Here is a 72,089-nt window from a genome sequence, read left to right on the forward strand (position 1 = left end):
TTGGAAACGCATATATGATTGGCCCGAGCCCCACCCCCTGTGCGGTAACTTAACTTAGTAAATGATCATTTCAGTATAGCTGCCTTTTCAAAACGCAATGTTAACACATGCGTTAACGCTTTGTTAATGCATGCGTTAACATTTCAGTATAGCTGCTTTAGGCTGGTGCCACATTGCGTTTTGAAAAGGCAAACGCAGACAAAGCCACACCCACCAGGGCGGCCCGCGGCATGATCGCATCGGTGTTTCTATGGAAATGCCTGCGATCGGGACGCCCCTTTGTCTGTGGTTTCAAATGCAGACAAAGCGGTGTGTGTGGCACCAGCCTTAAACCAAGAAAATTATCCTGTTACTGTGACATAGCTTTCATTATATTGGATTGACGTTCTCTTTGTCTCATTAAAGCCACCCCTTGTGCATCATCTAGTTAGTACGCCAAGGATGTGTGGAGTTCAGCTTGTCACAATCACAGTCATAGTCTGTTCATGTGATGTTGGGTGGAGTTAGGGTGAACATGTTTAGGTCTTGACAGAAAAGTGTCAGAATAGTATGAGCAAAGGTAAGACAATATTGTCTATGGGATAACTGGTTTATCAGGATCTTTACAGAGGAGCGGCTTGAGAGTTGGAGTTGTTACCGGCTGTGTTTCTGGTACGTACGGTAAGTCTTGTTTGTTTCTATTTTTTTTGCTAAAAATAAATCTTTCTGATTAACATTCCTGTTGGATTCATGGTATTCTTAGAATGTATAATGCAGTTCAGCTTTTTTTTTTTTGCATTTGCTTGTTTTCTCATGTTTCTTGTAGTTGATGATGGTTTTTTTCTCTTCCGTTCCTATATTGTACGTGCCCTGGGGCTCCAGTTTGCTTGCTTATCAGTTGCTATCTCAGTTTACATTTGGGCTGTTAAGAACAGACTTGTTATGTCAAGCCCTCAATCTTCAGCAGCGCCAAACTACTGTAATGGTTTAGTGTTTTATTATATTTCATATATGTGTATGTGTTTTTATTAAAAAAAGGATGAAACTTTTTTTCAGAATTTTTTTTTTTGTCTAAATCTGAGGGCGCGTTCACACATTGCGTTTTGACCTGCATTTTCATTGCGTTTGAAACGCATATACAACAGCTGAGGAGAGGTGATTTGCCTAATTACATCACTCTTAGGGCGCGGTCCCACGGTGCGTTTGCAAACGCAGACGCAGACCAAACCACGCCCACCGGGGCGGTCCGCGGTCCGATCGCATCGGCGTTTTCCATAGAAACATAGAGAAACGCCGATGCGATCGGACCGCGGACCGCCCCGGTGGGCGTGGTTTGGTCTGCGTCTGCGTTTGCAAACGCACCGTGGGACCGCGCCCTTAACGTTTCCGTTTACAAAACGCATCGTAAACGCGATGTTAACGCATGCGTTAACACATGCGTTTTAACGCATACGTTAACATTGCGTTTACAAACGTAAACGGTAATGTAATTAGGCAAATTACCTCACATCAGCTGTTGTATATGCGTTTCAAACGCAATGAAAACGCAACCAAAACGCAACGTGTGAACGCGCTCCTCAGGGTGCGTTCACATATTCAGTTTTTCAGATGCAGTTTTCAAAGCCAAAAGCAAGTATGGATGCTAAGGCCGCGGTCACACGTACCGCTAGGCGTCTGTCATAACGCAACGCTAGGGCACAGGGGGTGGTCCTTGGCCCCAACGCACATGCGTTTCCAGAGAAACGCATGGGATCGGCTTTTCAATCGCATGCGTTTCCCTGGAAATGCATGTGCGTTTGGGCCGAGGATATCCCCCTGTGCCCTAGCGTTGCGTTATGACGGACGCCTAGCGGCCTAATGGGTGAGAACATTACCACGAGGGCTTCTACTCTTCTCTATTACCAAACATTACAACAGCTAAGGAGACGTGATTTGCCTAATTACATTACTATTTACAAAACACATCTTAAACGTGATATTAATGCAAGCGTTTTGTTAACACATGCATTAACATTGCATTAACAAATGTAAACAATAATGTAATTAGGCAAAGCACCTCTCCTCAGCTGTTGTAATGCGTTTCAAACGCAATGAAAATGCAGGCCAAAACGCAATGTGTGAACGTGCCCTAAGGGCGCGTTCACACGTTGCGTTTTGACCTGCGTTTTCATTGCGTTTGAAACGCATATACAACTACTGAGGAGGGGTGATTTGCCTAATTACATCACTGTTAACATTTTAGTTTACAAAACGCATCGTAAATGCGATGTTAACGCATGCGTTTTGTTAACACATGTGTTAACATTGCATTTACAAACGTAAACGGTAATGTAATTAGGCAAATCACCTCTCATCAGCTGTTGTATATGCGTTTCAAACGCAATGAAAACGCAACGTGTGAACGCGCCCTAAGGGGGTGCCATCTGGCATTTATATTGCATCTTGAAATGCAATACAAGACGTGGTGTTTTTAGTGCATTTTTCATAGCTTTTTGCATATAGTTTTGGATATTAAATGGGTTTTTGTATAAAGTGTTTTTTGTGTCTGCGTTTTTGAGGTGCATTTTCTTTGCACTTTTCAAAACGGTTGCATTTTTGAAAAATGTGCGTTTGATGTTTTGTCTTTTTAAACACATGCAATTACATGCACCTATAGCAGGGAGAACAAGATCACTGCATTTTTACAAATTGCGAGAGATACAGATGCTTTCAATTAAAGCACATCAAGCATTGCTTTTTAAAAAGCAAATGCAACCGAAAAAATAAGAAGCATGCATTTTCAATGCATTCAAAAACGCAACAAATACACCATGTGTGTAACTGGTCGGAGGAGAGGAGATTTGCCTAATTACATTGTGTTAACATTCTGTTAACATGTTTTGTAAATGCAATGTTGCCGATTGAGTTGACCAGATGGGCTCTTGTTAACAGTAATGTAATTAGGAAAATCTCTTCTCAGCTGTTGTATTATTGCATTTTCTTCTCAGTGCGTTTAGCTTGTTCCAGCTCCGCGTCCGATATATAGGACGCAGGTTCTTCCTCTGTTTCTGATGCATAGGTGGGAAGTCCTGGGATCATCAGAGGACACCCTCGATGACTTCACAGGAACGATACAGACCAGTGGATTTTTTTTTTTTTTGTGAGGACCTATTTGGTCTGATTGTATTTCAGACCTTTGCTGGACAACATATTGCCCAAAACCCCAATTCTTTTTACGCCCAACTCCACAGTTGGACCTCTGTCAGTGCAGCAGATATTGAGAAATAATGGGGCATACTACTTCTTATGAGAATAATAAAAAAAAGCCACATCTGGATGTTCCGCTTGGAGATGAGCAGGATCCGCTTTGAAGCCATCCATAAATTTTTGCATTATGCCAACAATGCACAGTGCTCACCCAGAGATGACCCCAGATTTGATAGATTATATAAGGTCAGGTCCATATTAGACTGAGTGCCAAATTTATGAAAGTGTATACCCCTGAGAAGCACAATAAGTATCTGAAATGTCCTTTGACTTGTTTTCAACTATTTGTGCATAAATTTATTAATGTCACAATCTCACTATTAAAACTAATGATATTTTTCCATCTGAACAACCTGTGAGAGTTGAAAACATTTTCAATTTCTGTGAGCAAATGACAACTCTAGATTTGTTGTCCATGGACACTGTTTCATACAGACGGAGATAAACGAGTTAAAATTTAGCAATCACTAGTCTTACCCGTTGGATTTACGTACAGTGTCCATGGATAGTTTTCAGAACAAGGTTATTAGGGACTTATATGTTATTATATAACATTGATGGTAAATTGTTAACAAAGATTGTTAAAATGATATGGAGGTGTATAGGGAGCTGCTACGCTACCCAACTAAAATCTTCCAGGACAAGACATAACTTATTGATGAGGGCACCTCTCTGGGCATCATTACAACCAAACAAGGTGATTACTTGCAATTGCAGGAGCCCATCGTACCAATCATACATTTTTACCCAAAATACACAAACAAGTATTCCCTCCGCCTATGAGACCAATTGTGTCGGGCATAGGTTCGGAGAACGAGAAACTTTTTGAATGGTTAGATGGTTTACTACAACCATTGGTTCATAGGGTACTTGGTTACTTGCAAAACTCATCCGATGTCTTCAGAAACTTTGATAATTATACTTTGCTTGAGGGTTATACATGGCTGGGTTGCAATGTCACCTCCTTCCCACCTGTCGTTGCCCTTAAAGCCCTGGAATACCATCTACAGGAATTTAGTAAATATACAACAGATTTAAAGGAATACATCTTATAGGTCACACACCACCTCATGACACACGATTATTTAATGTTTGGCAAACCTTGTAATGTCATGGTGGGACTGTCATGACAGTTTTGAGTGCTTTGGCAGATACATCGACAATATCCTTCTTCTTTGGAGGGATGATGTATCTCCCATACCTTCATTTGTCCAATACAATAACAATACTAACTGTAACCAAAAATTCACCTATGTTTTTTCTCAACAGTCAGAGGTCACGTTTTTGGATTTAAAATTAAAAGATATTATGGGTAAAACAATTGTGTAGGCAACCAACCTCAGGGAATAATATTCTTCATTACAATAGTCAGCATCCTAAACAAACAATGAAAACAATCCCAGTAGGGGAATTGATTAGGATTCAGAGAAACATTTCCAAAGTGAAGCACATCAGATTTCACAAAGACAAGGGACTAGAGGTTATCCTAATTGGACCCTAGATAGAACTAAAAAAAATAGCCATCTCAAAGAATAGAGAGGATTTATTGAAAAAAAAAGACCCACAAACCAAATGTTCCCATTGCTTATTTACAATATAGTCCACATCTCCATTAGATTAAAAACATACTAAAATATTTACCCCCTACTTTATGAGGATAAAAAATTGGAACATATACTTAGCGATGGATGCAAAGTGGTGGCTATAAGGGGATGTACCTTGGGAAATATCCCGTGGTTAGGGCCTAACTTTGCTTCGTGGGAAAACCCTTTTAAGAACACCCAACTTACAGACAACCCCTAGTTACAAACGGACCTCTGGATGTTGGTTATGTACTGTACTTTAGTCCCAGGCTACAATGAACCGCTATTATAGTTAGTTATCACAGGTGTCTGCAATTAAGATTTATTGTTAATCCTGGTTCTTATGACAATTCAACATTTTTAAAATTCCAATTGTCAAAGTGACAAAAAAATTTTGGCTGGGGTTACAATGATAAAGTATAGAGTTCCGTCTTGCATACAAATTCAACTTAAGCCCAAACTTACTGCCTGTATTCATGTATTAATAAAGATAAATGGTTTTTGCTACGTGGCACATGTTAAATCTATTACTTATATTAACAAATGTGACTAGCTATTATTTAATATTGGAGTGCACGTCCATTTTTTTTTTTTTATTCAATTTATATTGTTTGATGCACTAGGATAGTATTATATGTATTATCCATAGCCTACAAATGTCCTAGTAGACTTTCAAGTCCAATAGCATAGTTTTAAAAGTTGATTTTAGAAGAAGGCCATGGATAACAAATATAAGAAGGTTACCACAGTCACTGGATCTATGAGTGTATAGAAAAGGAGAACAAGGATAGACCATAAAGTGCTCTTAGAGTAGTATTTCTTGGAAAAAACAGATTTAGGTTGGATGGTTAGAAGAAGGCTCACCAGGGAGAGTTGTGCTAATACCAGGCACAACACTAGTAGGAAGCTTGAATAGGGTACCAATTGGTGCTGCCCATTGACAGGATCGGCAGAACACAGTAGCCGCAGTGGTCTGGATCAAGTGCATTGGGTAATAGGGTGGTTGTCACTGTGGCGCACACTGGTAGTCAAAGGAATTCGGAAAAATCTTAACAAAAGGCTTTTTATTGGTGTCTCGGTTACACAACGTGTTTCAGAATCTCTAAGGATTCCTTTTTCATGTGGGAGGAGACTGTGAGCCTGGGTGTTCTTTAACTTGTGTATGAGTAAGTGTCCCTGGTTTATCATCATGGATTTTAATGGTAGATTTTCTTTCATGTAAAAAATGAACAGCTTTATTTGCTTACTGCTAAATATTTTACTAGCTTTAACCTCCTCAAACAAGCTTTTATATCTTGCTCTTGTAAAACTGGCTGACGGCATGTAAAAATTTCTTTTCGATCTCCTTCTCAAACACTTTTTTTTTTTTCCCCATAACTTTTAAAATACTTGCAGAATCTAGCATGTGATTTAAAAGTCTACCAGCTACCCCACAAGTAAAAGCAGCATTGTGTATGATGACATATGAACTAGCCCTTTCAGTGTTTTCAGAAGAATTGTATTGTTTTGAGCCGATTGTATAATGAAAATCAGCCTTAGGCTGCATTCACACTACCGCAAGGGGGACGTATATACGGCCGATATACGCCCCCCATAGACGGCAATGGGCGCGCGGCGCCCTACGGGAGCGGTACGGTGCGGCACCGTACTGGTCCGTGCCCCGTGAAAAAATAGGACATGTCCTATTTTTTCAGGGCATACTGCGCCGTGCGCCATATATCCCTATGGAGAGGGGCGGGGGTGAGCAGCGCACGGGGAGAGGAGGAGGGGGAGAGCGCTATGGTACGGCGGGCACCGGTCGTATGAATCGAGCCTTACAATGCAACTTGCACGTTGATTTAGTTCATTTATTTCTGTGAACCTACACTTTTTAGAAGAAGTTTTTTAGTTCCTATTATTACCGTATTATTATTATTTTTTTTATTTTGGTTTGAGAAAAATGCTTATGATACAATGAATATGAATAGGCACATATAAAAATATGACCCCCAACTCACAAGGTCCTCTGCGGTGCTATATGCTGCTATATTGTGTACAAAATTATTGAAAAAAACCAAAAAGGGCGCAACCTGAGATTCATGGAAGAAAAGTGGAACAAAGTCCATTGTTAAGTGTTTTTTTTTTTTTTCTTTGTTGTTGTGAATTTCATACCTGTAGTATATTCTGTACAGTTGCTCTAAAGACCTCCTCCTTTTGTAAAATGTGGAAGATTTCGTGGACATTTGTAGTGTATGTGATACACGTCACTCCACTTGTGTATACGGTCCTCAGGTAGGGTAACACCCCAATCTTTGCAATATAAACAATAACCTGGTTATCTGCACAGAGCTGATACTGCTGATAACAAGGTGGGGGAAGGGAGCAGCATGAGGTGCAGAGAGAGACAGAGAAAGTTCTGCAGCATATACTCCACACACTTTATCCAGCTGAGGCCAGAGGCTGGTCTCTTATTCCTTACCCTTCATTGCCCGCGTAGACCAAAATGTCTATATTGTTTGTGGATTGTTATATATCTCAATAAATTTGAATATCTATCTCTACATACTTTGGAGTGCCAGGTTATTGTTTATATTGCAAAGATATAAAAAATTGACATGGTGTAAATTTGCTACAGAACTTTTTGCTATCGTTCCATTTATGTGAACAGTTTTGTAGAAATGTGTTTGCCACCCCATCATGGTGAATGAGTGATTTTCAGTTGTAAAATTTCTGCAACTAATCTGCTCAAGTAAGCATTTAGTGATTCATGGATACAGAAAAAATAATTGCTATTTGATTGTAATTATTCTCGGAATTTATCCTAAAAAGCGTGTTCATTGCACAAAATATATGCTATACAAAATAATGCATTGCTTTGTCATTCGCATTACTTGAACATTGTTAGATTCACACACTGAATAATCTTACATGAAGGATCAACCTTTTTAAGATTTTTAAAAAATCACATCCAGTTCTAGGTTGTGATACAGAAGTATAGTAAAATCAGTTCAAGCTTTTGTACTTATGAGCATTGTTTTACCTTGGCTCTAGGCTATTAACATCATTATACTTTAAGAGCAACTGTAAAGTTGTTTTTTTTTTCTCCCCACAAATTAATAGCTCTTGGATATAAAACAACTTTGCCTATTTACTTTGTTACATATATCCAGAAGTTTCTTTTGCTATTCCCCTCAGATTATCTCTGTGCTGCAGTAGCTGCTTCTTCTGCCTGTATTGCCGAGACAATGCCAGCGGCTGCACCAATATACATTGTGTGGTGTGCAGCCTTGACACTATGTACACCTGAGATTAACCTGTTGCCTCTGATGACACAGCACACACTGACTGGGGCTGTAGAAACGTGTCAGGTAGAATAGGCATGGGATACATAGGTAGATTAGGATAGCTGACCGCTATTATCTGCAGCATCCATGTAAATATCGCTATTCAGGAGAACTCTGCGATCCACAATTGGATAGGAGTATATTATAGCTATGAGAATATAGCAGTACCTTAGTTCAGCAGTGGAGGAGGAGATTTTAAGAGAGTGAGACTGCGGATACATCTATACCCTGTCTCGCTGTCCCCACACTGCTGAAAGTCTGAATAAAACTGTTAGTTCAGTGGCTGAAGAGTGGCCCAATTTTAAAGTTTTTTATTAAAATGTATTTTTAAGTGTTCTCTTTTCAGGCAGATTTTCTAACACTATCCCTTGAACACAAATTATTTATTTTCCTTCATTTTCTACTATGCCTGTGTTGATAAGCTCTGTGAATCTGTGTAGTTTATCTGTCGGACTGCTTGGAGGGAAGAGGCTGCTGCTTCCTGCTCACAGAGGAGGAGGTTATGTAACCAAGCTCTCTGTGTATGTAGCAGAGCTAGATGTGTTCAGAACCCTGTATATATATCTCCTACACAGAATAGTGTTCCCTATCAGTTCCTCCATCCCAGTCTGTGATTCTACAGAACTTTCTCTCTCTCTCTGCGCCTCATACTGCTCCCTTCCCCCACTTTGTCATCTGCAGTATCAGCTCTGTGCAGATAAGCTTAGTGCTCACACAGCACAGACCATACACTTCATGTTCATATTTTACTTATGATTGCTTCCACTTATTACATGTTCCCTGCTCCTTCATGTGATGGAAGATGCCAGGCTGGTCACCATATACATCCTGTATGTGCAGTGTTCAGTGGATTTATTTGTGGGAAACTAAATGGACTTTGAGAAAACTAAATTACTTTGAGAAAAAACATAAGGCATAACTCACGTGATCACGTGTAGTCACGTGATCTATGAGTAAGAGCCCCTGGTTTTTCATGCTTAACTTAGATGGTGCGTTTCCTTTAACGAACAACAACTTCCGGTGCAAGTTAATTACTACATGGAGCAGGTATCTGTGATTTAATGAAGGTGAACCCGCAAACCTTCCAATACAAATGACTTCTAACGATATACCACTGACACGGTTTACTAAAAAACTTCTTTATTAGTAACAAAGCTAAAAAAGCGTAGGAACTATCCAGTAACTGTCTATAACTCCACTCCATGATGTGCAAACACAAACGTCTTTCACCGAGGCAATAGCATACTGAGCGATGTTTTGGAGGCTCCGCCTCCTTTTTCAGGAATTTCCTTTAAGACTGTTTTTTTTATATATATTAATTTTTTTTTGGTGCAGTAGAACAGAATTCTGTTATAGGTAAATCTGCCCAGATATGATTATCTGTATACATCGTCTGCATGTAACAAAGTAAACAATGTATATTGTGTTTTATTTCTTTAGAAATCTGAAGAATGAGGCCACCATCCAGGAGCTTTGCAAATAAACATGAACCTCTCCCTTCCCAGAGACCGGACAATACTGCATTCACTCAGCAGAGACTTCCAGCCTGGCAGCCTCTTCTCTCTGCCAGTATAGTTTTACCATTTTTCTTCCTTGTAGGATTATCCTTTATAGGCATTGGGATTGGCTTACACTACTCTTCAAATAGCATCCAAGAAACAGAAGTAAGTATTTTATAAACATTTTCCTACAACTTCCACAAAAAATGATGCTGCATCACATTCATTTTTCTTCATTCTCCGCTAAAAGAACACGTTTTGAAATAGAAATCCCTGATATTTTCTCGTCCACTGCTAAAAGCAACTATTGTGTAGTGTTCATATAAGATGTAATTAGATGCATTACCATCTCCTCCATATTAAGAAAAGCAAACCTGTCACTAGGAATGCAATTTTTTGGATGGTGATGGATTCCAAACGCCTATGCTATGCTGATTTTAAAAATGCCTTTGTCAGCAGTAGCCTGTGTGCCTGTGTCTCATTCTCAGGCAAAATGCATGAGGAGACTGCAGGGGCGGACTGGGAATTTAAAATGGCCCTGGAAAAAACTACAAAAGTGGCCCCATTTTATGGGTGGAGTAAAAACAAGTGGGTGTGGTCAGATTATGTAGGTGGAGTTATAACAGACAAATTGTTGGTAGATGGCCTTACTAGCAAAAGATGTTCTTGTTTTGCATTAAGTGAATCTAATGTGCAAAGAATGTTGCAAACACACGACCCGGTAAGCCTTAAATACCTTTCCCCTGTGCCATACATGTACAATTCAGAGAGAATATATGCTGCCTCCTACGTACAGGAATAATGCTACAATAACACATTCAATCCTGCCTTCTATATACAAAATAAAACTACAACAATACCTTCTCTCATATACAAGCCAACTACTATAATACTGCCCCCTATGTACAAGGATATAACTACTATAATACTGCCCCCTATTTACAAGAATATCACTACTATAATACATCTCCCTATGTACAAGAATATAACTACTATAATACTGCCCCTATGTACAAGAATATAACTACTATAATACTGCCCCCTATGTACAAGAATATAACTACTATAATACTGCCCCCTATGTACAAGAATATAACTACTATAATACTGCCCCTATGTACAAGAATATAACTACTATAATACTGCCCCCTATGTACAAGAATATAACTACTATAATACTGCCCCCTATGTACAGGAAAATAACTACTATAATACTGCCCCCTATGTACAGGAATATAACTACTATAATACTGCCCCCTATGTACAGGAATATAACTACTATAATACTACATAAATACATAGAAGCGAACATGCAAAAAATCAGTATGTATCTTATACAGCTACAGAAAACAAATGAGAGATCCTCACCTATTGCATCCAGTGACATCAGGTGACGTCTCCTCGGATTGTGCTCGTTCCTCATCTTCTCCATTAGTTCCACCATCACCTTGTCTCTTCCTCCAGGTACACAGCATTCCTGCAAAGTTTACCACACTGACATCTTATGTTCTGCACCCAGACATAGAATAATGCCCCCAGCCCGTCCCAGACATATAATTAATGCCCCCTGCCTGCCCCATACATAGAATAATTGCCCCCCAGACATAGAATAATGCACCCTGCCAGCCACGGATATAGAATATTCCCCCCCCCCCTTTGCCCCAGACATATAATTAATTCCCCCTGCCAGCCCAAGATATAGAATAATGCCCCCCCCCGCCCCAGATATAGAATAATGCCACCGCCCCAGACATATAATTAATTCACCCTGCCCGCCCCAGATATAGAATAATGCCCCCCCAAGCCCCAGACATATGATTAATGCCCCCCTGCCAGCCCTAGATATACAATAATGCCCCCCCCCGCCCCAGACATATAATTAATACCCCCCTGCCAGCCCTAGATATACAATAATGCCCCAGACATATAATTAATCCCCCCTGCCAGCCCCAGATATGAAATAATGCCCCCCCCCCTGCCAGCCCTTGATATACAATAATGTCCCCTCTCCCCCGCCCCAGACATATAATTAATGTCCCCATTCTATAATTAAAAAAAAAAAAACATCATACTCACCTCTTTGGCGCAGGTTTCTTCCTGTCCCCGGTCTTCGGTAGCTTGGTGTAGAGGCGCGGGATAGTGACGTCACTGCTCCGTGTCTCCACACCAAGCCGCGGAGCTGCAGGGAGGGCCGGACAGGTGGTAAGTGTCAGCCTCCTCCACGCTACACAGGTCGCGCAATGACGTCAATTCCGCGACCTGTGTAGCTTCGTCTGTGTGCTAATTACTAGTACCTGCATTGTACGCTCGTACGATGAAGGTACTATACATTAAATTAAAATTTGTAGGGAGGGAGTGCGGGCCGGTACAACGGCCAGTCCGCCCCTGGGAGACTGAGACACAGGCACACAGGCTGCTGCAACTGACCCCTCCCCCACCTCCCTACTCCGGTAGCAGATGGTGGCAAGAGAGGACAGGAAGAAAGCACTAATAGTGTGACATCTTTGATTATAAATTTAGATGTGGAGTCAAAATTGTGCTCACCGTGTATGGTTGTGCTTAGGATAGGCACAACGCTATTTTTGAGATTCCAATGGATATTTTCAGGTGCTGCCTTCAGATACAAATCTCCTGTGTAACGTCGCCACACTATACAGGATATATGGATAATGCTTGTGGGGGTGGTCTAATTGAAAGGCGCACTCAGAAGTGAAAACGAAATCTTTATTGGATAACAGGTCTTCAAGTCACAACGTGTTTTGGGGAAAAGTACCCCTTTCTCAAGTGAAAAAGATTAAATACAGTAAAAGGAGTAAATAAAATAATAAAAGGTTTGTTCCGTGGGACAAAGGAAACACATAAATACAGGAATCCATTTTAACATAGGAGGGAATGTACAGATCAACACAAACATACGTAAAACAATATACCGTATATGCCGGCGTATAAGACGACTGGGCGTATAAGACGACCCCCAACTTCTGCCCTAAAAATATAGAATTTGGTATATACTCACTGTATAAGACTACCCCTCTCCCAAATGAAAAAAAGTCTGCTTAAAACTTTGCAAAACAAACAAGAGAGCAAGTGCCTGGTGATCATAACTGTAAGCTGCGATATTAATGAAGATCCGACATGCTTCTGTAAGTGCCGACTGTGACCCCCAGCTGTGTGACACCGACCGCTGTGACAGGGCGGCTGCATTAGCATACAGCGCGCCGCCCCCTCAGCGCGTACTAAGCCTCTTCTAATGACTGTGAGAGGCGGACTGGAAGCGGCTCTCTGCGCGCTGACGGGGAAAAAAAACACCTCACACAGTGCGGCCCCCGTATATCCGGCGTATAAGACAACCCCCCACTGTAGCCATTATTTTAAGGGGTTAAAAAGTAGTCTTATACGCCAGTATATACAGTACATATTTTAATATGTTGTCACTTTGCAATAGATGTCACTTTGCAATGTAGATTGAGTACAATACCATACGAAAGAATGTACAGTATATAATTACATTATAAATGAATAAATAAATAGATGACTCATGCAGAAGTATAAAATTCATTATGTGAGTATGTGGAAGTATAAATAGGCATAACTTAGGAAAATATAATTATGTATTATTCATTTCAGTTAGATAGTAAATATCATGGTCAGGGCATATATACACTTGATATGAATATGGTCATGGGTATAATGGCCAATAAATTTAGAACGTTATGAAGTCATATATTGGTCAAGAGGAGTGGGGATAGGAGAAATTGGTAGATGGAGTGGTCAAAACTTACCTGATGCCGAGGGTAGAGCGTAGACACCTCTTAGGGCATTCAGGATAGTGTGGATCTCCCTTTAATTTATCTCCTGATGGCGGGGAGCACCTAAACTGTTTCCAGGCGCATGGGCAGAAGCGCTGGTCTAACCAGTAAAATGTCAGCCTCAGAAAGGGCGACGGAATGTACAGAGTCCTGCGCATGCGCTGTGGATTGTCTGAGCGAGGCGAGGAGATTGTAGCTGTCTTATACAGGTGGACAGAATTATACAGGCTTATACAGAATTGCTTATATGAGCTTAAAGGGGTATTCTCGTCTGGGCACTCACATTCAGTTTGATAAATCTGCCATATATAAACATTTCTTCAATTAGATGTTATTAAAAAAAATGTTCCTTTGTGAAGATAATTTCTCATAAATGTAATCATATGGTCCCTTAGAAACGAGATGGCTTCCTCGGATACGGCCACCTCCGCCTGAGAGATTGCACAAATAAACAAAAAAGGTTTTTGTATATGAAATGTCCGGGAGTTACTGCAAGTCTCACAGCCGTCCTGTGGTAATGGAGGCTGAATCCAAGTGGTCAGGCAGGACTCTATAGCCCAAGTCTGGCCACCACTGCCAGAGTGTGACAAGGGACAACATGGCTATGTTTATGAGAAATTATCTTCACACAGGAACATTTTTTTAATAACATCCAATTGAAGAAATGTTTATACAGGCGGTCCCCTACTTAAGAACACTCGACTTGCATACGACCCCTAGTTACAAACGGACCTCTGGATATTGGTAATTTATTGTACTTTAGTCCTAGGCTACAATAAACAGCTGTAACAGTTATCAAATGTGTCTGTGATGAAGATTTATTGTTAATCCTGATTCTTATGCCTACCCAACATTTTTAAAATTCAATTGCCACAGAGACCAAAAAAGTTCTGGCTGGGATTACAATGATAAAATATACAGTTCCGATTTACATACAAATTCAACTTAAGAACAAACCTACAGACCCTATCTTGTATGTAACCCGGGGACTGCCTGTATATGGAACATAAGTGAAACTGAATGTGAGTGCCAAGACGAGAATACCCCTTTAACTGAAAATACTGACGGTCCCCTACTTAAGAACACCCGACTTACAGACGACCCCTAGTTACAAACAGACCTCTGGATATTGGTAATTTACTGTACTTTAGCCTTAGGCTACAGTAAACAGCTATAACAGTTATCACTGGTGTCTGTAATTTAGCTTTAGTGTTAATCCTGGTTCTTATGACAATCCAACATTTTCAAAACCCAATTGTCACAGAGACCAAAAAAATTCAGTTCCGACTTGCATACAAATTCAACTTGAGAACAAACCTACAGACCCTATCTTGTACGTAACCCGGGGACTGCCTGTATTCAATTCAGTTCTATTGGGTTAAATCATGTGAAACATGTAAAATGATGGGAATCAATGAGATAAATAAGCAATTGAAATAATTGAAAGCTTCCATCATATATTCTATATTGTATACAATATTGTATAGAACATATACACCTCCCTTCCCCGGGACTCGCCGCAGGCTGATGGCAGAGGAACCAGGTACAGGCAGTCCCCGGGTTACGTACAAGATAGGGTCTGGAGGTTTGTTCTTAAGTTGAATTTGTATGTAAGTCGAAGCTGTATACTTTATAATTGTAGATCCAGACAGAAAAATTTTTGCCCCAGTGACAATTGGAGTTTAAACATTTTTTGCTGTAATGGGACCAAGGATTATCAATAAAGCTTCATTACAGACACCTTACAGCTGATCATTGCAATCTGAGACTATAGTAAAGCTTCCAGAGACTTCACCAGAGGTCAGAGGGGTCTGTCTGTAACTATGGGTTGTCTGTAAGTCGGGTGTCCTTAAGTAGGGGACCGCCTGTAATGTGAAATAAACTGATGGTGTTTACAAGTTGTACCATTCACCGTCTGTTCCTGACTTGCAGCATGTTACAGAAGGTTACTTTCCATTAAGCTTCAATTTTTTATTTTCTTGTTTTTGGGGGCAGTGGGAGGAGATGTAGACTTGTGTGCAGATTAATTTTACCAAATTGAATACCACCCAACCATCCGGGTGGGTGAAGAATAATTTTGTCTTTTACCTAAACAGAGTCAATTACACGACAGGTATTACTTTTAAAGTACAGTAATAATCACTTTTATACGTGTTAAATAATGTACATTTTTACTCACCATTACATTTTATAAATGACATAAAAATCAAAACCTCAACCTTCTTTTCTCTTTAGTATGATTACACAGGTACATTGCCAGGAGAAGCCTGTTATGAGTGTGCTGTCAGTGCTGCAAAATTCTGCAACTGCAATATAACCTTTAATATTACAGAATTCTTCCAGGTAAGTTCCATCCCGCTGTGTCCCCTTTGAAACTGAAGATCTTTATACACTACCATTCTCGTCAAAGCTTCTTTATTGTCCAGTGTGTTAACATCTGCTGCCAGGTAGATGTAACACCTAGAATATGATTGCTATCTAGGACTCCCCTTAACGATGACAGGGATTGCTGTGCCAGCTGGAACCATCTCAGAGGCTTCCATGGCTGTCATTAAAATGGTATTACCAAGTGGACTTTCACATTTAATTTCATCTGTCATATACATTTCTTCAATTGGATGTTATTTCCCTGTGTGCAGATAATTTCCCATAAATGTAGCTATATGTTAAGTGAAAGTGTTTGGATACGACCTCTGCTCTATCACTCCAGCAGCAAAGGAACAAAAAGTTACAGCATGTCCTACAGCCTTCCTGTAATGAACGCTGAATCCAGGTAGTCAGGTGCTTTAACAATTCATGCGTTGCCGCCACTACTAGTGTGTGGAGGTGGTCATATCCAAAGACAACTCATTGGTTTCTAAGGGACCATATGACTTTACCTGCCTTATAGTAAAGAACATGTATATAATATACAGTGTGTATCTCTCTATCATATCAATGTGTGTGTGTGTGTGTGTGTGTGTATATATATATGTATATATATATATATATATATATATATATATATATATATATATATATATATATATATATATATATATATATATATATATATATATATATATATATATATATATATATATATATAATATACAGTGATACCTCGGTTCTCGAACGCCTTGACTTTCGACCAAATCGGTATTCGAACAGGAAGTTCGAGAAAATTTTGTCTTGGACTCCGAACAAATATTTGGAACTCGAACAGCCGAACGTCCGAGATTAGCCGAGTTGAGCCGAATGGCGTTCATTCGGCCCAGCGCCTTGCCTGCGTCATCATTGTGAGTTAGTGAGAGAGAGAGTCGCTTTGTGGAGAGAGTCACGCAAGTGTGTACTGCAAATTACCCTTCCCTCCTCCCTCCACATTCATTCCCTCCTGCCATAAAGGTTGGTACAGGTACAGTAAATGAAACACAATTTACCGTACTGTACAGTACATTTAATTTTTTTTGTTTTAATAAATACACTTTTCTTTCTTATTTCTTGTTGAGACTCATGTTTTTCTACATATTATATACAAATTAGGCCAGTAAATAGGCATTTTCTGGGGCTTGGAACGAATTAATCCAGTTTCCATTATTTCCTATGGGTTTTTTTGTTTCGGTTCTCGAACAATTTGGTTCTCAACCGACCTCCCGGAACGAATTATGTTCGAGAACCGAGGTATCACTGTATGTGTGTGTATATATATATATACCGTATAAGCTGAGCCCCCTAATTTTATCACAAAAACCTGGTAAAACCTATATTTTTATACTCGAGCATTAGCCGAGTTTGGGTTTTCAGCACATTTTTTGTGCTGAAAAACTAGGCTTATACTCTAGTATATATGGTGTATATATCACACACAAGTCCATACATTTTCCTTTCCCTAAAAGGTGTGTATATAAATACATAAACACAGTATTCACAAATCCTATAATATACAATCTCTATAATGTACAATCTTTCATCTTAAAAATAATTATCCCATACAGTGAACTCCGTAATGGAATAAAAAACATCCAAGCACTATTTCAAGAACTACACGTTAGCTGTTTTTTTTTTTTTTTTTTTTTTTGCATACCCCAAGCTGTGCTGGTACATGAAACGTGAAGAGTGGCACACAGTGCACCTGTTATCTACCCTGTTTTCTGGGAATTTTTTTTCAAACTTGGATATATAAGGCCTCCCCTGAAAATGAGACCTAGTGGCAGTCATTGCTATAGCTCCCCCCTTTAGTATTAGTAGATCTTTTAGATACCTCAGAGGCTTATGGCATGGGGGTAGAATTCATGAGAGAAAATCACTCGCAGCTCCTTGGAAAATGAGATATGAGCAACTACCTGGACAAGAAGGGCTCATATAAGGAAAGTGCTATTGCTAAACATAAGAGATTGGGACCAATGATTCCAACAGATGAGTCACATCTACACTAGGTCCAAATAAGTTTGTTTGCATATATTTATAATTGTCATTCCATCACCCTCTAGGGACCTGTTTTTATGTACTATGAATTATCAAACTTCTACCAGAACCACTATCGGTATATGATTTCTAAGGATGAAAACCAATTAAGTGGATACCTTAATAGTCTTAAGGTAGGTATAGACTTTAATAGTTGTTCTGCATATGGGTTTTGTCATTTGTACACAAAATTTTAAATCGTAGAAACATTACTATTTACAAATGTTATTAGTTCCAAGCTAAAAGTATTAAAGGGAACCTGTCATCAGATATTGCTATAAACCAATAGCAATATGCTGTCAAGCAGCTTCTAGATCATGTTTCTTTCACAGCCCAGCACGGTGGCATCATCCAGAAAATCAACTTTAAAGTGAAATGTTAATTGGCTGTATCAAAACATGGAGGCAGGAAGTTTAACACTGAAGTCAAGCTCTCCCTGCCTCTGAATACCTCCTCTTATGTGACTTGCATCATGTGCTCGACTTCAGCAGGTCTGGTCAATGATGTCTCTGGATGCAGGACCATAATTACAGTGAAGGTGGCATTCTAAGGCAGGGAGAGCTTGAGTTCAGTGTTAAACGATCCGCCTCCTTGACATCACAAAACCAATTTACATTTCACTTCAAAGTTGATTTTCTGGATGATGCCACCACACCAGAGCATGAAAGAAACATGGTCTAGAAGCTGGTCAGTTGCTTGACAACATACTGGTAGGTCAATTTCTGAACGACGTGAACCTATCATCAGAAATTGGCCAAATAAACCACTAGCAGTATCTTGTCAAGCAGCTGAGCAGCTTTTAGATGATATTTCTTAGGCTATATTCACACTGCCGTTGCCCGCCCGTACCGTACCGTAGCGGGCAACGGCAGTGTACGGGGAGAGGAGGAGGTGAGCGCAGCTCACCCCCGCCCCTCTCCATAGCAACCTATGGCGCACGGCGCCGTATTACGGGAAAAGATAGGACAGGTCCTATCTTTTTCCCGGGTACGGAACGGTACGGTGCCGCACGTGTGCTGCACCGTACCGCTCCCGTAGGGTGCCGTGCGCCCATAGGAGTGTATGGGGGACGTATATTGGCCGTATATACGTCGGCCGTATATACGTCCTCCATACGTTCGTGTGAATGTAGCCTTAGGCTGGTGTGGTGACATCATCCACAAAATTAACTTTGAAGTGAAATAAAAATTGGTTTTATGAAGTCAAGAAGGTGGAGAGCTTAATACTGAAGTCAAACTCTCCATGCCTTAGAACTCTCACTTCACTGTAATTGATGGTCCTGCATCCAGGGAAATCATTGATCAGATCTTCTGAAGTCTGGTGTATATGCAGGTGTTCAGAGGCAGGGAGAGCTTGATTTTGGTGTTAAACTCTCAGCTTCCCTGATTTTCAGCTGATTTTCTAGATGCCATTACACTGAGGCATGAGAGAAACATGATCTAGAATCTGTGTTTTTTATATATAGTAGTAGTAGGTTATTAGGCCAATTTCTGACAGGTTCCCTATAAACTAGCATTGTCAATTTAGCATTGTAAAATACTTCTATAACTACACTAACGCTCAAAAGTTTTTGGTCAACCAGACAATTTAGTGTTTTCCATGAAAGCTCATGCTTTTTATTTTTCAGACAATTTCTACTCTAGTTAGAGCCTGTTTATGATATCTGAAGGGAGTAGTACACACCGTTTGTAGGAAATCTTCAGTTTCTTGACATAGAATGGCCTTCATTTCTAAGAACAAGAATATACTGTCGAGTTTCACATGAAAGTTCTTATGATTCATTTAACGTTAGTTTCATTGAAATAAAATGTGCTTTTCTTATAAAAATAAAAAAAATTCTAAGTGACCTCAAAATTTTGAGCGGTAGTGGACATGTAAAATTAGGATTATCTAAGAGAGAATACCCTAGTGTGTGGTCAATCCTCTCTTCATAATTTTCAGCTACTTATTTTCAACTATTTACAAAAAAATATATATTTATGATTATAATCAGCTAATTGTCCAGAACTAACCAGCATTATTCGATTATTTGTATTACACAGCCTATGTAAACTTTTTAAGTCAAAATGTGAAATCCTAATGACATGAAGCCTTTCTTCCATTAACTGGCTACATGAATAACACATTTATAAAAAAATGTATCGCAAGTTTTCAGGTTTGGCTTCAAATTGTCACTCTAGTAATGGCAACCATGACTTCCATGGTGCCCAGAATACTGTCACGGATGTCATAGTTACCCCGACGATTTAAGTATTAAGATGGTAATTAGAATATCAAGATGTAAAACGCATTACTTATGTTGAATGATAATTCTAATTGGGAGAATGTCATCCCCCATACTACGACAAACAATTAATGGTGAAGATGGGAACTTTTTGACACCGCAATGACTTGTCTTGTTTTGCACAACTGGCTAATACAAGTTTTATTTGCTTTATTGCCATAAAATAAAGGTACTAGAGGAATAAAGAACTACTATCTATTTAAAATATTTACCGTACATATCCATTTTAACATAATCTAATTTAGATTTCCGTAGTTGTACTGTTGTTGCCCTGCACTGGAGTGAAATTTGTCTTGTTGTTGTTTTTTATAGAATCCTGCCAATGAGTGTGCCCCATATAGAGTAAATTCTGAACAAAAGCCAATTGCTCCATGCGGTGCTGTTGCAAACAGCATGTTTAATGGTAAGGGTTATACAGTCATGCATGTCCAGTGGAGTGGTGTTGTGTATGATCTCTACAAACATGTGTTTTTTTCTATAAATAAAAATTTTAATTATTCCATAAATGTATGTTTTCTAAAACTAAATACTGTATCGAGTATAAGCCAAGTTTTTCAGCACAAAAAATGGCTGGCTGTATACTACAGGGGGCTGTATACTGGGGGGCTGTGACCAATGCATTTCCCATCCTCTGCTTATATTCGAGTCAATAGGTTTTCCCAGTTTTTTGTTGTTGTAGAATTGGGGGTCTCAGCTTATATACGGTATCTTCTATATTTTCAAAACAGGGGGTTATCCTCTTATAGACATATATATGTCCACTAGTACAGAAGACTCTATACCATAATTTAATCTTACCGACTGCACGTATAGCTTAATAACACCAGATGGCAGTAGAGTGCTAAAAAAATATATCTTTTATTTTATTTAAACTTCAATTAAAATGCAATACATACATAGATTTTCACTTTGTTTAAAAGATGCCAATCACTTGTATGGAGAAAAGTTTAGGTGGGTACCAACAAACCATTATTTAAAAACATAAGAAAGAGGAGTTAAAAACTTATGCACTGGGCGAAGGGGAGTTCCGGCTGGTGAATGAGAACGCTACCTATTGCATCATTATTTGCCCGGCCAAAATATAGCTACATCTGTACCTTACAATTGTCTTTGTCTTTGTTATATAGTCGCTATATATAGAATATGTTTTTACCTTCTTTTTGGTCCAGGAATAAAAAGTTTGTGCCAGTCACCAGTGGGGAGGTCTCCGCCCGGTGATTGCCATATCCCATTTTGCCATTTTGCACTGTACACACCTTTATGCATAAAATAATAAACTCCATATAAATAAGGCATAGGTGCAGAGTTCAACATGCCACTTTGCCCATGACTACATACACATAGATTCAAATTATTTCCAGAATTGGAGAGTCCAAAATTCTGTTTTTAAATTGATTATCGCCAATCTCTTTGTACATCCTCCTATCAATATCTATTTAATCAAAACAATCTGATGATTGCATTTGTCTTTACCAGCTGTTAACAGACACGTTCACCTTTGTTTGTGACCAACAGAAAAAAAATAATAAAGTTTTTAAGGAATTCTGAAAAACCCAACAGATCAGAGGGCAGGTGTAAGAAGGAAATAGGATTTCCCCTGTTTTGGCTACCAGTTCTGGCAGTAGTTGTTAGTTGTGGCATTTGTGGCAGGCTAAAAGTGTTAGGGTATCTGTGCGGCCACCTGTGGCACCACTATGGGAGTTGGAGCAAGGTAAGTAAACATTTGTTTTTGCCTCCATCTGCCCATCCCTCTTGGGGATTTCCAGAATTCCTGAAAAAGCCTTTAAAATATACATACATGTACAGACTGCACAGGAGGGAGGAGACTACACATAGTACAGACTGCACAGGAGGGAGGACACTGCACATAGTATAGACCTGCATAGGAGAAAAAAAGAGACAAAATAAAAGAAACAAAAAAGAAAATATACATAGATGTTTAAAATTCACAAATAAACAGAATTTATACACCATAATAATGAATGAGCATGTATGCAAAATTCATACATATCACATACATGTTGCACTGGTGTGTGTGTGGTGTTAATCATCTACTGAAATCAAGTCCATTTAACTACCTCTCCAGGAGCCATTAACAGTCGTACAGGAACGAGAGAAGGATATATGCATCTTCTCCTCTTTCTGGACATTGCCAGTGAAACCCATTTCCGCCACACCCTTTTCCACTCCTGTTTACTATATAGTTATTACTTTCTCAGGCTAGTCTTGTTTTAAAGCTAAAGTGCTTGAGTGAGGGTTACAAGTTTATGCAGCTCCTACTTCAACCTCATATATTGCAGAGCTGCAATCATGGTCTGGTTGTTAAGCCAAACTCGAGCTGAAATTTAGCCTGAGAGATTTTGCAAAGCAAGGATATTATTGGCTACTGAAGTGCCTACCTGAGATCCATTGAATTTGAATGCATTTGAATGGCAAAGGGTTAAATGTCCTGTTTTGAATGTTTAAAGTGAGGCTACAGAAAATAATATCTGCAATGTTCATTGTATGGAATAAACAAGAGACAGAACAGCAAGAGATGAAGGAATATTTCATTTTTATAATATTTGTTTTGCTTATCTACCATAATCGAACATGATAAACCAATGGCACTTACTAATAGATCCATATTATATCTGCTATCCATGACCTCCTACCTTCTAAAATCAACCTTTTAAAATCACGCTAAAGAGCCTGAAGGGCTGTGGGTGTTCAAGTGTTAGTGTACAAGGAGTACGTCTCCCTCCCCTCCTGTGCTGCAGTAACATTACATAGGACAGAGGGGGGGAGTGCCAAGCAGAAGCAGAGGGGTGAGACCGCCTATGAATCTCCGAACCGCCCCGTTAGATCTTTAGGCTCATTAACAGAATTATAAAAGTTGAATTTAGAAGGAAGGAAGAAAGCCATGGATAACAAATATAAGAAGATTACCACAGTCAGTCTCTGGATCAATGAGCTAGTGTCCCTGGTTTATCATGATGGATTTTCATGATAGATTTCCATTAAAGAAAATTTGTAACTTTTCATAAGCAAAACAAAAAAGACTAAAAGAACATATCCGCTTTTTTTTCTTCAGATAATATTACACTGTTTTACAATGAAAATGGCACATACGTGGAAGTTCCATTAAATGGACAAGGAATATCCTGGTGGACCGATTACAACATTAAATTCCGGAACCCAATTGATGGAAATCTGAACTTATCTGAGATTTTTCAAGGTAACAAGGATGGTATACAGCCCTCGCTTTTATGTAACTTGTGTGCACCCACTTTATTTTTAAGGCATTTCTCTAAGAAATTAAAGGGTTTATTCACACAGCTGTATTCGGTCCATGAAATGTGGCAGCTTGCTTTTCAGAGCAGACTAACCCCAGGTGAAACTGTGTAAACACAATAACAGCCAAGTGAATAAGAATTGCCAATATACAGTCCACTTACATCGGAGGATGTAGAGTTTCCAACTGTAGTGGGATACGCCCTGTGCAATACAGAAGCTGTATTTAGTCTAGATTCCTACAGCACAACTTTGTGTTGTGTGGAAGAAAAGCCAAAGGGGCCACACAAATTTAATATTAGAAAAATATTCAAATTCATCATGTTTGTTGTCTTTGATTAAGTGCTTTAATCTCGTATTAACAGGAACGGCAAAGCCAAACGACTGGTTAACCGAAGTGTACAACCTATCAGATGACCCATATAATAATGGATTTATAAATGAGGACTTTATTGTGTGGATGAGAAGTGCAGCTTTACCCACATTTCGGAAACTATACCGCAGAATTGAGAGTGGAAATTTTACGAATGGTCTACCTGCTGGAGAATATCAGCTAAGAATTGTCTATAGTATCCTTTAATCACAATCCGTATGTATATTGCATGTATACATGGGTGTTCAATCCCAAAAGTTATAAATTCATTTTGAAAGCTGGGATTAGACAAAGGTGGATAGGAGTCCGGATAAAAGATGCCAAAGGCACTGTAAAATGCCGAAGTAGCTGACTTTACTATTTGTATAACCAGCCAAATGGATGTTTTTGTATTGGTCTTGTTGAATGATGGGGTGTCTGTGTGTGAGCTTGTCTTGTAATGGAAAGGGAGAGGGGCAGAGAGCACACTACATCCTGCAGATACGAGAAGCTTTTCATGAGATGAATTTTCTCTGCCCAACCATAGAAGATAAAAGATTTATGGTTGGATTCCAGGCCAACCAAAATTGTATACACTTGGACTGATAAAGACAGGTTGGAATTATATGTTTGAAATTCAGTATTTTTGTTAATCGTGATTAAGAGAATGTGTTCTTTTGTTACCCTGAATATATTTAACCCCTTTCCGACACCTATGTCACAGGTGGCAGGGACTTGCCTCATTGTGACGTTTTACTACCTCCTGCTTCTGGCGCCGGTGCCAGAAGCTGCGGGTGTCTGCTGTATATTAAATCCGACATCCACTATTGGAGATTCCTCCAATTGTGGGTGTTAACCCCTTACACGCCATGGTCACGCATGACCGCAGCATGTAAGGGTCATGTCTAGTGATTTGGGTCTGCCAGTGCCCCGGTGCTGCACAATCCTCACCGGAATCGGATCCTGCCTCCTAGCAGGACCAAGCTGTAACACACTGAGCATGTGCAGCATATACATAATACATCTGTGTTACACTGTGTTATAGGAATAAGAGCTTGAACAAGAGTTCAGAGTATCGCTTGTTCAAGCCAACCTTGAAAAAGTAAAAAGAAAAAAACACTTTTATTTGAAAAATTATTTTTATTAAAAAGTCCCCTAGACCCCAACATTCCCTATACATACCTAATAAACTACAAAAAAAACATAATCATGAAAAAACCCCATATATTTAGTATCCCCATGTCCGTAACAATCTGTACAATTAAATTAGTAACATTATTTGACTCACTCTGAATGCCATTAAAACATAACCTGAAAAACTTGCCAAAAATTTACATTTTCATAAAATCCCTTTACAAAATGTTCCAAAAAGTGTTCAAAAAAAGTTGTGTGCCAAAATGGTACCACTGAAAAGGAAAACTCAACATATAAAAAATAAGCCCTAAATAAGCTCTGCCAAGCAAAAAAATATAAAAGTTATGTCTCCGAAAAAATGATTTTCTCTACATTAGTTTCTCTTTAGTAAAGTTGTAAAAATATATTTTAAAAAACTATATAAATGAATTATCACCGTCATGATCAATAGAATAAAGATAATGTTATTTTTATGGTACGGTGAACGGCCCCAAAAAATACAAAAAGAGAGGAAACCAAAATCGAGTCAAGTTAATAAAATCTCATCAATAAGCTAACGACCTACTAAAATGAAGTATTTGTAGAGTGCATCTCATGTTGCAGAAAATAATCCCTTATATGTCCACATTGCCAAATAAATAAAGATTGTATAGCCAATAAAAAGTACCAATGCAAATCTGCTCTGAACGGCGCAGCTTCTCTTCGATACCTTGGCGTGTGCCCATACAGCAGGTTACCAACACATCAGGGGTCATTTAGCCAAATAAATTTTAATTTCAAAATTGCACACTATTTAGTTTTAACACTTTTAATTGTTTTACATGGGTTAACAAACTTCATAAAAGTTGTTTTAATATATGTTGAGGGGTGTAGTTTGTATAATGGGGTAATTTATGGGGTTTAGTATTATTTAGAAAGTGACTTTTTAAATCTTAGCATGATTTTGTGTTGTTTTAATGAAAATGAAAAATCGCACCTGAAGTTCAAAGCCCCGTAACATGTCCACATAAGCCAAACATTCGATAAATGTTAGTTTTCCCATAACGGCAAAAATCCTTGATGATAATTTCCAAATCTCTTGGATATGTTAAAGTATACACTCACTGGCCACTTTATTAGGTACACCTGTCCAACTGCTCGTTAACACTTAATTTCTAATCCGCTAATCACATGGCGGCAACTCAGTGCATTTAGGCATGTAGACATGGTCAAGACAATCTCCTGCAGTTCAAACCGAGCATCAGTATGGGGAAGAAAGGTGATTTCAGTGCCTTTGAACGTGGCATGGTTGTTGTTGCCAGAAGGGCTGGTCTGAGTATTTCAGAAACTGCTGATCTACTGGGATTTCACGCACAACCATCTCTAGGGTTTTCAGAGAATGGTCCGAAAAAGACTGAAATCGCCACCCGTTACAACAAAGGTAGGCAGAAGAGCATCTCTGAACGCACAGTACGTCGAACTTTGAGGCAAATGGGCTACAGCAGCAGAAGACCACATCGAGTGCCACTCCTTTCAGCTAAGAACAGGAAACTGAGGCTACAATTTGCATAAGCTCATCGAAATTGGACAGTAGAAGATTGGAAAAACGTTGCCTGGTCTGATGAGTCTCGATTTCTGCTGCGACATTCGGATGGTAGGGTCAGAATTTGACGTCAACAACATGAAAGCATGGATCCATCCTGCCTTGTATCAACTGTTCAGGCTGGTGGTGGTGGTGTCATGGTGTGGGGAATATTTTCTTGGCACTCTTTGGGCCCCTTGGTACCAATTGAGCATCGTTGCAACGCCACAGCCTACCTGAGTATTGTTGCTGACCATGTCCATCCCTTTATGACCACAATGTACCCAACATCTGATGGCTACTTTCAGCAGGATAATGCGCCATGTCATAAAGCTGGAATCATCTCAGACTGGTTTCTTGAACATGACAATGAGTTCACTGTACTCAAATAGCCTCCACAGTCACCAGATCTCAATCCAATAGAGCATCTTTGGGATGTGGTGGAACGAGATTCGCATCATGGATGTGCAGCCGACAAATCTGCGGCAACTGTGTGATGCCATCATGTCAATATGGACCAAAATCTCTGAGGAATGCTTCCAGCACCTTGTTGAATCTATGCCACGAAGAATTGAGGCAGTTCTGAAGGCAAAAGGGGGTCCAACCCGTTACTAGCATGGTGTACCTAATAAAGTGGCTGGTGAGTGTATACCAAAGTTATAACCAATTGTAGTGACAAATGTCAGAGTTGAAAAAATGGGCCGTGTCGAAGGTGAAAAGTGGCTTCGGCGGTAAGGGGTTAAGAATCTTGTTCAAGTGTGAATAACCCTTTTTAGCTGACTATCTAAGGGGAATTATGTTGACCTAAAATTGTGGAACCATACACAGGGAAAAAATAGAGCATGCTTGATCACTCCCTGTGTTTGGGGACATGCAATGCTATTTCTGCCTCTCTAACGCGCCGACGTGTGCTCACCGGGGCTTTTATTCTTTGTATTGAATGTAGTACTGTAATAATTTTTTTTAGTCCTAGATTATCTAAAAAACTAAATATTATTATTAATTATGGACCTTAACTATTTTTCAACAGATTATCCAGTTATAAGTTTTCAAGGAAGGAAAAAAATTGTTTTCAGCACTGTATCCTGGATGGGAGGAAAAAATCCATTTCTGGGAATTGCATATCTTGTTTTTGGTTCGTTATGTACTGTTTTTGCTATTATAATGCTCATTGTATTTCTAAAGTACCAGGGGAAAATAGATGATGATATTTAGCATTCAGTCTATTATTCAAAGATTTGCCACAGTACATGATGTTTACATTATATAACCAATAAAATTACAATGTACATTTCCTTATTTTGAGTCAAGTGTTCACAAATATTTACTGTGTATCTTGCCTCATGAAACGAAGATCACATGTATCTTGGGATGGATTTACACATGCTAATTTTGATGCAGGTTTTAAAGGCATAGTTGACTTAAAAGTATGCATGAAGATTTCCAAAAATATATTTTTATTTTTTAGTGTGTGTTGTTTTTTTTTTGTAGCAATGCATGCCAAAATTGTATACGTTTACAAAATATTGAAATTTGCCCAATAAAGTATTCATTTTTATATTGGAGTGACAGTTGTTTTCAATTGTGATTTTTTTTTTTTTTTTTTTTTAAACTGTTGCATTAGTTGTTTTAGACTGGGTATATGCATTAGTTGTTACTGCAGTTTTATAATGTGCTGTCAAAAATGACACTTAGGCTGGTAGCTAAAGGCTTAGAATAAGACATCGTTTTTTGTTTTTGTTTTTTTAAAAAGCCATTTCTATAAAAGCCATTGGCCCACATTTATATAAGTGGTTGCAGACTGGCCATTGTAGAGGTGGACCCCCTCCCTACAACTGTCCCCAAATAATCTATTGTACCTGCATCGTACAGTTGATGCAGATACAATGAAGACGCTGCCTCTGCGTCTGTCTGCTATAGGCATCTACACAGGTCACGCAATTGACGTTATTGTGCGCCCTGTGTAGCGTGGAAGAGTGCTGACACTTACCACGTCAGCTCTCCGGTCCACCATGCAGCTCCGTGGCTTTCTTGGTATAAGAGGCGCGGAGTAGTGACGTCACTATTGTGCACCTCTATACAAAGCTACTGAAGACGAAGGACAGGAAGAAACCTTCTCTTAGGGAGAAGAGGTGAATATTATGTTTATTTATTTTAAATTGTAGAATGAAGGCATTAATTCTATCACTAGGCAGGCTGGGGTCATTAATTGTATGAATGGGGCTCTGGATTGGAGCCGAATCGGCATACACTGGGTGCCGGCTGTAACTAACAGTCGGAGAGGGCATTTAATAAAAATGCCCATAAGACCCAAAATACATAGAGACATATAATGCACAAAAAAGTCTGAATCATAACACAAATCCCACATATATAGTATCACCGCATCCATAAGAACCGTAGAATAAAAGTAGATAATTATTGAACCCGTAAAAATTCTGCCAAAAATTATGATTTTTACCTATTTAATCCCACAAAAAATGCAATAAAAAGTGATCAAAAAAACATATGTACAGTACTCCAGAATAATACTGTTGCAACGTACAACATGTCCCGCAAAAAAAACAAGCCATCAAGCGGCTCAAATGTTACGCCACTTGGAAGACGGCACAATGGGATTTGATGTGGAAAACGTCATAAAACATAAGAAAAAATATTCAAGTCTGGTATCCCCGTAATCGTATCGACCCATAGAATAAAGACAACATGATTATTAGACTATACAGTGAACACCCAAAAAAACAATCCAGTACAGAACTGATGCTCCCCCCCCCCCCTTTCCTCAAAATGAGGAAACTAAAATCCTGGCAGCTGCCGGGCGTTCCTTCCCTTCTGCGTCTCGCTGTGCGCCCATAAAACAAGTAACGGCTACATGTGGGGGGGTCTCTGTACTCGGGAGAAATTGCAGAACAAATTTTATGATGGGTTTTCTCATCTGGAAATGTGTAAATTTTAATGCTAAATGAACGTATAACCGTCAAAATTTGACCATTTTAAATTTCTTCTCCATTTTCATTTAATTACTATTTTAAACCCTTGATCTTCAATCTTCCTAAAAGCTGTTTCTGATCTTGCTTATTCAGCAACTTCTTTAGGTAGTAAATCTATCTGCCTGAAAGCACTATGATTTTGAATTATGAATTTTTTGAAAAATGTGACATTTCCATCCTTTTTTTTTTCTTTCTTTTTGGAAATATAAACGCTAAACTCATCAGCCAAAATTTACCACTAAAATGAAGTACTACATGTTAAGAAAAAACAATCTCTGAATTGCTTTGATAAGTAACAGTGTTCAAAAGTTCTAACCATATAAAGTGACGCAAGTCAGTATACGAAAAATGGGGAGAGCCTTAAAGGGGTATTCTCGTCTGGACACTCACATTCATTTTCATTAATCTGCCATATATGAACATTTCTTCAATTAAATATTATTCAATTTTTTTTTACCTGTGTGAAGATGATTTCTCAGAAATGTAGTCATGTTGTCCCTTAGAAACAAGACTGTGTCCCTGGATACAGCCACCTCTGCTGGAGTAATTGCACAAAGAAACAAAATGTTTTTGTATATGAATTGTCTGGGAGTTACTACATACCCCACTGCCGTCCTGTGGTAATGATAGCTGAATCCAGGAGGTCAGGCCCTGATAAATTGTGCATGTCTGGCCACCGCTGCCAGAGTGTGGGGTGGTCGTATCCGAGGAAGCTATCTCGTTTCTAAAGGACCATATGACTACATTTATGAGAAATCATCTTCACACAGGAACATTTTTTAAAAAATAACATCCAATTGAGGAAATGTACACATATGGCAAATGAATTAAATTAAATGAGGATGCCGAGATGGGAATACCCCTTTAAGCTATAAACTGGCTGCATCCTTACATAATTTTTGGCTTACATAGAATTTATTGATGAGCACATTTTTTTTAACATTAATGGTGTGCACCATGTAAAAATATGGCTAGGTTTTTCAGGGTGGTACAATTCTGGAGACTCCAAATTTGTATCATTTTGTTTTTTATTAATTTTTTAAAGTGTCCTTCGCATGATGAACACTTGTTGATAGAGGTGAGTTAAAGGGATTCTCCAGCTGCTAAATTTGAATGTAATAAACTTTATCTGGCTATAATGTTCTATAACTTTTTCAGTGTACTGGGAAGCTGGAAAAAAAATTCCAAATGTGGTAAAACTGTAAAAACTGAGCCCACAAGAAAGTGAAGCAAATGCGTTTTAAATTAAAAGAATGTGCATAGAAAAATTAGAAAAAAATTGTTTTGCCATTTTCTTACCCTAATAACTGTTCGCCCCGGCAATATCCATTTTAATTTTTGATAGATCAGGCATTTTGAAATGCTTCGATCCCTAACATGTTTGATTTTTACTTTTAATTATGTTTTATATGAGTTATAGGGAAAGGGGGGTGATTTTGAATTTTTGCTATTCTTTTTAGACTCTCTAGGGTACTTTAACCATAGATGGTCTTTTCATTTCTACTGTATACTGAAATACTACTGGATTACATACAAGCTAGGTTCTTTAGGTTTGTTCTTAAGTTGAATTTGTGTGCAAGTCGGAACTGTATAGTTTATAATTGTAGCTCCAGGCAAATGTTTTTTTTTTTTTGTCCCAGTGACTTGGATTTTCTAAAAATTCTTTTGCTGTAACGGGAACAAGGATTATCAACTAAATGTCATTACACCTTACGGCTGACAATTGCAGCCTGGGACTGAAATAAAGCATCCAGAGATCTTCACCAGAGGTCACATTGGGCAGAGAGGTGAGTCTCTAACTATGGGTCGCCTGTAAGTCCGGTGTCCTGAAGTAGGGGACCGTCTGTATATTGCGCCAGGGCATCGAAGGGAAGCTGCATGATTCAGAGCAGATTATTCATAGTCTATAATGGCTATACAATCTTTATTTTTTTTTGTCAATTTGGACATATAAGGGTTCATTTTTTTGTGACATGAGATGCACTTTACAAATACTTCATTTTAGTGGGTCTGTAGCTTTTTGATGAGATTTTATTAACTCTTTAATGTATGGAGGAAAATTTGTCAATTTTTTTTTTTTTGTATCTTTTTGGGGTCGTACACCGTACACTAAAAATACTATATCATCTTTATTATATAGATCACTACGATTACGGTGATACCTCATTTATATAGTTTTTTTTAAATTTATTTTTACAATTTTACTGGAAAAAAACGAATATAAAGAAAATCTCATTTGTTTTTACATCGCCATCTTTTCGGAGATATAATTTCAATATTTTTTGGTTGACAGAGCTGGTTTAGAGCTTATTTTTTACGTTTTGAGTTGTCCTTTTCAGTGGTACCATTTTGGCGCACAAAACTTTTTTTGATCACTTTTTAGAACATTTTTGTGAAGGGATTTTATGTTTTTGCGGCGTTCACCTTGGGGTCCAATAATGTTTCTGACTTATTGTACAGATTGTTACGGACGCGGCAATACCAAATATGTGGGGGGTTTTGGTGATTTTCAGGTTTTTTTTTTACTTTATTAGATGTGTATAGGGAATGTTTGTGTTTAGGGGACTTTAACTTTAAAGGGGTATTCCGGGAATATGAACGTCTGACACAAAAACCCATGATGATATAAATAAATGAATACAACAATTATCAATGTCATTAGTCACAAAACGGAGCTTAAATAATTTGATTTTATGATTTACAAAATTTATGGCCTCTCTAAAGTATGCAGAGTTATCACTAAGATGGCCGCCACTGGAAACTACAAGTTCCATGATCCTTTAGTTCTCAGTAACATCTCCTCCCTACTATGCTCTTCTCCCAGTGATGATGTAAGAGGTTTTCTTGCTCTGTTACCATAGTAATGATGTGTAACTGCCATCACCACAACACTGGCCATACTGGATGCAGTGCAGCCAACCGACTACAGCCAAACATAGTGGTGATCACATGACCTGCCCAGACAGGTACAGGACATGTGATGTGGACATGTGACCAGCAGCCATCTTCTGTCCTGCAACGGACCGCGCGGAGGAAATGAACGGACTGATTAAAGGGCCAGTAGCATTTTAATTCTTCATTACAGTCTATGTCATCAGCATTTTCTGCTAAGGGGAGCAAAATTTTAAATAACAACTAATTACACATTAGCTTATATTTTGAGTGCCCACTTGTATATGAATTATGCTGATTCCTGGAATAGCCCTTTAATTAATTCTGTTTATTAAAAAGTGTGTTTAATTAGTGTTTTTAACTTTTTTCTTTACTTTTACAGGTTGGCTTGAACAAGTGATCCTCAAGCTATTTTTCACCTAATACAGTGTAATACAGTGAGTCACAGCCGGGTCCAGGCAGGACCTGGCTCCGGAAGAGGATCGCGCAGCCCCGGGAAACTGGCAGATCCCAAGGCTGCGATCGGAACCACTGACCCCCCCCGGTAAGCTGCGCGGGGGTGGGGGTCAGATTCCCGTTAAATGCCCCTGACACGCTGGGTTTGGCGTGTTAGGGGTTAACACCTGCGATCGCGGTTGTTAGAGGCGGGTGTGGGCTATAATATACTGCCGACACCCGCAGCTTCTGGCGCCGGCTCAGTTCAGGAGCCGGCGCCAGAATCTTGACGTAGTATTACTGCATATTGCAGGAACACACCTCCCGCCATGCAGTAATACTACGTCAAATGTAGGGAAGGGGTTAAGCTGCTGAAATAGAAAAAATTATCTGAGAAATTGCTACACTATTAGGAGAGGTAAAAATTAACAGCTTGGTATATTTTGAGAATAAAGCACCGGTGAACTTATAAATGCAAAAAGACCTAGATGACGACAGAAGTCAACAGTAGCGGATGATCGCAGAGTAATTTCCATGGTGAAAAGAAGGGACAACAACCATGTGAACAACACTCTCCAAGATGTAGTCATATCAATATCCAAATCCACCATAAAGAGAAGACTGCATGAAAGTTCACTTCATGGTGCAATAATAAAATGGCTACATTGAGCAAGGCATGAGCCCACGGGCTCCACACAGTGCAGTCGATGTGAGTCCCTGCATTTTACAGAAATATAATACAGGGGTATAAACTATTACAGTTCCAGTGCGGCTGTTCAGTCGGCAGAGGGGATGTTCCTGCATAATATTTCTGTATAATGCAGGGACTCCCATCCACTGCACAGTGCAGCCCTTGGGATTGTGCCACCATGTGGCACGTAAACATGGTTTGCACAAGTTTGTGTGCACAAGCCTTAAACGTCAGACAGACAGGCACACAAATGAACGGCATCTGGTGATGTCCATGAGTTTAGGGAGTCATTGCCAACAAAGGGTTTTCATCCAAGTATTAAAAATTCATAAATTATTGCTGGGAAGAAGGAAGCAATAATGATTATGTGAAGTGGACATCAGTAGCCATAGCCACTTTTTATCATTAAAAACAGAGAGCTATTGGCTCCTGTAATCCACTGAACTCCCTTCTGCTCCTCCCTGTTCCCTAAACGAACTGTTAATTTAACAATGGTTTGGGTGAACCAGGTCGAACTGGCCGGATCTCACCCAGCTCTGTAAATTGCTGTGGATAAAATGTGAGGATTCGGCTGTGGCTAACTAGCAGCAATTTCACTGTGTTTTAACTTTATTAAGACCCTTTAATAGGTCATCAATATGAAGTTAATGCGCAGCCCAACCAATAAGCAGCTTGCAAAGCCTTAGGCATCATTTGCTACAGTGGAGCCAAAAGCAGACAGATTTATCTACTGTTTAGTTGCTGTGCTATGGTACTGCAGCTCGTCTACTATTAAAGAGGGGGCACATTCACATGATGCGCTGCGTCGTGTTGTGCGTTGCGTTTTTGATGCATTCCACTGGCTTCAGCCCTGATCACATGCTAAGGTTACATTGCGTTTCTACTGCATCTGCTAAAACGCAAAGTAAACTTAGCATGTGATCAAGGCTGAAGCCAGTGGAATGCGTCAAAAACGCAACACACAACGCAAAGCAACACATCGTGTGAATGCACCCTAAATGAGAACCGAGTTGCAGTAATCGATAGCATGCGTTTCCCTGGAACGTGTGACAGCGGCCTTACAGATGGAAACAAAATAAGAAGTTAGAGCAATAACATCATCAGATGATAAAATCTATAAGGAAGGGGGGGGGTGATATAGAAGGGAACAGTGCTTGTTCAAAGGTCCAACATTTCTTTAAAATGGATGAAATAATTAAATAATGCGAAATTAACCAGTATCTACCCAGTATCCATCTTTACAAGGTGCAGCAGTCTGCAGAGTAACCTGTTTAATGGTATCAACTGGTGAGGGATTCAATAAACGGGAGGAGAAATCAGAGGAGGTTAGTGTAAAGAATGTGAAAGTTACATGCAGTTCCTAAGTTTGATAAGCCTGCCTTTGGTTATTAATCTGATAGTTTGGGGAAGACTGAATAGTAGGGAGCAACATTAATGAAGATAAGAGTGAATCAAATCAACAATTAGGGTTTTGGAAGTTTCCATGGTTAGAGAAGGCCATGTTCTGGAAATGTTTTTGAGGTGAATGCGGCAGGAACTTGCATATGGTTCCCAGAAAAATATCAACTAGAAGGAATTGATAATACAAACAGTAAGGGGCTAAATAGGGGACCACACAACTAATATTTAACAAAAAATACCTCAATAGCACTGAACAAGTAGAGTAACCAATACGACATATGGTACACATAATTAATCTTTATTAATCACATCAGTCATACACAATGTCCAGAAAAAAGTATTTAAAAACACCCCATTTAAAGAGATACACATAAAAAAACAACAGACAGTGTGATAATATCTGGACTGGGAGTTATCATATATCAAATGTGTAACAAGGTCCTGGTAACACATCATAAATATCACAGGAGCAATTAAACATTTTAGGGGAACACAGAAGGATAAATACACAAAGTCTAGTCCAATACTCGAAATCACCCCAAATTATTTTGAGCCAGCGATGACACAACCATAATACCAACCAGAGGCCATACTCCACCAATACCACACTGTCCGAACCCCCCCCCGACGTACGTTTCGCACCCTACTTCGTCACCCATCATCACAAGTCCAGCACAACTTCAAGACATGCACAACAGACCAAAGCAAAGCTTGGGGGCAGGCATTGGTCTGATCAAATACAGGCAATCCCCGGGTTACATACAAGATAGGGTCCTGAGGTTTGTTCTTAAGCTGAATTTGTATGTAAGTCGAAACTGTATATTTTACAATTGTAGATCCAGACAAAAAAAATTTTTTTGCCCCAGTGACAATTGGAGTTTTAACATTTTTTGCTGTAATGGGTACAAGGATTATCAATAAAGCTTCATTACAGACACTTTATAGCTGATTATTGCAATCTGGGACTATAGTAAAGCATTCAGAAAGCTTCACCAGAGGTCAGAGGGGGCAAAGGGGTCTGTCTGTAACTATGGGTTGTCTGTAAGTTGGGTGTCCTTAAGTGGGGGACCGCCTGTATGCATTTTCATGGAAATAGATGTGACTGGTAACCAGCACCCAGTGTCTTATATTGTTTAAACATTCTGTAAAGGTAACCCAAGTGCCACTTGTGACTGCACCCTGAGGGACATGCGATTAATTGGAGCATGGGGTAAAATATAATGGCTATATTGATCCAGCTCTTGTTGTATGGAAGTAAAAGTTAATTGTCTATCCTATATTTTGGGAATTAATGACATCAAAAGACAGCGCTAGGTAAACTCCCTTCCATTTGACGAGCCTGTAAATCTCAAACTGCAGCTTCTCAGCTAATTTTCATGTTAATTTAGTCACTTTCAATATTATGTTTGACTATCTTCACGTTCATCTTTTGGACTGTTGGAGATCTAGTCAGTGTTATGCAATCTCCACATAGAGAGACTCTTTAGTATACAAAAAATTGGGGGGCATATATCATACAATGGCACATGATCAAGGCCCCGCGCCTCTGGATACATCTGGAGGCTGGCGGCCAGTTGTGCTAGTGTACAACTCTATACAGACATGAACGGTTGTAGTGAGTGACCAGGCCGCCACATCCCCCTTCAAACCCATTTGGTTTTGACATGGCGTAAAAGGGAAAATAATTGCAATTGCTGGCAAATCACAAGAACAGTCTTATTTATCATATGCTGGCGGTTGTGCGCCAGTGTATGATAATGTAGAAGAAAAAAGCCGTCCAATTGGGTCGTGTATACCCATTTGCCACTTAAAATTTAACTTTTATTGATATACACTCACCGGCCACTTTATTAGGTACACCATGCTAGTAACGGGTTGGACCCCCTTTTGCCTTCAGAACTGCCTCAATTCTTCGTGGCATAGATTCAACAAGGTGCTGGAAGCATTCCTCAGAGATTTTGGTCCATATTGACATGATGGCATCACACAGTTGCCGCAGATTTGTCGGCTGCACATCCCGTTCCACCACATCCCAAAGATGCTCTATTGGATTGAGATCTGGTGACTGTGGAGGCCATTTGAGTACAGTGAACTCATTGTGATGTTCAAGAAACCAGTCTGAGATGATTCCAGCTTTATGACATGGCGCATTATCCTGCTGAAAGTAGCCATCAGATGTTGGGTACATTGTGGTCATAAAGGGATGGACATGGTCAGCAACAATACTCAGGTAGGCTGTGGCGTTGCAACGATGCTCAATTGGTACCAAGGGGCCCAAAGAGTGCAAAGAAAATATTCCCCACACCATGACACCACCAGCCTGAACCGTTGATACAAGGCAGGATGGATCCATGCTTTCATGTTGTTGACGCCAAATTCTGACCCTACCATCCGAATGTCGCAGCAGAAATCAAGACTCATCAGACCAGGCAACGTTTTTCCAATCTTCTACTGTCCAATTTCGATGAGCTTGTGCAAATTGTAGCCTCAGTTTCCTGTTCTTAGCTGAAAGGAGTGGCACCTGGTGTGGTCTTCTGCTGCTGTAGCCCATCTGTCTCAAAGTTCGACGTACTGTGCGTTTAGAGATGCTCTTCTGCCTCCCTTGGTTGTAACGGGTGGCGATTTGAGTCACTGTTGCCTTTCTATCAGCTCGAACCAGTCTGTCCATTCTCCTCTGACATCAACAAGGCATTTCCGCCCACAGAACTGCCGCTCACTGGATGTTTTTTCTTTTTCGGACCATTCTCTGTAAACCCTAGAGATGGTTGTGCGTGAAAATCCCAGTAGATCAGCAGTTTCTGAAATACTCAGACCAGCCCTTCTGGCACCAACAACCATGCCACGTTCAAAGGCACTCAAATCACCTTTCTTCCCCATACTGATGCTCGGTTTGAACTGCAGGAGATTGTCTTGACCATGTCTACATGCCTAAATGCACTGAGTTGCCGCCATGTGATTGGCTGATTAGAAATTAAGTGTTAACGAGCAGTTGGACAGGTGTACCTAATAAAGTGGCCGGTGAGTGTATATAAAAATGGATATTGTTAAATACAACAAACATATATTTTAAAATTAAAAGACAGTGATATACTATAGCTCTCAAATGGAATAACTGTATGAATATAGTCAGTGTTTGTCTCACACTTATAACAATCTAGTCAGTGTTTATCTTAGCCCATATATTTATTGTAATAGTGGTATGGTATTCCAGTGAGTTTAGGACATCAATTCTGACTCAACTAATGTAGTATGCCCAAATTAATTCCTCTAGTCTTGAGGGCATGGCTATTTATTTTACTTTATTAGAGAGTCCACTAATGTAGTCACCGTTAGCATAAACATGTTTAGCACGTATATATGTATCCATTAGCATTTTTATCCCCCAGTCGGTAATTGATGTGCTCTAGGTGTTTTGTGTCCGTGTATACTCCCCATTCCCCAATTTCTGATTTCAGATGGTGGGTACACTTAGAACTTATAGTGAACCCCCACATGTATCTTATCCAGAAAGGCAATTCTGCATTTTTCTTTCTTGGGAGCTCACCCTCCCCAAATGGGGTGAGGGGATCACACTAACCAATTCTGACACTCAGGCTAATAGTTTACAATACACTGACTAGATAAATCTGATCTAAAAACACTAACACTGTAGCATCCCCGACATGTTTCGCCACATATAGTGGCGCCCTCAGCGGTATCGGGGCTATATGCACAATAGTGCATTTTGTTAAACCCAGTCACAAACTGCTCTAAATATATAAATGTTATCATTTAAACCAGTATATGATAATGTCGCAGCCCGATAAAACAAAAGGCTCTAATGGCCTAGTTTGCTCACTGTAACTTGTGTGTAGGGCAGGAGCGCTCAGCGCCAGCTACCTCGCCCCCCTTCATGCCTAAATAATCACAAGTGCTGGAGGATTTATTCAGGGCTTTTACCTCAGCTTTCTGGACAATAACCCCCATAGTGTTTACCAGGATTTATATCTGCTGTGGATAGAGGATAAAAGCCCTGAGCCCAGCATGTGCTAGCGGTCTCCTGCCACGTATTGAAACGTGTATGCTCTCCCTTCTCAGTAATATACTGCCAAAACTGTCTGCCTAATCATGGTGGCCCCAGAAATACTCTCTCCACAGGGCTCCAGTCTCACACACTGTCATACACTATAACTGTCTGCCTAATCATGGTGGCCCCAGAAATACTCTCTCCACAGGGCTCCAGACTCACACACTGTCATACACTATAAATGTCTGCCTAATCATGGTGACCCCAGAATCATTCCACAGGGCTCCAGTCTCACACACTGCCCTACACTATAACTGTCTGTTAAGTCGCCTGTAAAGACGTCATCGGCGGCGCACGAAATAACCGGAAGCGAGCTCCACCAATCGTAGCCGGCGCATACTGAGACGTTGACCAATGAAAACTCTGTGAGCTCCGGCCAAGGAGACGTTTCTGAACAACCAGCCCCGGCTGATAACCAATCAGGGCTCAGCACATTCGGTTTCGTTTGGAGACCGGTGTCTGCTCGGTTTCCGACTGCCGTGAAGATGTCGCTGCCTGAGCTGTCGGTGGAGGGGCAGATCTTTTACTCGGTGCTGTTGTTCTCATGGATCGTCTACATATGGGAGGCTTACTTGGCCAGGAGACAGGTGCGTGGGGCTGCGGCCGCCTGCTTTGTCATTCATCTAGGGCCCTGACTGCCTGGAGGGTTTAGCACGGGTTGCATTTAGTACTGATCAGGAGTCCTGCATCTTATGCTGAAGGCAGAGGTGATGACCCTGTAGGGATTGCTATAACGTAACTGCTATATGTACACTTTATACATTACCAGTTTGCATATTGGACTACACCACCCATTTTTGTATGTTTGTTAGGGGAAAGGGGGAGGACTACTCCACTGTAAACATGAAATAACGGAGTCTCAATAATAGCCATATTAAAGTCCCTTTTATAGGAAATATACCAACAAAATCAATCATAATAAACCAAGCATACAAATTACTCTTATACCGTGACTGGGTTAATCTTATATTTGTCATTCATGGCTTCTTCCTTCTAAAATCAACTTATTATGCTAATGAGCCGGACGTGCTCAGGGTATGTTACCAGAGCCCCTTTGTGCTGGATAACAAATATAAAAAAGACTCTTAAAGGACACCTGTCATCAGGTCTGTGTCACTAGTCCTGTCACCTCTACCTGTTGGAGCAGCTCACAAGGATCCCATCCCAGCCTTTATCTAGTTATTTCATACATTATTCATTGTAAAATCATCTATTCTTTATCATGTAAATGAGGCTGGTCACATGGTCAGAGGCAGTGATGTCACCCCTGTTACCCCTCCCCCTGCTCATGTCTGTGTATAATGTATAGTAAAGCATGACTAGTGTGTGTATGTCATCTGCTGACATGCTGCATCCTCCTAATATACAGGTGAGAGACACAGGCATCAGCTACACATGAATCTGACATGTTCTGCTATAACATGGCTGCCTGGAGCTGCTGTATCTCTCTTATACACACACACATGCACACACAGGCTGCAGGGGGCGTGGCCATCAGCACCAGGAAGCACATCATTATACAGCCTCACATCATTATACAGGCTGTCAGTCATGCACTGGGGGTGTGGCTGTGCCTCCCACTCATGAATAGAGTGGACAGCTTGAATATGCTAATGCTTCATTGGACATTTCACAGGTCATTTGCATACAGCTTTAGGACCTCATTGCTTAGGTTTACAGGCATGTAGAGGGACAATGAAGGGATAGAGGCAATGCTCTCTAATGGCAGTTTATGAAAATATATTTAGTTTAGGGGGGTTATTTTGCATGACAGGTTCTCTTTAAAGTCATGGTTCCTGGCTATATGAGTAAGTGCTCCAGGTTTAACATTCTGGATTTCTTTTATGTTGCCCTATATAGGCTTTGTATTTCCCATAGCACTAGTCCTGGGCTTTAGACTTCTGAGATAACTAAAGCCCAGTACACACTTGCGTTTGAACCTTAATTATTATCTTCTGCTACTAACGGAAAGCTAAAGGATCAATTAACACGTCCTTTGATTTGGCTTCCATAAGTACCACTCATGTTTGACTTGTGTTATTTAAGGCAGAAAATATAGTGCTTCATCTCCCATACAATTTTCCACTCCCACAATAGAAGCACTAACGGAAGTAGTGCCAACGGACATTGTTCATTGGAACAAATGGACATTCCATTCAATTTCCATCATTAGAGCTTAAAGAGAACCCGTCATGCAAAATAACCCCCCTAAACTAAATATATTTTCATATTCTGCCATTAGAGAGCATTGCCTCTATCTCTTCATTGTCCCTCTACATGCCTGTAAACCTAAGCAATGAGGTCCTAAAGCTGTATGCAAATGACCTGTGAAATGTCCAATGAAGCATTAGCATATTCAAGCTGTCCACTCTATTCATGAGTGGGAGGCACAGCCACACCCCCAGTGCTTGACTGACAACCTGTATAATGATGTGAGGCTGTATAATGATGTGCTTCCTGGTGCTGGTGGCCACGCCCCCTGCAGCCTGTGTGTGCATGTGTGTGTGTTTAGGAGAGATACAGCAGCTCCAGGCAGCCATGTTACAGCAGAACATGTCAGATTCATGTGTAGCTGATGTCTGTGTCTCTCACCTGTATATTAGGAGGATGCAGCATGTCAGCAGATGCAGCACACACTAGCCATGCTTTACTATACATTACACACAGACATGAGCAGGAGGAGGAGAGGGGAGGGGTAACAGGAGTGACATCACTGCCTCTGACCATGTGACCAGCCTCATTTACATGATAAAGAATAGATGATTTTACAATGAATAATGTATGAAATAACTAGATAAAGGCTGGGATGGGATCCTTGTGAGCTGCTCCACAGGTAGAGGTGACAGGACTAGTGGCAGAGACCTGATGACAGGTGTCCTTTAAGTGACGGAAGATAATAGTGGATGTCAGAACCCAGGTGTGAACTGAGGCTGAGGACTAAATGATCTCGGAAGTCCACTGCAGTAAAGGGCATCAGAGCTACATTAATATTTACACTGGCCCTGGGGTATCTGAAAAATGTACCTCCACCCCTTAATTATTGCATCCACTACACAACTTACTTGTTCTTTTATTCAGAGTGAAAAAAATAGATAAAAATTATGTACAGGGGATAACCAATTGATAGTATGAGAGTGTTAGTGCTCAGCCTACAGACAGTGAATGGGAATGTAGAAGATAGCAGAGCACTATGGCAATTTTCAACACTCCCATACTGCTAAAAGGACATGTGCTTGTCTAGCTGCTCCACCCATTGCTCAGAATGTAACCTTCACCAATCGCTTTGTATAGAAAGTTGGTACTAAGCCCCTTATGAATTTGTTTCAGTAGCTGTCACCTGCGCTCTTGGAAGTAATGTTCTGGTGTTACAAACCTTTCATGTCTATAGTGACTTGTTAGTCACATGCTGTCAACACAGAGGACCAGTGACTGGCATCATTTTGAAGCGATTCTGTTTCATTCCATATCAGGTTTGCCCCCCTCCTCCAATCTGATATTAATTAACTAATTTTTTTCCCCCCTTACCGTTGTTTGCAGCGTAAGGTTTATGAAGTTACAAGACATGTTCCAGCTGAACTTGGTAATATTATGGATCCAGAAACTTTTCAGAAGTCTCGATTGTATCAGCTTGATAAAAGTACTTTCAGTTTCTGGTCTGGATTGTACTCTGAAACAGAAGGCACAGTAAGTTTCATTGAACACTACATCTGCTAGGCTGAGGTGTTTAGAGTTGTGAAAAGACTGGTTGTTCGACGCTGTCTCTCTGCAATAGCCTCTGTTTTTCTTTTTTTAAATAACTGATGTGTATTGACAACATCCAACCCCATCAGTCATAGCAGGATGAGTTGCCAAATGTCTTGTGTATCTCTGTATACACAACCACTGGCAAATGCTGGGTCTTGATTTCTTTACGTGATTCATGACACTTTGACTCCTGTTAATGGAAGCGTTGGTGGACACGTTCCCTCTATATCTTTTGACATTTTATAGAGTTGGTTGAATACACGTCACTCCTGGTAGTATATGGTTTAAGTGTGTGCTCTATTTAGGAAACCACCCTTAAAGGGGTTTTCCCACGAACACAAGTTGGGCCCTATCCACAGGGTAGGGCCTAACTTACTGATCAATGGGAGTCTTGTTGATGAGACTCCCACAGATCACGAAAATTAGGGGTCCGATGTACCCCTTCGGACCCCTCGTCGCTCCCTCAAAGTAATGGATCAGACGGCCACACATGACCATTCTCCTCCATTAATCTCTATGGAGCTGATGGAGATCGCCGAGCATGGCACTCTGCGATTTCCGTCAGCTATGTGGAGATTAATAGAGCAAACCGGTCATGCGTGGCCGTCTGCTCCATTACTCTGATGGAGTGACGTGGGAGAGAACAAGACGCTCTGTTCCACGGGCGTACGTCTCGCTGATCTCATCATTTCTTATGTCTTGCAATCCGTTTCTGATAATGGTCATGTGATTTGACGGAAATGTTAATTCTTGATTGCATACTGAAAGTCTAATGTAAATATTGTTTTCTTGAATTGTAGAAGACTGCATCACATTTGAGTGGCAAGTATTTTGACATTTTCATATCTAATTTGTATATAGCTCATCCTTGTTCTTGGAGGTATTCCTTTCCTCTGGGATGTATCTGAGCGCATCCTGGAACGTGCAGGCTTTGGTCCGGATTATGAGGTGAATATAATCTTTGTAATGATTTGTTCTTCTTTTGTATTTGCTTCTGGACACCCAGTGTCATGTAGATAATATAAGCTAAATCAAATGCATAGTTGGTATTGGAGTGTATTGTTATACTAACCCTTCTCATATCCAGTTTATAAATCTATATCAGTGTAGACAACTAGTGCCATGGTGATCAGTGTTGTTCTAGCTGCTGCAACCCAGATTAGCCAGCCATTATTGGAGCGATTGGTCTTTGGTGTCAATAAAATACATATCCAAAAAGCGCTAACCAAAACCAATCTTTAAAGAGAACCTTTAAGAAGTAATTTAGTATTGTATTTTAGGAGAAGGTGGGTTAAACCAATTAAAAAAAAAGCCCATTTTCCTTTATTACCACAAAGACCATTCAATCTTTACCTTTTCTCTTTATAGATTGTCCATTCATTGGTATTCCTACTCCTCGCTACCCTTTTCAGCTCCTTCACTGGCCTCCCCTGGAGCTTATATAATACATTTGTGATTGAAGAAAAACATGGCTTTAACCAACAGGTAATAATATTGTCTTAACATTAAGATTACTCATTTTAACCACTGTAAATGTACATCAGTCATGGTAATTTATGGCTTTAGCTGTCCATAGAGGGGTATGCATATGAAAGAAAGTTCTCAAATTTTAATCCCCTAGTGATGTTTACACAAAGATATGTCACATAGAAAAAGCGAGATTAGATGGATATAAAACACATCACACACACCTTCCCCACAGCAGATAAAAATCTTGTCTGACTGTAGCAAACTGCTGCTTGCTGGCAGGAAGTGCCTGTCTGAGCTGGTTTTGTTAAGTGAGGGGGTGGCGAGGGGGGCGGGGCAGGAGGTCGAGAGCATTGCAGATAAGAGAAGCTATTCATGAGAATAATCTACCCTGCTCGACCATAGTCAAAAAATTACGGTCGGATCCCGGGCAACCTTCTGCTCCATGCATTTAAGGGAGTGAGACTTCTGTCCTACTGATCGGGGACCAATATTTAACTTTTTCTAGCTCATTTGAATTAAAGCTGGCGTCATCTTGATAAGCTCGTGGTAAAGTAAAAGATAACACTAAGATGAAAGAGTTGTGTTAAAACGACTTTATATGTTTGCAGACCCTGGGATTTTTCTTCAAAGATGCAATAAAAAAGTTCTTGGTAACACAATGTATTCTGCTCCCTGTTACCTCTCTCCTGTTGTACATCATCAAGATTGGTGGAGATTACTTCTTCATCTTTGCATGGCTGTTCACCCTGGTGGTGTCTCTGGTAAGACTTTCTTTCTTATCTTTAATAGGTATAATCATATGACTTTGGAGTCTGCAGAATTTATCTTCCATTTTTCCTTTTAGGTGCTAGTGACAATATATGCAGATTACATTGCTCCATTATTTGATAAGTTTACACCACTTCCAGAAGGAGAATTAAAAGAAGCTATTGAAACAATGTCAAAAAGCATTGACTTTCCCCTGACAAAAGTTTATGTTGTTGAAGGTATGGTTGTGTAGCATGTTTAACCCCTTGACTATATTTTGATGCTTTCCACGTGGTCATTTTAAAATAAGGGCATCCAAAGGACCACCAGTTGAAAGAAAAACAGTCCCAGGCCATGTCACCAGTCACTGGGGGAGATTTATCATCAAGTTTCTGAGGTAAAACTGCTCTTGTTGCCATGGACACCTATCAGAGCTCAGCTTAAATTTTATAAACGGCTGTGGGCAAATGAAAGCTGAGCTCTGATTGGTTGTCATGGGCAACTAGAACAGTTCTGCTCTAAGAGCCTTATGATAAATCTCCCCAACTGTGTCTGAGGGGGCACATGCTGTGAATTAGCTGTTGTATATTCACCAGGATCAATTTACAGTTAAGAGTCTCATCCAAATGTTAAAGTCAGACTTAAAGGGGTGTTCCAGGAATATGAAAGTCTGACACAAAACCCATGATGATATAAATAAATGAATACAACAATACTCAATGTCAAAACGGAGCTTAAGTAGTTTGATTTTATGATTTACAAAATTTATGACCTATCTAAAGTGGGTGTAGTTATTACTTAGATGGCCGCCACTGGAAACTACAAGTTCCATGATCCTTTAGTTCTCAGTAACTCTTCTCTTATTTTCTGCTCCCGGTGATATGACACTGGCCATACTGGATGCACTGCAACCAACCAACTACAACCAAACGTAGTGGTAATCACATGACCTGCCCAGGCAGGTGCAGGACATGTGACCAGCGGCCATCTTCTGTCCTGTATCCGCTCCCCAACGAACTGCGCGGAGGAAATCAACGGACTGATTAAAGGGCCAGTAGCATTTTAATTCTTCATTACAGTCTATGTCACCAGCATTTTCTGGGGAGCAACATTTTAAATAAGAACTAATTGCACATTAGCTTATATTTTGAGCACCCATTTGTATATGAATTATACTTATTCCTGGAATACCCCTTTAACGTTATAAGTATTACGGCTCCGTGCTCCATATGTTACTATGGAGAAGGGCAGGGGTAAGCAGCGCTCACCCCCTCCTCCTCTCCCTGCGCGCTGCCGTCTGCCCGCCGTGCTATGGTACGGCAGGCAACGGCAGTGTAAATATAGCCTTGGTCAACTATTACTTGGTCAACTTTTCTAGTGACCAAAATCCCCCCAAAAAACTTAGATTAAAAAATGGAACAAGTTTTGCATTCCCTCTAACAATTCCACTGCAATGTAAATGGTTTGTGTTTTACTGTCTATTTTTCTCAAGAAATGTCAACGCCAAATTTACTGTCTACGATTATTTTGGTAGATGTAAAAGTATCCAATTTTCTATGTTTCCTTAGGTTCCAAACGTTCATCTCACAGCAATGCCTACTTTTATGGGTTCTTTAAAAACAAGCGTATTGTTTTGTTTGACACCCTGTTGGAAGGCTACTCTCCCCTAAATAAAGCTAACACCGAAGAAACCTCAGAAAATGAAAATGAGGACCTTAAAGCTAAAGCCAAAGTAAGTTGTAAATAAGATGCAGATTAAGCTTCTCATACTTATATTGTGCTCTCTTGTGCAGGGGATAATCCCCTGTATTAGAGATGTAACATTAACCCCTTACCGACATGACCGGGTCCCGGTGCATGGAGAGGGCTCGTGCCGGCACCGATCGCGGGTGTTGGCGGCTTCAAAAAGATGGCGGCACCCTCTTTCCGAGGATCGTGGCTCCCCGTGACATCATCGGGGAGCGGCGATCCGTCGCCATGGTAGCATCGGGTCTCATGAAGACCCGAAGCTACTTCGGGTTAACCCATTCATTACAATGTGCTATATCAGCACATTGTAATGTATGAGGAGTAAAATACACATATACTGCCATACTGTAGTATGGCAGTATATGATAGGATTGTACAGACACCCTAGGGTTAAAGTACCCCAGGGAGTCTGAAAAATAGTAAAAATTAAAAAAAAAAAGTTAAAAAAAAAAAAAATTAAAATAAAAAACCTAAAAATTTAAATCGCCCCCCCCCCTTTCCCTAGAACTGATATAAATATAAATAAACAGTAAAAATCATAAACGCATTAGGTATCGCCACGTCCAAAAATGCCTGATATATCAAAATATAATGGTTTTTCACTGCGTTTAACCCCGTAACGGAAAATCGCGCCCAAAGTCGAAAATGGCACTTTTTTGCCATTTAAAAAAAAATTTTATTCTATAAAAAGTGATCAAAAGGTCGTACAGTCCTAAAATTGATAACATTGTAAACGTAATCAAAATCCGCAAAAAAACGGCTCCATACACCCAAGTACAAAAAAGTTATTAGCGCCAGAAGATGGCAAAATCCCCCAAAAAATTTTTGTACAGGAGGTTTTAATTTTTTTAAATGTATGAAAACATTATAAAACCTATACAAATTTTGTTATCCCCCGTAATCGGATCGACCCAAAGAATAAAGTAGACATGTCATTTGGGGCGTACAGTAAAATCCAAGCCCACAAGAATACGGCATAAATGCGTTTTTTTTTTTTTTTTACCAATTTCACTGCATTTGGAATTTTTTTCCCGCTTCCCAGTACACGCCATGGAATATTAAATACCACCATTTTGAAGTGTAATTTGTTATGCTGAAAATAAGCCGTCACACAGCTCTGTACATGGAAAAATAAAAAAGTTACAGATTTTTGAATGTGGGGTGTGAAAAATGAAAATGCAAAAAAGAAAAAGGGCTGCGGCGGGAAGGGGTCAATGACACATTCGCCCGTTGGATGCAAGTCCATAAATCTGCTTACATTGGTAAAGGTTATTGTAATGGTTTCTAACACCAGAATTTTTTTTTTTTTTTTAATGAATTTCAGTATTTATGACAAATCACATCCTGAAAATGTATTTAAAATATTAATGAACATGTTTATTGAAACATTAAAGGAAACCTACCACTTGAAGTGGCAGGTTTCAGATGGAAATACCGCGCACCAGCTAAGGGTGAGCTGGTGCCGGAGCTTATTTTTGTTAGTGTTTTAAACCACTGTATTGCGGTTTAAAACACTTATAGCCGGCGCAGGGAGGTACGCGATCGGCGCTTACCATGCGCGCGGCTACATAGGAAGTGAATGAGAGCCGCACGCATGGTAACCGCCGAGTGCGTACCTGCCTGCGCCGGCTATAAAGTTTAAAAAGTGTTTTAAACCGCAATACAGCGGTTTAAAACACTAACAAAAATAAGCTCTGGCACCAGCTCACCCTGAGCTGGTGCTCGGTATTTCCATCTGAAACCTGCCACTTCAAGTGGTAGGTTTCCTTTAAGCATGATATATAATGGTGTTTAAAAAATGTAAATTGATGAACACTTTTTTTTTTATATTTTCTTCCTAGAACACAAATAAAAAGCAAGGTTGCAACAACCAAGAAGTTCTCGCTGTTTTAGGTCATGAGCTGGGCCATTGGAAACTGGGGCACACTGTAAAGAACATTGTCATTAGCCAGGTGCGTGTTCAGAACAGGTGCAAATAGATAGCTTAGATCAGTGATGGCGAACCTTTTGGAGACCAAACTACAACCAAAATCCACTTATTTACTGTGAAGTGCCAACATGACATTTAAAGCAGTAACTTATTGCTACCTGTCCTTTCACATCTTTCAATCGTATCAGCCCCCTGAGGCCACCAATACAGTTCAAAGAAGGAGGGCAAATTCAGACTCTTGTAGCTTCTCTCCAGGGCCTCGCTGTAGAGGAGGAATGGTTGGTCCAGCGGGAGGACCTCCAAAGATATTGCAGTTCTGTCAATACCTTCTCACTTTTCCCGCAGTTCCGAACTGACAATGAAATGTTGCTTTAAAATAGCGCTGAGAGCAGCATCTCTTAAGTTACCTGGGACTGCAGGAATATTTGTGGATTTGGTCATATTTGATTAACTTTTGTCCTGGGGTGATGGTCTGAGTGCCCACAGAAATTGCTCTGAGTGCCACCTCTGGCACCCGTGCCATAGGTTCACCACCACTGGCCTAGATCATGATGGCCTCGGATCTTTGTGTGATCCAAGGCTGTCATGGCAACAGATCGCCGCTCCCCGATAACCTCAAGGGGAGTGACAATCGGAGCCAAGATGGCGGCACCCACTCGCCGCCGGCTCTTAAATGCCGCCAGCGATCAAAGGTTAACACCTGTGATCGGTGCTAGCGCCAATCATGGGTGTTAGTGATGGGCGTTTGCTTCATTGTGAAGCAAACGCCCGGTGAGTATGAAGAGGGCGCAGCCCGTGAATCCTCTTCATACTCCCCCATGAGCAACTAGATGTAAGGGTACGTCTTATTGCGCTATGGGGTTAATAAATTCAGCCCATCCATTCTGTGGTCTTCTGTGGTACACTCTAGAGACAGTCTCTTTAGTGAGAGGCAAGATGTATGATAGAGCCTTAAAAATAATCCTTGTCAACTGTGTTTTATTACTGGACTCTCCCATAAAATGTGATTGTGACTTATTTATTTTTAATTTCTATGTTTTTATATACTTTTTTAATTTATGTTTTTATTTCTCTTCAGGTGAACTCTTTTCTCTGTTTCTTCTTGTTTGCTGCCCTTATTGGACGTAAGGAACTCTTTGCAGCTTTTGGATTTTATTCAACACAACCTACTCTAATTGGTCTGATGATTATATTTCAGTTTATCTTCTCACCATACAATGAGGTAAGAATTCTTGAGTACGATTAAAGTTGCACATATTAATTCAATTTTACTGTATTATGTGTCCTTTTTTTTTTTTTTTTAAAGAGCTTATGCAGTAATATATGGGGAGATCTCTGCATATGCCAGTACATTGAGCTTGTATCACAGTGTAACTCTACGGAATCTGTAGTAACAGAAAATCCTCCCATTGACAGCCAGTAAGCCCATAGTCTATTGTATAGAGGCTCTGTCTTGTTAAAATGCTGGCTGGTCAAAAAAAATATTTAATTGAATAACATGAAATAATTTAGAGACCTTGTGTCAGGGGAAGCCCTGGGAGATAAAGAAACACCATATATTCCCTGACCCGACACATTTATTGAAAGCACAAAAGGAAAAGAGAGAAGACTGATTGGCTATTGCTCCAATTATTATGAACCATAGGTAACTTGGCAAACCTATGGGTAAATTTGCGGACTATAAGAGTGGACTATAAATTCCAGCAGCAGGCAGTGGTGCTCTATTTCTAAAGTACAGGAGAATTTGAAACTTGCAAGCAAAAATGGAGAGCAGAAAAAAGGAATGGCGCTCACCATCTGGAGTCTTCTTGGTGTTGCATTTATTAGTGAATATTTACAAAAACTTTAAGCAGGCATGGCACCAGCCATAACGGGGAGGGAGGAGAAAAAAAAGTGCAGGGCTTCACATCAAGACAAAACGACGTCTGTTTCGCGTTGTATAGCACCTCATCCAGTACGCTTGTGTGTAGGGGAATAAAGCGCTCAAGCTCTTACAGCCCCATATTAGCCAACCTGTCTCATTGGTCACTTTCCTTATTGTTTATTGGTGCAGTTACATGCATACATAATATGCTGCAGCTGAGGCCACACAAAAAACACCTAACTTAAGGCACTCTTCTACCTGGCTGCAGGGCGTGCCTATACGGAGGGAGCGTTGGTGTTATCCTGTCGATTGTAGCCGGCAAAGCTGCCGCTTGGGCGCTGCCATCTTGGTGTGGATAGTTGCTCCCTGTGGCGTCATCGTGGAGCGATGATCTGTTGCTATGACAGCCTGCTAAGTTGTTATGACCCGAGGCTGTCTCGTTTTAACCCTTTCATTACAATGTGGGATTTGCACATTGTAATGAATGAGGAGGAAAATCCCCATATGCTGCCATATTGTAGTACAGTAGGATCAATCAGACAACCTAGGGTTAAAAGTACCCTAGGAGGTCTGAAAAAATGTAAAAACTTTAAAATTATATATAACAACCTAAAAATTGAAATCGCCTCCCTTTCCCTAGAAGTCCTATAAATAAACAGTAAAAGTCATAAATGCAAATGCCCGATCTATCAGAATAACTGTGTTTTAACCCCTTATCGGAAAATAGCACCCAAAATATAAAAATTTCAATAAAAAGTGATCAAGTTTGTACAGTCCTAATAATGGTTGCATTGAAAATGTCATCAACAGTCACAAAAAATGACACCACCCACAGTTCCGTACACAATGTATAAAGTTATTAGCGCCAGAAGATGGCAAAATTAAAAAAAAATTCGTACAGGTTTTAATTTTTGTAAATGTATGGAAAAAATATAAAACCTATACAAATGTGTTATCCCTGTGATCACACAGACCCAAAGAATAAATTGGACGTCATTTGGGGCGCACTATGAAAGCCGTCAAATCGAAGCCCACAAGAAAACGGCGCAAATGCGTGTTGTTTTCCCACCATTTTCACTGCATTTAAAAAAAATTTTTCACCGCAACTCTGTTTTTTCCCTTTCAGGTCCTGTCTTTCTGTCTTACTGTTCTTAGCCGGAGGTTTGAATTTCAGGCCGATGCCTTTGCTAGGAATCTTGGGAAAGCCAAAGACTTGTACTCGGCTCTGATTAAACTAAATAAGGATAACTTGGGATTTCCAGTATCAGACTGGATGTTTTCAATGTGGCATTATTCTCATCCACCCTTACTGGAAAGACTGCAAGCTTTAAAAGTTGAGAAGCAGAATTGATAAAAACTTTTACTAAATAAAAATGGACATCGCTCAAGAGTTGATATTTTTGGCTTCTCTCCTCAACTCTGTGCTGCATATGAAATTGCTGCAGACTGTATATTCTAAATGCGTTGTTAATCCATTTATGAGGACATTTTTTAATTATCTGAAAATGTATAAAATGTACAGGACATGTTTTCACAGGAAGAGAAAATATTCTGGGTTTTAATTGAAAGTGTACTTTATTTTCTTGGAGCCTTATTTTGTGTGTTATTCTTTCTGTTTGTAGACAGTTATTTTTCGGCTCCTGTGGTGTTTAACAGGATTTATGTTTCTTCTAATTTTGTTATTGAAAACTGGGATCACAACCAAATATCTCACATGAATGGATGTATAACATCAATAAAATGTTCTATATTAAATGTTTGTTTCCTTTTACTTTTGCATTATTATTTTTTTCCACTCTTTCCTCCCACAATGTCATTCAATGGGGTAATCTCCTGAAAATGGGCAAACTCCAGGAGATTTATCAGGTGTTGGCGTATAATGAAATCCCCTGCCCCTCAGGGCCGCACAGCGTATTTTTTACGCCAGGTAGCAATATGCAGTAGCCTGCAATCTTTCACTTGTGAACTGTGCACCCCTCCACGCCCTCATGGTATGGAACTGGCATGAAGGGAATAATAATCGCTATGGATTATAGTTTGGGCAGTAGTCTGGTGACCAAGGATTTTAGGGGGCCATGGCCACCCAAAGCACCCACCATATACTGCACAAAGGGGACACTGGTGTATGGGCCAAAAATGAGGCTGAGAAAATGTTACCCCTGCATTCTGTACTTTAGACCTCCATGAGGAATTTCACGGTCTCTGGCTGGCAATTTGCCCCCACAATGGTCTATAGTTTTTAAATGATCTGAAGCTTAGTGCATTAAAACAGCAAAACTTCTTTCATAAATCATACTATACACCTATAACACAGTAGAAAGATGGAAAAGTTTCATAATTTTAGCTTCTTTCCAGTTCCCCTCTGTACATAGAGAATCCTGGGGCCAGCAGGAGGTCCTCCAAAAATAATTCGACCCTGTCTAATTCTCCCTCTTCCTGCAGTCCCAAGTAGAGAAGTAAGTATCAAAGTATGACTGAAAGCAGCATCCTTTAAGTTGCTTGGAACTGCGGGAAGATTCTTTTGAGTCCTATCTGGTGTGCTGGGGTGATGGCCCGGGTGCCCACAAAAAGGGCTCTGAGTGCCGCCTCTGGCACCCGTGCCATAAGTTCGCCACCACTGACCTATATCATAACTCAAACCTGGAGAGAAAATAAAAAAAGTATTCCAGCGCAAATCTCCAGGTGGTCTAAAATCTCCTTTATTTGTGCATCAGCAAGTTCGGGATACAGTGAAGAAACGATCAACGCGTTTCGGCTGTTACGCCTTAGTCATGTAGAGGCAGTTTTACCTCTGGAAAATAGCTTGATGTGGATAAATCCGCATCTCATCTCCCCATGTCAGGGGAACGATAGATTGTGACCACTGCTCAGTTACTCAGTAGAGGTGGGAGGCAGCCTGTTCTGGGAGGACCAGGGCATCGACACTTAGCAGCACTGTGTCAGTGTGTTTGTGTGTACTGTATATAGTTTGTGCAATAATTGTCTTGGATAAATTGCAGTATATTAACATTATCTACACCTATGAGTTATTTATTTGTATTAGTGAAAATATAATACTCTTCTTTGGCTAAAAATACTCCTTAAAAATGGTAAAAGTATTAATATTATTCTTGAAAAAACTTCAGTAGCTTATGTAGTTACAATGCCCTTCTGTAGTCAAGTTACAGTACCCTCTGTAGAGAATAGTAATAGTCCCCTTTGTATCCAATAGTCACAGTATCCTCTATAAACCAATAGTTGCCGTGCCACCTCATAGCCAGTAGTTATAAGACCCTCATTTTCCACTTATAACAGTGCCCATATTGCCTATATTCACGGGGTTCCACAGTTTCCAATAGTAATAGTGCCATACATACCCTGTTTCCCCTAAAATAAGATATCCACCGAAAATAAGACCTTTTGTTCAGGCTTAGAAATATAAGGCCTCCCCTGAAAATAAGACCTAGCGGCAGTCAGTGCAGCAGCTCCCCCACGCCATAGATTAGTATTAGTAAATCTTTTAGATGCTGCAGAAGGTTGTGACATGGAGAAGAATTCATGGAAGTAAATCACTGACTAATGCTCTGCAAATGTGATACCAGCAGCTACCAGGATAAGAAGGGTCATCTATGGAAAGTGCTTTTACTAAACATGAGAGATTGGTTTCCAATGATTTTAATAGAAATGGAGTCACAAGAAATACAGTTTGGAGAGTTATAAGGATGTTAGAGAAGGTGATTTTTTTGTTCAATGATAAATGTAAATTGTTCATGGAAAAATAAGACATCCCCTGAAAATAAGACCTAGTGTCTCTTTAGGAGCAAAAATTAATATAAGACACTGTCTTATTTTTGGGGAAACAGGGTAGTAGCTATTAGTTACAGGACCCAAGAAATAAGTACTCACCTCCTCTGCTGCTGTGGTCCTGCCATCTTACAGCCACCGCGATTGCTCCATTACTGCTGGTAGAGCAGACTGCCGCTGCTCCTATGCTTTGCCGGGAGCTATTGGGGAGGATTTGGACAACGTCACATCATCCAAACTGTAGTGAATGGCAGTGCATATACTTAGTTTATAGTCAATGCCTAAAGCAAAACACAATACGAAACAATACATAAGTAAATAATGACATCACATTTATATAAAACGTACAAACCTGGCAAAGACAGTTGTAGGGGGCACAAGGGTCATGTAGACTGTTTACCTGAGATTCCTTATAACCTTCTAAGGTGCACGTTCACCTTCTGCGGTGACTCACTTCAGCCCAAATTTTTTTACTTTAAGAAATGTGATTTTTAGCTTGTGACAGGTGCCAATGGCCTATACCTTTATCAGCATTCTGAATTATTTCAGTAGTTTATATAAGTTTAATTCACATTACCTGGTTCCCTGCCAGCAGCATGTTGTGGGTCCCCGGGGAGGGGGCGACTGCAGCAGCTGTGCCTGTGTCTCCTTCTGCATTCTTCCTCTCCTCCACACCATACCACTCCCTCCTCCGCCTGCTCAATGCACCTGAGGGGAAGTGGGGAGGGGTGAGGGAGTTGCATGAGTTTGGAGGAGAGAAGACTGACAGAAACAGACACAGGCTGCTCTGCCCCTAAACCTCCCACCCTGGGTCTCACCAAAGGCTGCTGGAACGGAGCCAGGGAATTTTAATTCAACTTATGTCAACTACTGAAATGATTTAGAATGTTGAAAAAGGTATTTTTTTTATTCAGCATTGCATAGGATATTGGAACCTGTCACAAGCTAAAAAATCTGATTCCTGGTTACAGGTTCGTTTAACGCACTGACCCATTTTTGTAATCTGACATGAGACTGTTTGTTTTTATTTCACATGTTATACTTCACATTAGTGGTACATTTTAGTTTTTCATTTATTTATAAAGAAAAATTTGGTGCCAAATTTGGTTTTAAAAATGTGCCTTTTTCAAAATATGAACTTAGCTGCTTTTCAGAAAGATACAGTACAGACCAATAGTTTGGACACACCTTCTCAATCAAAGAGTTTTCTGTATTTTCATGACTATAAAAATTGTAGATTCACACTGAAGGCATCATAACTATGAATTAACACATGTGGAATTATATATATATTATTAACACAAAAGTTTGAAACAACTGAAAATATCTTGCCTTATATTCTAGGTTCTTCAAAGTCGCCACCTTTTGCTTTGGATATTGCTTTGCAAACTCTTGGCATTCTCTTGATAAGCTTCAAGAGGTAGTCACCAGAAAAAGTTTTCACATCACAGGTGTGCCTGTCACGTATAGTAAGTGGGATTTCTTGCCTTATAAATAGGGTTGGGACCATCAGTTGTGTTGTGCAGAATTAAGTTCCATACACAGCTGATACACAGTCCTACTGAATAGACTGTTAGAATTTGTATTATGGCTAGAAAAAAGCAGCTAAGTAAAGAAAAACAAGTTGCCCTCATTACTTTAAGAAATGAAGGCAAGTCAGTCCAAAAATTTGAGAAAACTTTTAAACTATCCCCAATTGCAGTTGCAAAAACCATCAAGCGCTACAAAGAAACTGAGTCACCTCTGCTGCCGAGGATAAGTTCATCCAAGTCACCAGAAATTGCAGGTTAACAGCAGCTCAGATTAGAGACCAGGCCAATGCCACACAGAGTTCTAGCAGTAGACTCATGTCTACAACAACTGGAAAGGACATTAGACCAGTGGAAATCTGTGCTTTGGTCTGATAAGTCCAAATTTAAGATTTTTGGTTCCAACTACCACACAGAAACTCTACATGCCTGGTTCCCACCGTGAAGCATGAAGGAGGTGTGGGGGTGCTTTGCTGGTAAAACTGTTGGGGATTTATTCAAAATTGAAGGTATACAGAACCAGCAATGGTTACCACAGCATCTTGCAGCGGCATGCTAATCAATTTGATTTGCGTTTAGTTGTACAATCATTTTTTTTTTCAACAAGACAATGACTTCAAACCCACCTCCAGGCTGTGTAAGGGCTATTAGACCTAGAAGGAGAGTGATGGGGAGCTACGCTAGATGACCTGGACTCCACAGTCACCAGACCTGAACCCAATTGAGATGGTTTGGGGTGTGCTGGACCGCAGAGTGAAGGCAAAAGAGCAAACAAGTGCTAAGCATCTCTGGGAACTCCTTCAAGACTGTTTCAGGTGACTACCTCTTGAAGCCAAGAGTGTGCAAAGCAGTAATCAAAGCAAGAGGTGGCTACTTTGAAGAACCTTAAAGGGGTATTCTCATCTGGGCACTCACATTAAGTTTCATTAATCTGCCATATGTAAACATTTCTTCAATTGGATGTTATTAAAAAAAATGTTCCTGTGTGAAGATAATTTCACATAAATGTAGCCGTGTTGTCCCTTAGAAACGAGATGGCTTCCTCGGATACGGCCACGTCTGATAGATTGAGTGCACAAAGAAACAAAAGGTTATTGTATATAAAATGTCCGAGAGTTACTACATGTCGCACAGCCACCCTGTGGTAATGATGGCTGGATCCTGGTGGTCCGGCAGGACTCTATAGCGCAAGTCTGGCCACCGCTGCAAGAGTGTGACGTGGTCGTATCCGAGGAAGCTATCTAGTTTCTAAGGGACGACATTACTACATTTATGAGAAATTATCTTCACACAGGAACATTTTTTTTAATAACATCCAATTGAAGAAATGTTTATATATGGCAGATTAATGAAACTGAATGTGAGTGCCCAGATGAGAATACCCCTTTAAATACAGTATAGGACATATTTTTAGTTGTTTCACACTTTTGTGTTAAGTATATAATTCCAATATTTATAATCAAGAAAATACAGAAAACTCTTTGAATGAGAAGGTGAGTCCAAACTTTTGGTCTGTACTCTAGTTTTATCACCCAAATTACAGTGCACCTTATAGTCCACTGCGCCTTATATATAAATCGTACTTACAGACAATAGCCGCCTTAAACTGTGCCATCTGCTGGTAATTCACCCTTATAATCAGGTGCACCTTATACTCCGCTGCGCCTTATATATGAACCTAGACGTTTTAGCAGGCATTTATTGAAAGTGCGCCTTATAGTCCGAAAAATACTGTAATTACCAACATTTCCCATTTGTCTGCTTTATGTTTTCATCCTTTTTTAACCCCTTAACGACTTGGCCTTTTTTTAGTTTTTCCACTTCCATTTTTCACTCCCCACCTTCAAAAATCTATAACTTTTTTATTTTTCCACATAAAGAGCTCTGTTATGGCTTATTTTCTGCGTAACAAATTGCACTTCGTAGTGACGGTATTTAATATTCCATGGTGCATACTGGGAAGCGGGAAAAAAATTCCAAATGTAGTGAAAATGGTGAAAAAACACATTTGCAACGTTTTCTTGTGGGCTTGGATTTTACAGCTTTCACTGTGTGCCCCAAATGACAGGTCTATTTTATTCTTTGGGTTGCTACGATTATGTGGATACCAAATTTGTATAGGTTTTTTAATGTTTTCATACATTTAAAAAAATTAAAACCTCCTGTACAAAATTTTTTTTTTTATTTTGTCATCTTCTGGCGGCAATAACTTTTTCATACTTTGGTGTACGGAGCTGTGGGTGGTGTCATTTTTTGCGAATCTTGATGGCGTTTTCATTGCTATCATTTTTAGGGCTGTGCGACCTTTTGATCACTTTTTATAAATTTTTTTATATTTTCCAAAATGGCAAAAAAATTTCATTTTTGACTTTGGACGCTATTTTCTGTTACGGGGTTAAACGCAGTGAAAAACCGTTATTATATTTTGATAGATCGGACATTTTCGGACGCGGCGATACCTAACGTGTTTATGATTTTTACTGTTTATTAATATTAATATCAGTTCTAGGGAAAGGGGGGTGACTTGAATTTTTAGGTTTTTTTATTATAATTTTTTTTTTTTAACTTTTTTTTACTTTTACTATTTTTCAGACTCCCTAGGGTACTTTAACCCTAGGTTGTCTGATCGATTCTACCATATACTGCCATACTGCAACATGGCAGTACATGGGGATTTTACTCCTCATTCATTACAAAGTGCTGATAGCACATTGTAATGAATGGGTTAAAACGAGACAGCTTCGGGCCTCCGTGAGACCCGAAGCTGTCATGGCAACGGATCACCGCTCCCCGAGCCCTCTCCATAGCCGGTAAGTCTTTGCTGCATATTGCAGCAAAGGCTTACCGGTAACACCCGTGATCGGTGCTAGCACCAATCGCGGGTGCTTTCACTGCGATCGCCGCCGGCAATGCTGCCGGAGGCTTCAGAAAGATGGCGGCGCCCATGCGGCCCGCGAGCCCTCTCCATGCAGTACGGCGCGCGTCGGGAATGGGTGGATATTTTATTTTGATGTCACATGGCTTACAAATCGAATCAGTTTTCCATATACAGGCAGTCCCTGGGTTATGTACAAGATAGGTTCTGCAGGTTTGTTCTTAAGTTGAATTTGTATCTAAGTCGGAACATAGGCGCACTTTTGTGAGCTATAAAATATTTGTTTTACCGTTAATAATGCCATGTGAGGCCTTATTTTTTGTGGGATGAGAAAAAAATCTATCTTTTCATTTTCTAAGTGGCATAACATTTTTAATTTTTGGTCTATGAAGCTGGTCTATGAAGATTTCAATTTTTATACTGATAAGTATTACAGGGTATTATATTATGCAATCACATAGGTTGACACACTGCCTGTAAGGTCTTGTCTGTGAAAGGACCTTACATGCATTTTCTATGGACAGTCCTGGGGACTTAGATCAGGCCTCGGGTTGTCAAAGTATTGATCCGCACCCCAGAAAATGCTTCAGGATGGGGGTCGTGTAGTGAATATCCCTGTAGCTTGCTCCAACCGCGGGTGTTACACTGGGGTGTCAGCTGTAACTTACAGGTCACACCCCATTTTTCCTACTGCCGGTTCAGCTCATCACAAGAGCTCCATGATGTACTAAGTTTCAGTGCTCCATGCCATATTAGTACGTCATGGAGTGCTAAGGAGTAAAAGGGTTTGCTCAGTTTCTGCAAAAATGTTTCATTATTTGTAAATCAAAAAGGTATACACATTACAATATACAGACTGTATCAATTCCCTGTATGCAATGGATTACATTTTGTCCTGATTGTGTGATAGACACAAAACACACAATAACTGAACTGTGCACCTATGTGATAACCAATGACTTACTATAAAATGACTGCAAGCAGAGATCTAGATAACTGTGGGGAATTGACACACAAGATACATTTGAAAATTGTATAACTTTTCATCAAACCAAGAAGTGCACAAGACTGATACTTTGGTGTTGTGCTATCACATAAACTAACAATAAAATAAGCCACTATAGAGGTACATTATGCATGCACACAGTACCATTAGCACACTGTGTCTTACCGCAAAGTATACAAGCCACGTGGCTGCGTTGCAAAAAACAAAGCCTGGATTTGTTGCATGGCCGCAAAGCTCCCGCAGCGCTTGCACACCCCCTCTACACCTGGCTTGTGACTCCTCTTTGTTCCCATGAATGTGTGAATAGAGCCTTAATATAGGATGCAGTAGTCACCAGAAAGGAGCTAGTACTCTAGGATTGACCCAATATTTTCTAAGCATGCTGTGGGTTTCGACACTATGGAAGAAACTAGGAACTTGGTTGTGTGTGAAAAGTAACCACTCATTAGTGGTCCAACGTGGTTTCTATCTCAATCGTGGTGCATTGCAGCAACTATTCAAAATGTGTGCCCTCCTTCTTTGAACTGTATTGGTGGCCTCAGGGGCTGATATGATTGAAAGATGTGGAAGAGCAGGTAGCAGTGAGTTACTGCTTAAAATTCCATGTTGGCACTTCACGGTGAATAAGTGGATTTTGGCTGTAGTTTGGGCACCCTGTCTCTAAAAGGTTCACCATCTCTGGTCTATGGCTTCCTTGTACTTCCTTACAGTACAGATGATGCCAGTCGGCATCATATGACGGTCATAAGGCATTAACGTAATAGATTAACCCCTTAAGGACCAGACCCTTTTTCGTTTTTGCTTCTTTATTTTTCACTCCCCACCTTCAAAAATCTATAACTTTTTCATTTTTCCATGTAAAGAGCTGTGTATGGGCTTGCTTTCTGCGTAACAAATTGCACTTCATAGTGGTGGTATTGGTACGTCTTATTGCGCTATGGGGTTAAATGTGTATAGAAAGGCTTCCAGCACTCCAAATTATCCACACGGATCCACAGTAAACATAATGCATTTTGATGTATCAGCGTCTTGGTCATAATTTGAGATGTATGTTGTATCCATCAATTATGTTACATATGAACACCAATTAAGGATTTATTTTTACTGTTGATCCTCATGGATAGTTAGGAGTGCCGTAATCCTTTCTATACACATTTATGGTGATGTCTACTTGCTGAGGACTGTGCTGCGTTCACCTTTATATTGCAGGATATCCATAAGGAGTTATGTCAGGGAACATTTCATCATAATGTAGACTGCAGTTTTATTATGGGATTTTGCATGCTATAGCCAATCTTCCCACCAGAGGGCACTAACTACAAGGAAGATACAGGCCCACATTTATCAAAACTGCTCCGCACTGTTTTAGAAGTGTGTCCCATTTTTTGGTGCACTTTGTTCATGCTGCAGATTTGTGGCCCAGACAGAACTGTGGCACATGTCAGTAATAAATGTGCCGCAAACTCCAGTTAAGCACTAACACGCTTTTTTTAGGTGCACATTTTTTCTGTCTCGTGGGACACAGTGCAGCTGCGACACAAAACTGGCGCAGGCATTTTATAAATACATGTGCAAGCAGTTTGCACGTTCTTTTCACTGCAAAGTCAGACAGAAAACTTGCGCAAATGCTTTAAGAAATATGGGTCTCAGTCTCATAGAATTAGAATGTTTGTTTGGAGGTCCAACAATAATATGAATTAGACACTGTGATGTTGTAGATCTGTACAGAGCTTGGTTCTGATGCTGTATTTCAGTATGGAGCTCGGTTCTGGTGATGAATGTTTGTATTGTGGCTTTTCTAGTGCTGTATTTATGTTTTAAGCTATAATAATTAATTTAGGGAGAGGCACTGGATTTTAAATTGAGGATCTCTGAAGATACTTCTATTAAAGGGGTGATTCACTGTGTAAGCTAAAATGGATTTGGAGTTGACACTCTATGCTAGAAGTGAATTTGAGTGGCATTGGGGGAGCATAGTGATATCTCACTATATCACCCTGTTCAGTAAATTTCCTAGAAACTGTCCTAATGCTGAGCTGTAACCCAACTCTGCCACTTCACATAGAATGGCGCTGTGCTCCCTAGCTGCCTCTCTGCTGGGCATGGCTGAGGTGAGTGCGCCAAATGCTGGACCCCAGCAATATGGTATTGATGACCCAAGTGGAGGTCGCCAGCAAAGCGATGGCAATGATTTGAGATCATCGATCTCATGCAGCTCTGTGGACATCAATAGGATACCACTATTTTCTGCCTTGCAGCACAGGCACATTTTCCACGCAAGGCTTTATATTATGTACATCACGTACACAGCACTCCGACATCCGAGGTGTATTGGAGCTGTTCTCTCTCCCAGCTCTATGCACCAGTCATACAGCGCGCGATCTTCTTCCTGTACATGTGACCGACCACATGGTGATGACGTCATCGAAGGTCCTTTATCCTCCTTGGACCTACGTGCTCAGGTTATCAGACTACAACCCGGGAAGTTTTCTGTGAGTAGAATTACAACGTACATGCAGTTTCATCTCCCCGGGGTTTCCTCATCAAAGTTGTGTGTGGCTTTGGGTTACAGTGCCTACAGGGATCATGGTAGACAGTCACAGGGCATGTGCTACTGACGTGTGTCCTTGTAGAGGTTTACAGTTATATCCACACCTGCAGTAATTAGATTTTTTTTATCTTGGCATCAAGCAATGTATACATTCCAAGAGCCTTCACTTTTATATGGAAGTTTCTACTGGAATAGTTGTATCTGTAATACAGTATGTATCAAATGACTCCCGTATCTTCCTTAGACCCCTTTCACATTAAAGCGTGAGGGACCGATATCCGGCGACAAATATCAGTCCCCATAGAAGCCTATGACGCCCGAGGTACTGTGACCACAGACACACGTGTCAACCTATATTTTACATTATGTATGCTACCGGTGCTCGTTATGGCGCTTGGCTGTATGTGTATTTCAGGCGAGCATACGTCAGTGTGAAAGAGGCCTTAGGGGTAGGACGGTGGTTAAAATTATTTAGTCTTTGAGGTTTTTTGGCGGTTTATTTTTGTGATGTTAACGCCCCCACTGCGGTACTTACGATTGCTTACGTGGTCAGGAGTGACCGCGGTGTGTAAGGGGTTAACACTCGCGATCAGAGGTAGGGGCCGGCGCCAGATGCTTGACGTAATAGTACTGCAAAATGCAGGAACGCACTTCCTGCCATGCAGTACTATTACGTCAAATGTCAGGAGGGTTAAATGATACCTGTCATCAGGTCTGTCACTAGTCGTGTCACCACTACCTGTTGGAGCAGCAACAAGTATGTGACATGTTCTGCTATACACATGTGAAAGACACAGACATATGCTCCACAAGTACCTGACATGTTCTGCTATACACATGTGATACACAGACATCAGCTACACAAGTGTTTGACATGCTCTGCTATACACATGTGACAGGCACAGCCATCAGCTACACAGGTACCTGACATGTTCTGCTATACACATGTGAGAGACACAGACATCAGCTACACAAGTGTCTGACATGCTCTGCTACACACATGTGACAGGCAAAGCCATCAGCTACACAAGTACCTGACATGTTCTGCTATACACATGTGACAGGCACAGACATCACCTACACAAGTACCTGACATGTTCTGCTATACACATGTGACAGGCACAGACATCAGCTACACAAGTACCTGACATGTTCTGCTATACACATGTGAGAGACACAGACATCAGCTACACAAGTACCTGACATGTTCTCCTATACACATGTGAGAGACATAGATATCAGCTACACAAGTGCCTGACATGTTGTGCTATACACATGTGAGAGACACAGACATATGCTCCACAAGTACCTGACATGTTCTGCTATACACATGTGACAGGCACAACCATCAGCTACACAAGTACCTGACATGTTCTGCTATACACATGTGATACACAGACATCAGCTACACAAGTGCTTGACATGCTCTGCTATACACATGTGACAGGCACAGCCATCAGCTACACAGGTACCTGACATGTTCTCCTATACACATGTGAGAGACATAGATATCAGCTACACAAGTGCCTGACATGTTGTGCTATATATATGTGAGAGACACAGCCATCAGCTACACAAGTACCTGACATGTTCTGCTAAACACATGTGAGAGACACAGACATCACCTACACAAGTACCTGACATGTTCTCCTATACACATGTGAGAGACATAGATATCAGCTACACAAATGCCTGACATGTTGTGCTATACACATGTGAGAGACACAGACAACAGCTACACAAGTGCCTGACATGTGCTATACACATGTGAGAGACACAGACATCAGCTACACAAGTACCTGACATGTTCTGCTATACACATGTGAAAGACACAGACATATGCTCCACAAGTACCTGACATGTTCTGCTATACACATGTGATACACAGACATCAGCTACACAAGTGTTTGACATGCTCTGCTATACACATGTGACAGGCACAGACATCAGCTACACAAGTGTCTGACATGCTCTGCTATACACATGTGACAGGCACAGACATCAGCTACACAAGTGTCTGACATGCTCTGCTATACACATGTGACAGGCACAGACATCAGCTACACAAGTGTCTGACATGCTCTGCTATACACATGTGACAGGCACAGCCATCAGCTACACAAGTACCTGACATGTTCTCCTATACACATGTGAGAGACATAGATATCAGCTACACAAGTGCCTGACATGTTGTGCTATACATATGTGAGAGACACAGATATCAGCTACACAAGTACCTGACATGTTCTGCTATACACATGTGAGACACAGACATCAGCTACACAAGTACCTGACATGTTGTGCTATACACATGTGAGAGACACAGACATCAGCTACACAAGTACCTGACATGTTGTGCTATACACATGTGAGAGACACAGACATCAGCTACACAAGTGTCTGACATGCTCTGCTACACACATGTGGCAGGCACAGACATCAGCTACACAAGTACCTGACATGTTCTGCTATACACATGTGACAGGCACAGACATCACCTACACAAGTACCTGACACGTTCTCCTATACACATGTGAGAGACATAGATATCAGCTACACAAGTGCCTGACACGTTCTCCTATACACATGTGAGAGACATAGATATCAGCTACACAAGTGCCTGACATGTTGTGCTATACACATGTGAGAGACACAGACATCAGCTACACAAGTACCTGACATGTTGTGCTATACACATGTGAGAGACACAGACATCAGCTACACAAGTGTCTGACATGCTCTGCTATACACATGTGACAGGCACAGTTGCAACGGAGCTGTGCGGGTGATGGGGCGGATTTTATACTGAGGGAATAGCGAGATGGAGGTAGCTGGGGGGAAGGAGAGCATGTTGCACTCATGGGATGAGGAGCTAAAAGTGCAGTTATGTCTGATTGATCATGTAGATTCCTGTTGTATTGGCTACAAATGGTAATTACATTGATCAGGGGTGGATTAAGACTGTTACGGGCCCTGGGCTGTATGAATATTATATCCCCTTCAAGTCTGGAATTCACATGTGGTACTAGAATCAAGCTTCTTGGGAAATGGAGGATGCCTTCTAGTTCCAATCTGCGGTTTCAGGACCTTTGGAGGACCTTCAAAGGTCCAGAAATGGCTTCTATGTACATTTGTATTGAGTACAGTAACATGTATGAGTATGAGAACCTTCTGCTTATAAAATTTGGTGGGTGGCTTAGTTGACAATGGACCCCTAGAAGGCTTTGGCCCCGGCTTTCCGCCCAAATCACTTCGATTATAATAAACTACTGTCGCTGATAGCAGCTTTGTCTCCCCTTAAATCCCAATGTCAATGAATGATACTGTCACCTAAAGCATTTACAGGATTAGAGGGATCATTCTGCCTGACCATCTTCACTATCACACAATCTTGTGGGATGCCAGCCGTTATCATTACAAAAGAGAGACCTACAAAGCATCACCGATCTATAGGCCATGCCAGAAGCATGAACTCAAAGAGTACCTGAATGTGTATTGAATGTGATGGACAATGATGCCTTGTTATCCAGAGTACTGTATATCAAACAAAACAGTACTGAAGCATCCCTTAATAATTTAGTATATTTATCTATCCACTACTCCCAAAAGCTACCTTATAGTACTACTAAAGTATACATATGATGTATTTTTATGTTGAGTATCGTATAGAAATAGAGCAGATAGGTGCTAGTTCCCATCTATGTAATTTATTTCCATTACACGTTTTTGTTATAGAAAAAGGTAATAGAAATAAAATACTCCTGTTCACCTTCCATTTCCCATAGGTTTACCTGCACAGAAAAGTGACATCTTTTATGGTTCTGTTATATATTGCGTCAAAATTATGTTGGCTGCAGCACTATTTTTTTTTTCTCTATATCTAACTGAAGGGCATGACGCATAACCCCAGGGTGCAAATGTAAGTAATGTAAAATGTATTATTTGTGATCTATACATTGAGGAAGTCAGGAAGATTTGTCTCATATCCTCCTTCAGTTTCCGCTTTTCTCATGTAATTTCACTTTTAGTGTTTTTGGCAACAACATTTGTTAAGAGACCAGTTCTACTGACGCTTGAGGTTGCAGTATGTGGCAGTGCAGACTATTATTTCCCTGCCCTTTACAGGCATGACCTCCTTTAAGGTTTGCAATGTTGTACAACAATCTAGGAAAAAGATATTGAGATACTAAGACTTCCTTTCGCAGGTAAGAGTGTTGTGGTATCATAGCCACATTGTGTCTTTCCTTTGGGACCACTACTGATGGAGCTCAACCTCTGTAAAGACGATGACAACAAGCCCATTTTAGATTTCACTTTTAATGTTGTATAACACTGTAAGCATTCATGGCATTGAGTTAAGTCCTTTCAAGGCCTTCAGGTTAAAATTGCAACCGCAATTTAGAGGATATGTGATCAAATTCTCGGGATGACATGGCTATATGCATGGACGGGAGATGTTAGAACTTGTTTTCAAGTTGTTTGCTCTCTATTTTTTCTCTCTTTCTTTGTATATTCCCTTTCACTATATCAAACCTGTTAAAGGTGTTTTTTTTAAATACTTTTTACAGCAGTTAATATTAATTGATTAATATTTCTTCTTTTTATAGATATTCACTTTCCTGCTTCTTGGTCACAATTCCTAAGGCGCAATGTGGCCGGTGATATGGGGTGCCCTAAGGGCATATGCCCCGTATGTCACTTTTCCAGTAGCACTTGTGGTTGGTACAATTGGATACCAACTGGAATGGTTTATTCGTGGAACTCCACAACAGACTAAGGAGGAGCTGAGCATCTTAGAAAAGAGAGAGGAGAGGGCCTTACAGGAGGCAGCAGGACGTGATCTTACTCAAGTCATCAGCTTAAAGGAAAAACTGGAATTTACCCCTAAGGCCGTTCTCAACCGCAACAGGCAGGAGAAGAGCTGAGATCATTTTCATTATGAAAGTATTTTGGAGACAGATGACACTTCTTTATGGCTCTGGAGATGTGAATGGGGTCGACATGTGCAATACAGGATGGATGTTTATCCTTGATTAATGTTATGGTGATTTTTCATTCAATAATCACAATGTCACAAATTTTATTATTACAAAAACATGCTGCACTCTATTGTGTCAGCTGCTTGGGTCATATAACACCATCTATTAAGATAATTTTACTTCTAAATAAAGTTAAATTAAAAGATGTGCTACTGAATTGTATCCTCTACAGCAGTGTCCCCCAACCTTTTTGTATCTGGTGATTGGCTGGATCAGGGCCGAGTAACCCTCTTACCATGGTTATCGGAAAAAAAATGCTCAAAAATACTCGATATCTAACCCTATGTCATTTAATGTCCCCCCTGCATCTTTCCCTCTATAGTGCCCCTTTTCCTTTAGCCCTCTTTTAATGTTTTGATAAGACGGCTACAGAAAAGGGGGCATTATAATACCCTTTTTTCTATGCCCCCCACACCTATAATGTCCCCATGTCTTTGGGCTTTTTACTGAAATGTTCACAGCAGAGCCCCCCAATGCACTGTCCCCAGTAGTGGCCCTTACCCAATGAAATGTCCCCAGCAAAGCCCCTTACCCAATGAAATTTCCCCAGCTGAGCCCCTTCAATGCAAGGACCCCAGCATTGCTCCCCCCTTTAATGAAATGCCCCAGGAGTACTCCCCCCAATGAAATGCCCCCAGCAGTTCTCCCCTCTAATGAAATGCCTCCCACTAATGAAATTCTCTGAGCAGTGCCCCCACCCCTCATAAAATGTCCCCAACAGTGCTCCCCACTCCTGATAAAATAACCCCAGCAGTGCTTCCCCTTCCTTAATGAAATGTCCACAGTGTGGCCCCATAAAAATAATAAACACAACACTTGCCTCTGGTGCTTCTCTTCATCCTGCGGCTCCGACTTCATCTCCCCTCACAATATTTTTTTGGGGTACACATTTTTATTTCTTTGAAGTTGACGCTTTAACCCTTTCAGGACATTGCCCTTTTTTGTTTTTTCATTTTAATTTTTTACTCCCCATGATCAAAAATCCATAACTTTTTTGTTTTTCCATGTCCAGAGCTGTGTGACAGCTTGTTTTCTGTGTAACAAATTACACTTCATAGAGATGGTATTTATTATTTCATGCCGTGTACTGGGAAGCGGGAAAAAAATTCCAAATGCAGTGAAATTGGTAAAAAAAACGCATGTGTGCCGTTTTCTTGTGGGCTTGGATCTTACGGATTTCACTGTGCACCCCAAATGACATGTCTACTTTATTCTTTGGGTTGGTACGATTACGGGGATACCAAATTTATATAGGTTTTATAGTGTTATCATACATTTAAAAAAGTTAAAACCTCCCGTACAAAATTTTTTTGGGGGATTTTGCCTTCTTCTAATAACTTCTTAATAACTTTTTCATACTTGGGTGTATGGAGCTGTGGGTGGTGCCGTTTTTTGCGGATTTTGATGACGTTTACAATGTTATCAATTTTAGGACTGTACGACCTTGTGATCACTTTTTTTTTTAAAATGACAAAAAAGCGCGATTTTCCGTTACGGGATTAAACGTTGACGTATTTTGATAGATCGGGCATTTTCGGACGCGGTGATACCTAATGTGTTTATGATTTTTACTGTTTATTTATATTTATATCAGTTCTAGGGAAAGGGGGGTGATTTGAGTTTTTAGGGTTTTTTATTATAATTTTTTTTTAAAAGTTTTTTTTTTATTTTTACTATTTTTCAGACTCCCTAGGGTACTTTAACCCTAGGTTGTCTGTACAATCCTATCATATACTGCCATACTATAGTATGGCAGTATATGGGGATTTTACTATAGTTTAACCCAAAGTAGCCTCGGGTCTTCGTGAGACCCGACGCTACCATGGCGATGGATTGCCACTCCCCGATGATGTCACGGGGAGCGGCGATCCTCGAAAAGATGACCGTGCCCATGCGCCGCCATCTTTTAGAAGCCGCCGGCAGCTTTGCCGCCGGTGATCAGCTGGAAGAGGGCTCAGCGCGTGAGCCCTCTCCATGCACCCGCGGCTGACCTGTGACGTGCTATTACGTCACAGGTCGTGAACGGGTTAAAAAAAAAAAGATTACCAGATTAAGATTTCTGAAATTTTTACAATGGTGTTCCACCGAAAAGTACTGCCGTGTTAAAATGGGTTGTATTTGGTACTAAATGCATTACTTGGACAATGAGTTGTTTCTGGATGAAAAAAAAGCCGGTCTGATCTCGGATATTGAAGGGGTTGTCCCGGTATATTAAACATTTTATTCATACTTTAAAAATAGTTAAGAGCTTATATATCCCTCTCTTCACCGATTCTGTTCGCCTGCGGTGCTGCCCGTCACTGCCAGGTCTTTGTTTATATACAGATGGCGGCAGTGACATCCTGACCACAGCCGTGTGCCTGCTATTAATTTAATTTCAGGCTATTGCAGGTGCATGGTTGTGGCTTGAAAAGCACTGGCAACCGCTGTATTCAAATGGAGGCCAGCTGCAATGGGAGGTGCCATAAGTCAGGAGAGAGAGGTGGGTATAAGTTCTTTATTATTTTTAAAGCCCCCCCAGCTACATATAAAATATTTTATACACCTGGAGAACCCCTAAAAGTGATTTCAACACTACTGTTGTTACTGTAATTAGCCTTGGTAGTCTAGCGCATTAAGGGGTTTATTCACCAGGGTTTCTTGCTGTAAAAGGGGTTAAAGGTGTATTCCCATTTCAACAAGTAATGGATATTGTTTGAAAAATGAAAAGTTATACACATTTCCAAAACACTTTTTATATCAATTCCTCATGGTTTTCTAGATCTCTGCTTGCTGTCATTCTATAGAAATCTATGTTTACTTCCAGTGGACAGAAATCTGACCTTGGTCACACAGGCGCGTGGCTTGTTATAACACATAGCTCTGATTAGAATTGAGGAATTGATACAGAAAGTACCGCATATACTCGAGTATAAGCCAAAACCCCTAATTTTAATACAAAAAACCTGGAAAAACCTATTGACTCGAGTATAAGCCGAGGATGGGAAATGCATTGGTCACAGCCTCCCCAGTATATAGCCTACCAGCCCCCTGTAGTATATAGCCTGGTAACCCCCTGTAGTGTATGGCCTGCCAGCCCCCTCCCCCCCCCCCCCCCCCCGACAGGTTCTATACAGCAATGCTCCGGCATCGGCTCAGTGTTCCCATGCGGTCCGTCACAGGCATCGTGACGTCAGCCACTGACGTCACAATCCCTCAACAGACCGTTCGGGGAGAGGGAGCCGATGCAGGAGCATCGCTGTGTAGAAGAGGACCTGCTGGAGGGGCGTTGGAAGGCGAGTACACTCTTTGTTTTTATTGACTCGAGTATAAGCCGAGGTGAGGTTTTCCAGCACAAATTTTTTCTGCTGAACAACTCGGCTTATACTTGTATATATACGGCATATTGGAATCATTTTTCATCATACAAATAATAACATAAATTTGTGGGAATACTCCTTTAATGTCAGCATTTTTTTTGGTCCAAAGCAATAAGGAGTTATTCACATGACCATATTAAAGGACTGCATTGCTGCAGTATTTCCCAGACCAAACACAGTGTGAAGATCAGAGATTTCAGTATTAGGCTGCATTCAAATGTCTGTGTGCGCGTTTGGACTGGGTCTAGAAGGGAGCGGGAGTGAGCTCTACTCGCCCCTCTCCTCTCCATTCAAAGACAAGTGGCCGCAGTGCAAATTCGTCCATATACGGTACATGTCCTATAGTTTGTGGCTCAGCCATCCAGCTTGTTCAATGTGTGGCTTAACACTGCGACTAGGTGCCATAGAATCTCTTCTGTGGCCGTGATCTGGCAGCAATTTGTTTTGCTAAATCATGGCCCCAATTATGCTTGTGTGATTGGGGGATTATTGCCCTATCCTGTAACAATTTTTCTTTATTATAGATAATTATACTCAAACAGGTTTTCCCACAAAAGAAAATTCTCACATTTCTATCCCCTAGTAATGTTAACACAATAAAGATCATTTTAGCCCTTTACTTTTACAATTTTATCCAGTGTTATGACTGTTTTAGCTCCCTCGGCTGCTCAATGCAAAATCCAAGGGTGTGGGCTGGGCCTCTCTAAGCAGATACATTATGACTCATCTAGTTCTGTGGGGTGACATTGTGGTTAGATTATCAGCAATGGGAATTATGGCTCTTAGTGAGCTGGCTCATTAGGCTCAGCTCCCTAAGAGGAGCCGGCTCTTCTAGCTCCTGAACTGCTCCCTATTAAATATATAATAGGGAGCCGCAGGCCAGTCGGTCACCCCACACCACTTTCCTTTTAACCCATGTTAATCATGTTAAAGAGGGCGTGCTGAGATGGTTAGGGGAGGGGTTAAGTCAGCCAACACCCGTTGTTTGTGAACGACACACCACTAGTACAAGGTGTATATATACTTTCATCTAGCTTTTGACATTGTACTAACACATAGAAAGAGATGAGACAGATCAGAGATTCATGAGATGATTACACAGAGGCTGATAAACCATTACACTCTGAGCTCTGCTACATCTCGCAGAAATGTGCCTGCCTCCCCCTTCCCGAGGATCACTTATCTCCTTGTAGTTTGCAGCCTCTCTCTCTGCTCACCATGTGCTGACAGGAAGGGATCAATGAGTGTCTCTGAAACAGAAATCTCATCTGCACAATCTCATCCAAGATGGCTCCCGACCGTAAGTCAGAAGTTACAGGGTCGTGTCAAGGGGCAACTGAAATGGTGTACAGCAGGACTGATAGAAGTCCACAATTTCTGTGAAATGCTGCATTTTTGTTAATAAGAAAATGTGTTATTTTTGTTATCCATATAAGAAACTTGTCTTTGTGGGAATACCCCTTTAAAGTACTGCACTCATAG

The 72,089-nt window shown here is 40.4% G+C and overlaps 3 protein-coding genes across 6 annotated transcripts; all 3 read left to right on the forward strand.

Moving 5' to 3' along the window:
* Positions 1 to 335: 335 nt before the first annotated feature.
* LOC140118595 (cell cycle control protein 50B-like) lies at positions 336 to 28,051 on the forward strand. 3 transcript variants are annotated; one of them, XM_072136711.1, is made up of 8 exons: positions 336 to 559; positions 9,572 to 9,795; positions 15,675 to 15,782; positions 17,909 to 18,016; positions 20,479 to 20,569; positions 23,240 to 23,383; positions 23,805 to 24,008; positions 27,517 to 28,051. In XM_072136711.1, exons 2-8 carry the CDS (start codon positions 9,583 to 9,585, stop codon positions 27,699 to 27,701), a joined length of 1,053 nt encoding a protein of 350 aa, XP_071992812.1. In that variant the 5' UTR covers positions 336 to 559; positions 9,572 to 9,582; the 3' UTR covers positions 27,702 to 28,051. The 3 variants fall into 3 exon arrangements, with proteins under 3 accessions (XP_071992812.1, XP_071992810.1, XP_071992811.1); XM_072136709.1 differs by having other exon boundaries at positions 337 to 660; XM_072136710.1 differs by having other exon boundaries at positions 337 to 651.
* An 11,232-nt stretch (positions 28,052 to 39,283) lies between these two features.
* On the forward strand, positions 39,284 to 52,220 carry ZMPSTE24 (zinc metallopeptidase STE24). Its single transcript, XM_072136712.1, has 10 exons — positions 39,284 to 39,548; positions 42,499 to 42,645; positions 43,567 to 43,653; positions 44,074 to 44,190; positions 44,784 to 44,936; positions 45,020 to 45,161; positions 46,491 to 46,654; positions 48,513 to 48,623; positions 49,680 to 49,823; positions 51,592 to 52,220. The coding sequence occupies exons 1-10, from the start codon at positions 39,447 to 39,449 to the stop codon at positions 51,814 to 51,816; spliced, it is 1,392 nt and encodes a 463-aa protein (XP_071992813.1). The 5' UTR covers positions 39,284 to 39,446; the 3' UTR covers positions 51,817 to 52,220.
* Positions 52,221 to 61,991: 9,771 nt separating this feature from the next.
* Positions 61,992 to 67,393, forward strand: SMIM12 (small integral membrane protein 12). 2 transcript variants are annotated; one of them, XM_072136713.1, is made up of 2 exons: positions 61,992 to 62,150; positions 66,817 to 67,393. In XM_072136713.1, the coding sequence occupies exon 2, from the start codon at positions 66,859 to 66,861 to the stop codon at positions 67,132 to 67,134; it is 276 nt and encodes a 91-aa protein (XP_071992814.1). In that variant the 5' UTR covers positions 61,992 to 62,150; positions 66,817 to 66,858; the 3' UTR covers positions 67,135 to 67,393. The 2 variants fall into 2 exon arrangements, with proteins under 2 accessions (XP_071992814.1, XP_071992815.1); XM_072136714.1 differs by lacking the exon at positions 61,992 to 62,150 and adding an exon at positions 66,002 to 66,128.
* The last annotated feature ends 4,696 nt before the right edge of the window (positions 67,394 to 72,089 follow it).

Source organism: Engystomops pustulosus, chromosome 2 (genome assembly GCF_040894005.1).
Source record: "Engystomops pustulosus chromosome 2, aEngPut4.maternal, whole genome shotgun sequence".
Classification (NCBI taxonomy): Eukaryota; Metazoa; Chordata; class Amphibia; order Anura; family Leptodactylidae; genus Engystomops; species Engystomops pustulosus.

Coding starts and splice junctions, on each gene's coding strand:
- LOC140118595 (XM_072136711.1), top strand. CDS start 9,583: ATGAGGCCACCATCCAGGAGCTTTGCAAATAAACATGAACCTCTCCCT. Junction 20,570..23,239: donor TGCAAACAGCATGTTTAATG/GTAAGGGTTATA, acceptor TTTTTTCTTCAG/ATAATATTACACTGTTTTAC. Junction 24,009..27,516: donor TCAGCTAAGAATTGTCTATA/GTATCCTTTAAT, acceptor ATTTTTCAACAG/ATTATCCAGTTATAAGTTTT.
- ZMPSTE24 (XM_072136712.1), top strand. CDS start 39,447: ATGTCGCTGCCTGAGCTGTCGGTGGAGGGGCAGATCTTTTACTCGGTG. Junction 42,646..43,566: donor ACTCTGAAACAGAAGGCACA/GTAAGTTTCATT, acceptor ATTTGTATATAG/CTCATCCTTGTTCTTGGAGG. Junction 44,937..45,019: donor TCACCCTGGTGGTGTCTCTG/GTAAGACTTTCT, acceptor TTTTCCTTTTAG/GTGCTAGTGACAATATATGC.
- SMIM12 (XM_072136713.1), top strand. CDS start 66,859: ATGTGGCCGGTGATATGGGGTGCCCTAAGGGCATATGCCCCGTATGTC.